Source organism: Parasteatoda tepidariorum, chromosome 3 (genome assembly GCF_043381705.1).
Source record: "Parasteatoda tepidariorum isolate YZ-2023 chromosome 3, CAS_Ptep_4.0, whole genome shotgun sequence".
NCBI lineage: Eukaryota > Metazoa > Arthropoda > Arachnida > Araneae > Theridiidae > Parasteatoda > Parasteatoda tepidariorum.
Genome location: NC_092206.1, coordinates 11784745 through 11849438, shown reverse-complemented (window position 1 = coordinate 11849438; position 64694 = coordinate 11784745). Strand labels below are relative to the sequence as shown.

Sequence of the window (64694 nt, the reverse complement as noted above, 5' to 3'; positions counted from 1 at the left end):
TAACAGAAATTCAGGAAAAATTATCTGAGAGTCGGGAAGTGTTTCCATATCTGATGTTAAAGATTGCTCATCAGCTAAAGATTACGATTTTTTTTTCCTGTACGCAAGACGAAGAGTAATAAAAAAATATAAGTTAACACATTTTTTGTTACTACGTATTATTTTTCATTCATTTTTGTATTTTATTTTATGGGTCATTTATTTAAATAATGTGTAATAAAAGGGGGGGAGTTTGGATCCATTAGTTAAAATTGTTTGCGGAACGAATATAGTAAAGTCTCGGTTATAACGAACCGAAATTTCGGTTTCTAGAAAGTTCACTATAGCGGGGTTTGACAGTAAATAATTTCATGTTTCTTACAGTTAGTCTGCCATCTATTGAATTAATTTTCAGACGTATGCATTTCAACGCAACCCTTGCTAGTCTTGGTCTGCAAATTATGCAAACAAAATATAAAAATTATTAACATTTTGTGACGATGTGTCTCGAATTAATAATTGATTGGAAATATACACATACTAATCATACCTTGTAAAGATGTTTCATACTTATGAATAAAGTGCTTTGTACTTTGCGTCCATGTCTCATATTTTTTTGTGGGTGAACACGTTATTTGATTTTGGTTTCAGAACACCAATTTTTATTTATTAGTTATCAAAAATTCAATTAGTAACATGCGTCGCAATATTGAACGAAAAAAAAGTATTGGATAATAATTTAATACTGATCGAACTTGCGTTCGCACTTTTTAATTCTGGCGTTATAATTTGTTGCAATATGAAATTTTTTTTTAAGGTTATACTTAACCTTTTTGTTACAAAAGGCATTTGAAACCTTTTGCCATTCTGAAAAAACATTAAAAACTTGCTATTTAATCTTAGAAGGACTTGAAAAACTCACTGAAGTATAAAACTTGGTATATCAGTAGAATGTCTTAAAATGTTCATCTCCTAAAACAATAAAACTCGCAATTCCAAGTAAAATGCATTTGAAGCACATTCTATACACTAATTGGGTACTTGCACTTTAAGAAGACAACCGATATCCACCCACGTGACCTATGACGTCAGTGCCAGCTAATCTTGATAAGCAAAATGGCGTATTAAAGTTGAGCTAGTTTTCTCTACTTAACTAAGAATGTTAATTAACGTTAATTTAATTATATACAGAGTCGTATCGCTCATCAAATTTGTTGAAATATAATTCTTTCGCGTCTACTTCGTTTACTTAACATAGATTTATTATTTGTTTATGCATTTAATTGTAACCGTGATATAAATTTTGTTTTGTATACCTGGCAACTTCGATGTATTATTTTATTTTACATATCAGTCGTTGAACAGCCGACCCAATTTTGGGTTTACGACTACTAATGTTAAACTCAGTAGCCTTATAATTTTGAACCAATCCAGAAGACAAGGAAACTTCAGGATTAGTACCCCCAGAGGTATTGATTTGTTGTGGGAACATTAAAACTTCTCTACGTTAACAGAGTTTTTGCCTTACGTTCGATTAATTTGTTAAACGGAAATATAATGGATTACTATATTTTCTTTTTTTCATTCTTTATTTCATAAGAGTTTTTTTTTAATTTTTTATACAAGAGTTTTTTTTCTTCTTTTTCTTTTATAAGACTATTATTTTATAAGAATTTTCTTTCCTTTCATCGATGGCAATTTAAATATTGTTTTACCTATTTGATTTTTAAATATTGCTTGACATTTAAAATACTCTTTTTTTTTATAAAATTTATTTTTCGTTTACAAACAGTTGTTGTTGCAGTTCAGATACGTCGCACTAGAGCTGCACAATGGGCTATTGGCGACGGTCTAGGAAACATCCCTGAGGATGATCCGAAGACATGCAATCCCAATTTTAATCCTCTGCAGAGGGGATGGCACCCCTGCTTCGGTAGCACGCGAAGTCGAGCACTTTAAGGTAAAACAGTTTAACGAGGACCAATACCGCACACCCTCTGCCCCTACGCAGACTGATCCAAGAGGTCACCCACCCGCACACTGACCGCAGCCAGTGATGCTTGACTTCAGTGACGTTTACAAACAGTATTAAGTATTTCCTCTTTTTTAGCCATTAGATATCACTTAGCACTTAAATTAACAATTGCTATATTCTTTTAATTAAATAATTAGCATAATATTTATAGGAAGTGATTATTAAAAAATTTAGATTTTAAAGTGATTTCTCCGATATTTATAGATCTCGTACAAAGTTGCGATGTTTACTTTATAGACAACTCTGAATCTTGCATATTTAATCCAATGAAATCAAGAAATAAATTCTTTTGAAGACTGTATGTTAACACTCTTAAGAAAATGATAAGATGTGATTGATATGCTTCTAAACTTTCAAATGATTGAGAAATACATTTGAATTAAATGTTACTGGAGTATTTTTTCCTCCAGGATATCAACTTCAAAGACGTTCGTGTTAATAAACACCTTTATTAAATCAGCAAGATTTCGAAATTTTATCTGAATTATTTTTTATTTATTTATTTTTTATATTATTAACCGAAACATATACTTAATCTAATTAACAAAAATCTATATTTTTAAAAATTGTATTAAGCATTATTTAAACTATCGAAATTTATCTATGAACTATTGATCATTATTTAAACAATTGAAAGACTAATATATTATTAATAGATATTGATTAAATATCAAGGAAAAATTAAATTACAATAAAAATAATTTTAAAAAAATACAATAAATTAAATTGAATAACTTTTATTAAAATTTTTACTGGTTGCAACCCGTTTATATTGTTTGCACAATTTATGTATTGAATTTGCAAAGTTTATTATGAATGTTTGTTTGTTGAATAAATGTTTGTTTATGAATATGTTTGCTATAAAATTTATGTATTAAAATTAATACCATTTATAAACAGAAGAAAACTTTTCTCGAAAAAAATAGTTTGATAGAATCGAACCTTGAGTTTTATACAAGTACCAAACCACTAGCTCACATCATTATTAATGAAATGAAGATAGTGTGTCGTAGGTTAACTTTATATTCGGGCACTGCCCGATATGCAGGTTTATAAGAAATTGGACACAGCTCAAAATGCGTGTTAAAAAAAATGGACACAGTAAAAAATGAGCTTTTCCGATGTACAACCCAAATTTAACAAATAAACGAGGAATTTCATACGTACTTTTACACTCTAACCATAATTACTTAAATTTTTTAAAATAAAATGGGAGAATCCGCTTAAATCCAAAAGCACAGGTGTTTTTCACTAGAAGTTACAGTCACAGGTTTGGGAGTCAACGCTAATCCATCGTACTTAATATAATCTTTTTTTCCATAGAGGTTGATAGTCATGATTGGCGCCATTTCGTCATATTCTGGAGTAATTTCTAAATATTTTTGTGCACATCATTTTATAAAACATAAAGTAAGGAATTTTTGTGACAGAATTTTAGTTTGACTATTGAAAACAATATTTATTATTCACAAAATGTTATGATTTTGCAAAACAAGTAGATAAAATTCGAAATTTCTTTTTTTTCTTCCCCGTGCTATTATTTTTAAAGATTTATTTATTGTAATTAAAAAATCAGTATTCTAGAGTTATTTCGTAACATTTTTAATCACCTTTGCTCACAGTATTTTCTAACACATAAAGTAAATTAAATATGGAATTTATTTAGACATTTCTTTCAGTGTGCTTATTATTAAAATTTTATTTATTAATTATTTACAACAAAATTAGTAAATTGTTTCGATTTAATGCAGTCACATACTAGGAACTAAACAGGACGAGGAACAGGATCGTCTCTCATTGTTTAATATTAATTTACGCAATTTAATTGTACGTAGGTTGTTCCAAAACTGCGAGGTCAGCAATTGTTTTTTTAGAATTCTCGACAATGTAGAAAAACTACATACAGGTAAGTCTTAAAGTAACATTTTGAAAAGAAAATTATTAAAGATTGACGACAAACCATAAATTACAGCAAATGTAGCATACAAATATTTGAAAGAAATTCCTTTTTAGCACATTTTAAAAGTGTTCGCTTTTCGTTCGATGACAAATAAAATATGTTTATGTAGTCGACCCGCATAACCATAAAGAAGAGGGCACATTTGTGCAAACAATTACAATTAATCAAAATCAATCAATTCTTACAATTAATCAAAGTAGATATACTGTCAAAAAATGATAAAAAAATTTTAATAATAAAATTTGGAAAATGTACTTACCTACATTTTGCACCAGACATCTTAATTATCTTTCAAGCATTGATGAGCAAAAACACCAGATAGTAAAAAGATAGCTAAGTTTTGTTGAAAGCGGTAAAATAATACAAATGTTTGTAACAGTTCATTCAAATAATCAGAAAATCACAAACATTCAACCATGACTTTTAATAAGTTGATTATTTAATAAAGATCATAATTTTAGAATTAAGAGATCGCATGAAAAACGTTGACTGTTGATGATNATTATTTAATAAAGATCATAATTTTAGAATTAAGAGATCGCATGAAAAACGTACTTTTTCTCTAGAAGAAAAAAACCAACTTCTTTGCGATTTCTAAACCTTCAAAATAATAGCAACAAAGCTGCAATCTGGGTATATAAGACAGCGGTTGAAAGTTAAGTCTGTATGACATTTATATTTTATTATTAACGTGTCTATGCTGTTGTTGTAGTTCATTTACGTCGCACTAGAGCTGCACAATGGGCTATTGGCGACGGTCTGGAAAACATGCCTGAGGATGATCGGTTGACATGCCATCACAATATTGATCCTAGGCAGAGGGGATGACACCCCAGCTTCGGTAGCCTGACGACCAGCACGCGAAGTCGAGCACTTTACGGTAGAACAGTTTAACTAAGACCAATACTGCACACCCTCGGTCCTACGCAGACTGATCCAAGTGGTCACTCACCCGCACAGACCTCAGCCAGTGATGCTTGACTTCGGTGACCTGCAGGGAACCGTGTCTTAACGATCAGTCCACTGCGGGATGCCATATCTGTGCAACTAATTGCGTAAATCAATAACTTCTTGCCAACAATTACCTTGAAAACCCAGAGACATTTTGGTACAAAGAGTATTTCTAAGAAATACCTATTATTTAATTTTCATTATTGATTGGAAAAAATGTTCAATTGATTCACGAATCATTTCTTCCTAACTGTGTCGGTCCCGCAATGGACTGATCATAAAGACACGGTTCCCAGTAGAACACTGAAGTCAAACATCACTAGCTGCGGTCAGTAAGCGGGTGGGTGACCACTTTGATCAGCCTACGTAGGTACCGAGGGTGCGCGGTATCGGTCCTCGTTGAACAGTTCTATCGTACAATGCTCGATTTCGCGAGCTGGTCATCAGGCTAACAAAGCAGGGGAGCCATCCCCTCGGCAGAGGATTAAAATTGCGATGGCGTGTCTTCGAATCATCCTCAGGGATGTTTCACAGACCATCGCCAATAGCCCATTGTGCAGCACTAGTGCAACGTGAATATAGTACCAACCTACCTAATTGTGTCGAGCTTGAACATAGTTAAATGCCACAAAAAGTCGAAATTATAGCACGCCAAGAGAAAATTCAGATAAGCAAATCAAACGATTGTATAAATTAAATTTAACGGAACGGAAATTTCGAAATTTATGTTCAAAACTTAGTTGCTAAAAATCGTTAGTTTTATACCAAAGGACTAATCGTTAGTCAGTCCTTAAGTCCGAGTATTTAGGCCGCATAAATCATAAAAGAATTTCGTCTTAAATACGTTGCGTGTAATTTTTTTGCAGGTAAACGAATTTCATAATTTGTGAGCAAGAATTTCTGGATCTTCTTCATTTAGATTTAGACCTGCAGAAATAATACACACACAATCAAAACAACGGGAAAGAATGAACACATATATTTTTGATAGTTCTCCTAATGAGCTGCAGAACGGAGCTGGAGGTTGCAAGTTCAATCTGACAGTCGACTCAGAAACCTGCGTATAAGCGCAGCAAGTGTGCCATGGCTAAATCTGTCATGATCTTTGATAGAGGGGTGCCAGCTACGGCGCTGCCCACGTTTGACCAAGGTAAAAATTACGTGTCTTTTCTACCATGCCGTTAAAAGATTCTTAAAAAAACGAGGTCTTTTCCCATGTTTAGAAATTCTTATATTGTAGTTCATTTACGTCGCACTAGAGCTGCACAATGGGCTACAGGCGACTGTCTGGGAAATATTCCTGAGGATGATCCAAAGACATGCCATCGAAATTTCGATCCTTTGCAGAGGGGATGGCACCCCCGCTTTGGTAGCCCGACGACCTGCACGCGCATTCAAGCACTTTACGGTAGAACAGTTTAACGAGGACCCATACCGCACACCCTCGGTCCCTACGCAGACTGATCCAAGTCACCCACCCGCACACTGACCGCAGCCAGTGATGCTTGACTTCGGTGATCTGGTGGGAACCGTGTCGTAACGATCAGCCCACTGCGGGACGGAACTTCTTATAATTTTCATGCATCGAAAATCATTTTGTAATGACTAGTCATATTTACATTATAAGATTCTTAGGTCTAAATAAAGCACAGAATACAGTGAAAAAAAGATAAAGAGAAAGCTCCTTTAGGTTGATTGCTTAATATTTTAACGGCCCATACTGTTTTCAAGGTATTATCATGCTAAGTAAAACTCAGTAATTCATCGTATCATCCACAGTTCTAGAGATGAAAACGCTAGTTCTTCAGTTTTCCCCATGGTGGAGCAGTATCACAAGGCGTTTTACTACAGTTAGCCTCCATTTCCTCAAACATAATTTCAGTGGCTTGCATGTGAAAAAACAAGGTTACATATTTAAATAGGCATCTCGTATTTTAACCAATTATTACTGATATCATTTATTAAGGCAGGGTTTCCAACTTACTTGGGCAGGGGTTTCCAACTTACATGAGGCCGGGGACCGCAATTAAATACAGTCAAATGGCGGGCCGCAACTTAATCAAAAAGAGTTTTTTCAACTTATAAGGAATAACAGCAACAACAAAAAAAATTGAGCATCTGAAATTAATTTTTTTTTCTTTTCTGCTCATGCCATATTCAATTAAAAGAATTTAAATAAAACATGATATTCATTACCTCCTTTATGCGTTTTAAAATTTACAAATGTAAATAATTTCGTCCAAAATGANAAAAAAAAAAAAAAAAAAAAAAAAAAAAAAAAAAAAAAAAAAAAAAAAAAAAAAAAAAAAAAAAAAAAAAAAAAAAAAAAAAAAAAACGAAATAAAAAAGAGCAACATACACAATTATTTATTTTTGTCTTTGAATAAATATTTTCTCGGATGCAAAAGAGAAATAAAATTTTTTGTACTGCTGGTATGTTAAATTTCACAGAAATGAAGAAATTCGTTTTTTTTTTTTAAAACGAAAGAAAAGTTAATTAAACCCATATAGATTTTTTACGAAAATTGTCCACAAAAAAAATGACAACTAATATACTTTCGTTCGCGGGCCGAATGCAGCCCGCCAGTTGGTAACCACTGATCTAGAGCAGTATTTTTCAACATGATTGGCTCGAAAGACTGATAAAGTATTTAGTGTTTTATTGCTGGTAAGCTAGGATAATAGTTGGGACTATTGGCAGAATATTTACGTATACGGTCGAACTCGCTTATAACGAGTGCTATACTTGTTCGTATTAGTGCTACTAGATGGTAATATAGTAATTTATACATTTTTTTTTTATTTCTGTTCAGTACAAAAGAAGTTAATATGCTTTGAACTTTATTATATAACCGTTATTGAACAGCCGACCCAATTTTGTGTTTACGACTACTAATGTTCAACTCCGTAGCTTTGTAATTTTGAACCAATCTAGAATACAAGGAAACTCCAGGATCAGTACCCCCAGTGATATTGATTTGTTATGGGAACATGGGGGACTTTACAACTCGACAGATTTAAGTAATAGCTACACAAACACATGTACAGATTTCAGTAATAGCTATCTTTTAAGATAAATCGCTCTAGGAATGATGTTTTTTCCTTTATTTTTTGAAAGAACATGATAAAAACATTTTGCATTTTAATAAAATATGACTGTGAGTGAGGATCTTGTTACAAATTCGGATATTCGTAACACCATGAAATGGTGTGTGTGTGTGGGGGTTAATTCCATTTAATAATGGGTGATAATTCCATTTTAACACTAAGATTTTTTCGGCAATCTAAATCCATGACTTGCCAAGATTTCTTAAAAAAATAGTTAAAATCTTGACATTTCACAACAAATTTTGTTCAATACCAAAATTCATGAATTTCCAGGAACGTAGATACCCTGTTAATAGCTACACATGACTACCATTAAAGGTACTGCATCAAAGGTAACATTGACCTCATGACACATTAGGTCAATTAAATGGGGTTTAACAATTGAGTGAGCCAAAAAAATGTGATTTTCTTTCGGAAAAATACCCTAAGTCATATGAACCTTGTAATAATGAAACTCATTATTTCAATTCATAATAACAGTCAAAGCTCCAATAAATGGTTATTTATTATAAAATATTTAAAATAAAACGACATAAGCATACAAAGCATGTATAATATAGAACAATATTGCATTTATTATAGAGCTAAAAAAAAATAATTTGATTATCAAATAAAAGATTTTACGAAACAAACATACATTGTAGCTAAAACTTGCTTCTTTTTTAAGCAAATAAATACGGCAAGACTTAACACAAATAGTGTTAAATACAAGAAAATTCAAATCTAACTACATATCTCAGCAGTCTCATATTGAGATAAAAATATCGGATTGTTTGAAATTACATATTTTAGAAAAATAATAATAAAAAAAAAAGAGTACTGAATACAAATCTACTACACCCACTTCGCTTTCGGGGATGGATTAATCATATATTTACATATTTTCATTAAAAAATCTAATTATATATACATACATTTGACTTCATTTACAAAAAAAAAAAAAAAAAAATGAAGGACTCATTGTGATATAATGATAAGCCACCTGAAAATGTATAGAAATTGTGTTTCAAAGTTTTTAAAAAGCTAATCATTGTAACATAAATACATTTATTGATGTCGTATACATTGTATTTTTTTCATAAATAGAGAATTTTGTTCAACAAAAATTAATTCTTAAAGATAATTAGGATATTATGAGAACATTGTTATACATTATGTACAAATGTACAGTTTGCATGGTACATGATCTTTCAAAGTTAAAACTAATTTATTTTACTTTAATGGTATATTTAAAGGTATAGATGCATTCAAAAAAATAATTTTTATCTGGATTTATATACATATATACATGTATATATACGGTAAATTTTGTTTGATATTGAAAATATAAAATTGAAGAGCAGCAGAGATGCACTGGTGGTATTATAAAGCAACAATGACTTTTTTTAAACTGTTTAGTTTCTTTTTTGTTGTTGCTTGATTTACTATCAATAGGACTAAAAGCAATCTGATTTGAAGAGTTAATTATCAAGGTGCATAGCCAGATTTTTTTTTTAAAAAAAATAAGCACCTTTTAAGTACTTTTTAAGCACTCAAAAATATTTTTAATCACTTAAAAAAAATCATAATTAGGATCTGTGCAGAAGTAAAAGTTATTTTTTTCGATCATTTAAAGTTCTCTATTTATAAACATAAAATCAATAAAATTCAAAAACATTTTCAAAAACTTTACATTATCATTAAAAAGTAACTACTTTCTAATAAATATTGCAGAAAAAATCGTGAAAATCATGCATTTTTTGTAAAGTAGAATGACAATCGGCATGATAAAGAAAAAATCTCTTTTTAAAGATAGAAAATGAAGCAATTCTTACAAACCCAGAGTAAAAAAAAGTACCTTTAAGGGCTTTTAAAAAACGTAAATCAGAAATAAACACTTTTAAGAGCGTTTTAAAAACGCTACGCACCCTGATTATGGCAATTTTACTTGCTTTGGCAGTTTTATATATCTTGTCAATTTGCTAAGAAAGTATGGCACCATCTCACAAGGATTATACAATTTTTACAGTAACTTGTTATACTGTCACTTAATTCAGAATAAGACAGTAGAAAATGTGGTACAAAAATAATGCTTTAACTTCAAGTGAAAGGATTGTCATAGACTGTAAAAGAGGTGCACGAAAGTGGAAAAACATTTTTTTAGAAGTTTGAAAAAGAGAAACATTATAAAGAACAGTAATTCTTTTTTGGATGCTGAAAAAAAGTTAGGACTGGCACTTCTAAACATGTGCTGCAATTGTGGCTAGTCATTATCTTCCAATTAGCTCTTCAAATATAGTTAAAAAAAAGAAGTCACTTTAGATAAATTCTAAAATCAAAAAATATCATACATACAACTAAATATATTAAACAACTAGCATTTTACATTTACACTTTTTTTTCATAAGGTAATTATTTTTCAATTACCTTTAATAAATTTTTTACAGGGCCCTGTAATAAATTTCAAAGCATTTATCTGTTTCCGCACAAAATTTGTTTAGCTTATAATTTTTTAATTATGGATTTTTTTTTCATAAAGAAACCTTGTTTAATATGTTCAGTGTCCAGGTGTAATAAAAACAGCAACTACAATGGGTGTAAAGAAGACAGATGTATCACTAAGGCAACATGCATCGATAAAAACGCAAAATAAATTTCAAAAACTGGAATTACTTTCGGTTCCAAGGAAGTAGGAATATTTTTTAACGAACAGTTTTGTAAAATTTTGATTCTTGGGGTTGAATACTAAATAACTGAAGAGCTGAATAAAATGACATGTTAAGTTACATTTCAAAATACTAGTCACAGATGGTAGTTAGTATAAAACCCAACCAAATTTGTTTCTTTCGCATGTTTTAACTATTGCTGGAAGAGCTCATTCAACAATTTCAGTCTGTAGATTGAAAATCTGTTTTGAAAAACATCCACAACTTCAGCAATAAAAACAGTTTCTGATTGATTTCATATTAAACCTAACTTCACTTTAGAACATTAAAGAAAGTTTTTTGTAAGTTAAATGTTTTAAAGATGCATCAGGGTTTATAGCAAGTATAATCAACCTCAAGGCCGAGAACCACATGGCACTGTTTCTCTTAGTCGTAAAAAACACTTGTTTTCAGAAAAGAACAGATATTTCAAGAACTTTGTGACTCAGATATTTCAATAAGTACAAAAGTATAACTTCTCAAAACACTAAAATTTATTTCCCTAAACTATTCAAAGCTTGGCATATTTGCATGCCTCTTACATAAACATTAAAAAATATATATATTTTTTGGGGTCTATGTAATTTTGTAACAGGTTCTGTGTAATTTTTCAGCACTCTACCACCCATTGTGTGCCATTTTTCATTTTACAAATATAAGAACGGAAAAGCTTGAAAAAATTTTCAAAATTTTCAATTGTATGATCCTTAAGTTAACAGAAGGTATATGTTACTAAAAAACTACTGGAGCAAATTACATTAAATATCACAGACATATATTTCAGACCGTAAGAATGCATTTCCGTAAATGTAATGTTCATACCGTATATCTGTAAATGTGAGATTGATGCGCATGTAAGGTTGATACAAAAGTATTATTGTAAAAAAAAAATGCACTGAAAGATGTACATCAATTTAAACAACGAAATTTATAATGTTAAAACGTGAAGAAGTTTTTCTGATGGAAAAACCCAGACTTGATTTAATTTAAATGGTTAAAAGCAAAGAAAGAAGCCACAGCAGAAAAAATAATTACAAAGCTGAACTGCCTTCTAATAAATAATTTGCAGGAACAAAATAAAGATTTAAAAACTTAATAATTGATTAAAACTTTTTATCTAACTTGAACTTTGAACAAATAAAATTTAATTTTAAAGATAAAAAAAAGAAAAAGAAAATTTTAATGTTTTAATAATAAAAATGTGTTTTAAGTTTATTTTATTTGGGTTTAAATATTGATATACAAAGATTTCCGTAATCACACTCTTTAATATATTTTTGGATTCCTTGTCATAAATATAATGAAAAAACATATGCTTAAGGTGTCGCAACTTATTATTTAAGCCTTTTGCGCCTGCTGATGTGCTGCAGCCTGTAAATGTCTCACTTCCTGATCGGTACACCAGCATGCGAGAGTGCTTTCTTGTTCACTCCTAGCCATTACATATTTTGTAACAGTGTTTTGGAATGTTTTAAGATCTATAATTTTTGGTAGAAGATGGCATTGCATTTCCATAGGATTTGAGATACATGTAGATTTAACCTTCTTAAACTGAGACATATATGTACACGGTTTTTGAATGTATAAATGTTGGAATGTTGCCGAATAGCAAGCTCTATGTTGGCTCTTTAAAATGAGCACAGGGTATAACTCAAATTATAAGAATATTTGAAAAAGTCAATATTAAGAAGCCTCTTACCTTATTTGTTTTTATTTTCTGTCATTTAATTACAAATTTAACAAGCCAAATCTGCATGTATCAGACTATTTTTATGCATTGAAGTAAAATTATAAAAATTGAAAGCTAAAAACATCAAAAGTCATTAAATGGTAAATAAACACTGAAAAAAAATTTGTTTAAATGTAATAAAACAAGAAAAAACTTAAGTAAATAAAGTATATGAGTAAAAAATATATGTAGTATAACTTGTTTATCTACTTTACAGTAAAATATTGAAAAATAAATTCATATTTCAGTAATTTTATGTATTTAGGCTTAACAGCAATAAAGGCGCAATTGCAACTCCCATTGCAAAAGGGTTAAAAAAGGAAAAACTCATCATATGTTCAATCACTAGTAAGGAAATTCCATCAGGTAATCAAACTGGTTTTCATAAAAAAAACCCATCAAAAACTGTTTGAATAACTAATGGAATTTGGATGTGTTTTGAATAGTCGCCTTGCAACTGCTCTCGGCTTCCTCAAGCAATTCACCGGTTTTGATGTTTTCAGCACCACCTTTCTCAGTACTGATAAGGTAGATTTTGATAGCGTTTTTGAAATTTCCTTCCTTAATTATTAACGTTCGACTCATAATTTGTAAACGAGCCTACTTCTTTAAATGAATTTTTAAAAAGGCTCCGAAAAATTTACAATACGAGCAGACATCATGACTCTGTATAATCAATGTATATATATATTTCTTAAGAAAAGTTGTCAGATAATTTTGAATTCAAACAATACTTATTTTAAAATTTCATTTTAGTTTTAAATTAAAACTACTTTTAACTGTACAAATCTCTATTTTTTTTACAATTTGAGATAAACAATACATTTTCAGGATTTAGCTAGTTAACAGTATTTAACTTGTTAACAATCAAATTTTTCAGATTGCATTCTCACAATGATCTCAAATGTTCAACTACTCGATTGCACCCAGTTTGGTCCAGTAGTTTTCTAGCAAAATCCTTCCAAACACACATAATTTTTGGATCCCGACCTTTCAAATTGATTTTTGTATGACTTTAGAAGGCCTTTTTTCAATTATTTTTAAAGGCACATTCATTTTAATAATATTCAATAAGGGTCATTGCCAGAGTGAAAGATTAGACAATAAGATCATTTCCCGTAACCTGCTCCGATTCCACATTCTGGCTTGAGGTGTTATTAATAGAGAGCTGTACTGGAGGCAGCAGAGGCTCCTCATCCGAGAACGGCTGCCCGCCATCCGCAGCCACGGAAGCGACGTTAGTCGAACCGGAGGGAAATATTATGGCCAGATCCTGCAAAACTCTCTGCCTATGTATTTGTAATGCTCTTCTCACTGCAAGGCTATGAATAGCAGGAATTCCCGGAGTGTCATCAGGGTCAGTTGTGGTACCTGAATAGGATGCTGGACGTTCCGGTGCCAGTAGAGGGGTATTTTCGCCGGAGCGAAGTACCCTGTCCGACCTAGTCATGGTGGCATAAGCAGCCGAAGATGATCCAGGACGAGATGACAGCAGAGGTGTGTTTTCAGCTGGGGATGTCATCTCGGAATCGTCTGAATCACTGTCATCACCAGAGTCTCCAAACGTGATTTTTCGTTTGCACAGAGGGCAATTTCTACGATTGTGCATTAACCAAGGATCAATGCATTTTGTATGATATGCTAAAATTATAAAATAGAATTATTATTATTTTTAAAAAAAATACACACAATCATCACACATAGGAACATGGATGGGAAACAAAACGCAAAAACTAGATTCATACCTGCCAACATCGGAGAATAAAATAACGGAGATTTCACTAACCTACCCAGTTCTTGGGTTTACGACTACTAAAGTTCAACTCCGCAGCCTTGTAATTTTGAACGCAATCCAGAAGACAAGGGAACTCCTAGATCAAGTATTGGGAGAAATTTACTTCATGGAGGACTTTTTGATAGAACTAGCCCGCATTTGAGTTACATGTTGAAGAAAACCACGAAAACCATCCACAGTTAGCCTGACAACAAGGGGACACTAAACTGTGATCCGTCTACCGCTGAAGATATTTCACTTTAGCACTGTGGTAGGCGCAAGCCAGATGCGGAATTCATATCGACTAGCCATCGCTGGGATTCGAACCTGGGTTCACCTCATTGGAAGGCGAATGCTCTACCCCATGAGCCATTGCAACTCGACTTAAACAATTAACACTCACCATACTGCAGTACTGGTAATTGCACCATCTGTTGAGGAATAAGAGAAGTATGTTTGCCATCAGTGGATATTTGATCACCAAAAAAAAAAAATTCTTTTTGAACTTCTTCAACAAATGCAGAGAAATTTGAGAATATGCAGGTAAACAGGAGATAGTCGTTGTTGTTGTGGCTTATCCTCCAAATGCCTGACGAAGTCAGACAAAGTCCATCAGACGGTTGACCCTAAGGAAATCAAGGACCAGGAGGGAGGTTGAGTACATGTCCTGTCTGGAAAGTCCCAAGCAGTCCAGGATGTGTTCGGAAGAAGCCTGCTCAGTTTGACATTTGGAGCAGACCTCGAAGATTCTCCTGACTACGAAAAACGAGATACTTTTTTTGCAACTGCTTGCTAATCTGGAAATTGCAATCTAGAGATAGTCGTAAAATGCAGGAGTCTTCAATAAAAAACAGGAGACTTGGCAAGTGTGTTGATTACTCTTATAACTATACAAATTTAAAGTGACTGCAATATTTTCAGTTTATGCCTAGTTTTATAAAATATTCATGATGAATTTTGCTTAACCAATGTGGTGATACAAACAAAGTAAGTCCAGTCACACAATTAAGTGCAAAATCATCCTGACAGGAGATTTCCCTACTTACTAACTATGGCAAAAACAGGTGACACCAGCTCATTAAAAACAAAGTATGGCTGGTCAAAGCCAAAGAAGAATAATAGCTCCAACATTTTGTCGGAACTCTACGATATTTGTGCAAAAATAGCTAGTTTTTAGACCCAGGAGAAAGATACAAAAAACCCCGGAATTTCGGGGTACTCCCGGAATACAATGACCTCTGATTATCATCTAGTATTTTTTTTTATGACTAAAAATAATTTTACAAGTGCAATTAAATTTAAGTAATGTAGGAAAAATCTCTGCGAAATGCTTAAATTGGTACACAGAATGAAATGGATCACAGATTTAGCTTATGTTTTATGGCTTGTTTTTGAGTAGCAATCAGAACACCATGATAAACAAAATTGAAAGAATTTTGTACAAACCATGAGAACAAGGCAAGATTCTTAACTTATCTCCTTCATTGTAATCCTCTAAGCAAATTGCACAAACATCATATTGATCACCTAGGGGGAAAAATTCCTTTTAAATAAATAACTACAGTTGTTTAAACACTGCAAAAAAATTCAAGTAATTTTTTAAAAGCACTCAAACTGTTTTTTTTTCTATTTAAGCAAACTAAAATTACTAAACAGATGGAAATGAACACCAATCAGTCTAGATTCGGGTGAAGATTCCCAGGTGACACCAGTTACTCTTAAAAGGGTTTAAGCCTATTTTTTTTTTACATTTTCTTGCAGTTTCTTCAGCACATGTCCTCCTTGATAATTTATTCTCAAGGAAAACACCCAGGTAGCAAAAGAACGAGAAGGACATTTTCATTTATCTTTGGATAAACGAATTTTATAGTTGTCTAACAGATACGCATAAAAACTTTCGAAGATGTAGCAAAATATGCAAAAAGTAAAATTAATATTAAGCAGCTCAAGTTTTTGACTGCTTCACTGCCTAAACTTTAGTGGTCCTATTTTTCAGATTGAAGCAATCTCCCATATTTTAATGGTCAAAACTTCAAATCTGTTGGGGAAAAAAAGTATAGATATTGAGAGAAAGTATGTCTTTGTGTTTGATTTCAGAACTTAAATTATCGTCTGCACTAATTAGCATATTCAAGATCAATCTCCCTTTGAACTATTAAGATTTGCACTACGTAGAAATCTGATAATTAGAACAACAAAGGTTATGCGGGGAGATATCTTATTTTATCATTTATTTTTCCTTTTTTAATTTAACTTTTATTTTTGTCCTATTATACCATGAACTGGAAAACAAGTCTCAATAATCAGTTCCTTATTACTTAGATAAATAGTTTTAAAGAGAAAAAAAATTAATATGGCTCTAATTTGAATTTTATTTCTTTGAAATTATTCAGTAAATTTAGATAAAATCTTTAATTCCTTCATTTAAATTTACCCAGTTTTCAATAGTGCAAATTTTTTATACCAAACACTAAATTTTTTTTATCATTATTCAATTATGTAACAGTTAATAGAATACACTATTTATAAGTTATAAGAATAAGTGAGAAAAAATATTTTGATTTATACAATAAGTTCCAGAGAAGTAAAAAAAAAAAAGCATTAATCTATACCTAATTATTCTTATATACAAAAAACATGAGCACATGAACAAATAAGTATTAATCATAAAAATATAGCTCATATAGCTTTATTAAAAATAAATGAAAGCTTAGTGCATAGAATTAATACCATGCAAAAGTTACCTTTAGTGAATTTGGCAGTAGGTATTTGCTTTATTTGACGACTTGACAACCTATTCCGACGTCTGCGCCTTCTTTCTTGGATACACTTAATGAGCTGAAATAAGTATGAAAAGAACTAAAACTTTGCAATTGAAAAAAAATTATAATTGTTCAGTTTTACTTGAACTTTCATTAGGTATTTCAACAGTGCCCTCGGCTGAGCAACATTTTAATTAGTTAATTGAACATCAATTCTCCTCCTAGCCACTCGTAGCTTTTCGATTGTTAATTAGAGCTTACTACGATGTAATAATTTATAATTATGTAAATATTTAATAATTAAAATTTTCACAGTCATTACTTATTGCAATTGCCGTCAATAAGCAATAGATAACCAGCGCCTTTAAATTTGTATAAAAGTGTTTCGGTCTATCTCACCGAAGTTAATTTTGATTTTCATAAGCAAAGGCAGTGGAATTACATAAATGCTTCAGCGGCTCAAATTAAAAATAATTAAACAGGCAGTTTTTTGTGCTTATGCATTTTTGTAAATAACTGAATAGATAGTTTTTGTGTGCATAAACATAAGTATATGAACTAAAATAACAAAAGAATAACAAAAATCATCGAATTCTCTAAAAGTGAGAACATTGATAAGATATTAATAGATCTGAAATAAACACTTTAGAATTCATAAAAGTTCAACTTGAAGAATAACATGTGGACTATTATTGTGTTGTGCAAGACAACAAACTGCAAGAAATTGATGATATATAATAAACAATTGAAGAAGAGATCAAATGATTGAGAACATAGTTTTACTAACTGTTTTCAATTAACAGTGTTATTCGTTGAAGAAAATTGTAACTAGTTTTTAATGATAGAATAAATACCTAGTTTGCAAAGTTGATCCTTTAATTGATATTTCAAATAATCAGTTATTTTCTGGGTAAAAAAAAAATATTTTAATTTAAAACTTTNCTTTATTCATTCATATATATATATATATAAAAGAAAGAATAATTTTTATCACACCAGCTTGCTGATAAGTATAATTGACGAAGTGGGTGTTTAAAAACTGAACCAGCCTTTGCAGAGCCCCATTCTAAATCCCGTAGAACACCTTTGGGACGAATAAGAGATTAGGTAGCTAGCCTAATTGACCCTCCTCACTGCAAGCATTCACTTCAGCTGTTATGGAAGTCAATTCCAATGGCCACCTATCAAAAACTGGAGGAAAATCTTCCTAGACGTGTGCAGGCAGTCAAAGATGTAAAAGGGGAACCAACATCATATTAATATGTGCCAGGGTGCGTAGTCAAATCTTTCAACAAAAAATAAGCACCTTTCAAGTACTTTTTAAGCACTCAAAAATATTTTTAAGCACTACATGCATTAACAAAATGCAAAATAATTTTCAAAGACTTTACATGATCATGATAAAATAACTTGTTTCTGACAAAGAACTCTTTCCTTGATTATATTAGCCATTAAAAAATATTCAAGAGATTTTTTGGTTTGATATGAGAGGGTGGAAAAAGAAGTCCGAAATTGAGAATGCAGCAGAGTTGCACATGAAAGTGCAACAATCTCACCGAATCCAGCTCAATAGACGTTTATGCAGACTCAGAAGTATTTCATCAAACATGTAAAATAATGGGCGCTTTCATACTCTATGGACTGACAGTATGCCAAAATGGATTGTGGTTGAATGAGTTGTAAAAATGTTAAATAGACCAGTGTGAAAAGCACGCTTTTGCATAATACGTGGCAAAAATCGAAATTGTAAAAAAGAAAATCTCATTTTCGAAAATTAAAAAATTAAGCACTTTTTAAAAAAGCTACAGAATTTTGATACCACTGGTTTCCCAGATAGTGTATTTCAAATCAGCAGTCATTTTCTAAATAATATAATTGAGAGAAAAAAATTTATTCATAAATACACTCACCAGACACATCATAAAGAGCAACATGACAAAGAAACACACCCCGATGACAGCTCCAAACAAGTACATATAATAAGTTATATCAGGAGTATTAGGCTTGATTTTTAACTTAAAATTGTAAGCATAACTGAAAGTAAACAAAAACATGCAGATTTTAACACTGAATTTAGATGTTACTACAGTGATTTCACTAGACTTTGGACACTATGGGTCTTTTGAACCCAGGACTTAAAAATTTCCAAGTCCTTTTTTTACTAAGAGCGAGTCCCAATTTAATAATAGAAATCTTACATTTTAAAAATAAAGATATAATACATAAAAAAGGAGATTTCGTGATTAGAAAAAAAAATGCTATCAGCCCCTGTGGCGGAATCGCAGAGACACGGCGACATTGTCGCAGAATGTTAAAGAGTTCTTGGAGAAAGATTTTTCTTTTGAAAAGTTAAAAAAAAAAATTTACTTTTCTATAGAAATTTGCATGCAATATTTGAATCATGCATTTAGATAATAATTTTTTGACGAGATCAATTAACGCCGATATTACTGTAATTTACACCAATATTATCGATTTCAGCAGTTATTCATATTTTACGCGGATATTAAATATCCTGATATGCTTCAAACAATATGGAAAATTCAAATCGAGCATTTCAGAATTTACTTTTTAAGGCAATAATTCTATCGAATTTTTGGCAGTTATTGCTATTGATTTCTCTGTACTTCTTAAATCTGATACTTTTATATGATCATATTTATAACAACCTAATCTTGAAACAAAACACACGTTTGAGGAGTCGATCATTTAGGGCAATTACTACTACGGATTTCATGATTTTTTTTATTATGATTATTTACAAAATGTGAAGAAGGAAATAATTTGTGCATCCCTTCCCCTCCGAAAAAATGCGAAAATATCACGAATAATATTAGAATAAAAAATTATTACATGTTCAATTAAAAAAAATTATATGATTTTTCCTTTGTAAGCACAGTTATGTTTCTTATTTTAAATTAGTAGCGTTGTTAAATTAGTAGCATATATGTTTGTTATTATTAAAAGCATATCTTGCATAAAGATACTAGTGCTAGAGAGTTTTGTCGCAGATAGTTCTGGAAAATTCTGCTACAGGGCTATTAGTAATTTATTCAATAACAGTTCAACGAAGAACAAAAAACCAAAATTGTCCTTAAAAGATCAAAATCAAGTGATCATTTTAAAAGATAGTATGACACACTACATTCTGAACTAACTCATAATGTTGACCATATCAATTAAAATAATACTTCACTAACGGTAGAATAAAACACACAAAAGTGAAAACTGCATAGTATGTTATGTTCACATAAAGAGATAAAATAAAATTATACATTAGCATCAATAAGTTTTAATTACCATTTATTTCTAATGAAAAATACTGCTATTAAGTTGGAAAACGTTTTTGGGTCGATTCATTATGAAAATTATGCATTCCAGAGGCAGAATTTTTTCGGTCTTTCTGCAACATACCTCTCTAATACTAACATTTTTCTGCAAGATACTTTTAAAAATAACAAATATACATGTTACCAATTTAAAGTAACAAAAGCATTAACTTAAAAAAAAAGAACTTTTCGGATTAAATAAAATAATGTTGTTAATTGAATATACAGTACAGAACCCGTTATCCGGAAATCAGAAAACCAAAAAACCGGAACAAAATTCGATAAATTTTCTCGCCATTTTTTAAAAAAAAAATTTGCCTCATAAGATTTTACGATTTTTCTTTCTTTTTTTAAAGATGTTTACCTTACCATCATTTTGGAAATAATCATTAGTGCATTACTTCATTGTTTTTTCTTATTTTTAAGATTAATTTAAATTTTTTTAGTTGGGTTTAACAATAAAAAAAACGGCTTTTTGTAGCGATTCAGAAAACCGGAAAAATCAGTTATCCGGAATACCGATGGTCCCGACCGTTCCGGATAATCGGTTCCCTACTGTACTATATTTTTTTATTCTAATATTATGGGCAATATTCTCGCATTTTATAGGAAAAAATCATCATCAGGAACAATCATCATCAAATTAAAAAGAATTAAAAAAATCATGAAATCCATAGCAGTAACCACCAAAAAAGGAAAAAAGATCAACTACAAAATCATGTGAATTGGACTCTTCAAAAAGAGGTTACTAAACGTGTGTTTTCATTTCGAGATTCAGTTGTTGTAATAATATCGTATAAAAAATATCACACCTGCAGAACAGAAAACCAAATTTTTTACTTCATTTTACATTATTCTTAAATGAGAATAGAAAAATCACAAGAACTTTTTTTTTAATCCGATGCGGGAGAAAGGCATCTTTTCAATATAATTCAAGAAAAGATAAAATCTTTCAAAAAATTTCTGCAGTAAAGATTATTCCNATTCCCTGTATTTTCCCAGTTTGCAAGGAAAAAATCAAAATTCCCTGCATTTTCCCTGTTATTTTAGGTGATTTTTAAATTCCCTGTATTTTCCAGGTTTTCCCTGTTCTCCATGTAGAGTGGCAACCCTGAAAAAATATCACACCTGCAGGAAAGAAAACCAAATTTTTTACTTCATTTTACATTATTCTTAAATGAGAATAGAAAAATCACAAGAACTTTTTTTTTAATCTGATGTGGGAGAAAGGCATCTTTTCAATATAATTCAAGAAAAGATAAAATCTTTCAAAGAATTTCTGCAGTAAAGATTATTCCCTCCTTATGATTTTTGGCGTATTTAGCATGTTAGAGCGTGTAAACAGAGTTACTGTTAACTACATATATTTACATCATTTGTGGAAGATCCCAAAACTGGAATTTTTAAAATAAGCATTCATATACAAATAAAGATGATACAAGATTTGCAATTACATTGCAATAAGTGTTTCAAAAAACGTGTAAATAGGATTGCTATGCTGAATTCTTCAGCAATTCAAAATTATGACATGAATATTCTATAATATGAACTGCGATGTGTGATTTGTAAATCGTACAATGACAAATCATGATGTATAATACACAAACACCATCTACAAGAAACATTAAACGTGATTCAAAAATATGAACCAGGATGAAAAATAAAAAAATATGAACTTAGGGGTACTTTTTATACTTTAAAAAACTTTTTGACGTTGTAAAAAATGATTTCACATTGTAAAGAATGATTTTACATTTTACGATTAAATTTTAACAAAATCATTTTTATTAAAATCTTTGTTTTTATATTGCAACTCTCATAAACTCCAGCAACGTTATTTTCTTCATATGTTTTGAAAACTGCCAATCAATATCTCTAAAGATACGAAAAAATTATACATATAATTAAAATTATACAATTTTGAGAATTATAAAAATTACACAATTTTAGGAAATAAAGTTTCTGAACAAAGCTCGTATTTTTTTTCTATTTTAAGTATAATTTTTTCTTTTGCAATTTTTAGGACATTAAGACTGTTTTTTTTAAGGCAAAGAATATCCCTAGTAATAATTTTAAATTTAAATGTTTATCTCTGGTGGTGCAGTTTGTTAAGGCATGCTGGTGTAGAACTGATAGTCATGAGTTTTATTTCGGATGACAATTAAACAATTGACGTGTGTACTCAACAAGGCGCACATTTCTCACGTTGGTTGTGGAAGTTCGGAGAGAGGGGTACCAGCATTGACCATGACCCCTGTGGCAGAGGTTTTTCAAAGCTTTCTGCGACATACCTCTCTAATACTAATTTCTAATAATGCTACAAATTTGAAGTAACAGAAGCGTTAACTTAGGAGACAAGAAATAAAATTTAAAACATCGGATCAAATAAAATAATTTTTTAAATTGAGTATGCAATATTTTTTTCTTATTATTATAATATCATGGGCGATATTCTCGCATTTTGTCGGAAGATAACACAAAAATTATTTTCTTTTTCGTATTTTGCAAGGATTCCTTTTTCACCCATTAAAAATATATATAAAAAATCGTAAAATCTGTAGCAGCAACTACCAGAAAAAGTTTCAGCACTTTGTTTCGAGATACGGTTGTTCTAAAAAATAATGTGTTAAAGATATCGGAAAAATCTACATAGAAATCAGTAGTGAAAAACCGCATGTAAAAATAGAACAAAAATTTCTACAGAGAAGAAAACCAAATTTTTTTCTTTATCATTCTTTATTTTTCATTATTCTCAAATGATATCAGAAAAATCATAAGCATTTTTTTACACTCCGATGCGTGAGAAACGCAACTTTTGGATGTAAGAAAAGATAAAGTCTTTCGAAAATTTCTGCAGCAAAGAAAAGCAAAATTTTTTACTTCCCAAATGAAAAATCTTTCTGCAAGAACTCGTAACGTTCTGCTACAATATCGCAGGGTCGGCAGGATTCTGCCACGAGGACTATGAACATTAAAAGATAGAACACGGAACTGGTTGGATGATGTTTACTTCAAGTTTATATGTTTATGTGATATGTTTATTTCAAGTTTATATGTTTAAGTGATATGTGTGATGTTTTTAATTTCTTTATACTGACTTATCCCCTTTTGCCTGAATCGCAGAATAGTTAATGTTTTTCTGCCTCTCAACATTAGTTAAATTTTTCATTAAAGGTTTAAGTACCGTGATGCCACAATTGGCATTACATATTTCCTAACTTTTAAAATATCTTTAATTACTTAAACTTACTTTTTTTAATCATTCTTAATTGAATTATATTTAAATTAAATCAATTAGTTAATTTTAATTTAAAGTAAACATAAAATATTTTATTCTTTTCTTATCGATCAATGTAACGGCTAACTTTTTTATTTCAATATTAATGCAGACTCATTAATTCACTGCCGCGCCTAATCAAAAACAAAAATCTATTTATAACTCTTTATTCTTAAATTTCTTACCACAAATATGTTTCAGTTATATGGTTATAATAATTCTCAGTCTTGTTGGCGATTCGCGATCGCCAAGGTATTTTCAAACCTAATATTGATCATGGGAGGTTGGCTTTATTTTTGACTATGTTACTTTTCGATAAATTACCAACCTCGGATCTCTTCACATGATTCTAACTGTCTGTTGGGAAAAATTCAATTACTTTTTAATTTGGCTTTTGATTAGACAGGTCATGGGGTATTTGTCTCCCATGGCCTGCCCTTATTAATATTTTTTATGCAAAATTTAACTTAAATTCCTATGGATAACTATTAACTTAAACTATTAACTTAAAGTCCTATGGATAAAAATAATATTTTGTATCTCGAGCTCTACAAATACTACTAAATAAAAGTTTTATTAATTATGATCCAGTTTTCATCTTTAATTGTCAATATTACTCCAACCACACCTGATTTTCCGTCTCTACTAAATTAGGTGACATAATTACTTTTCAAGCACTTCAGAAAAGTTTTTAAATTACCTGTTATTATATAAATAGTTTTCTTTAATTGTAATCCCATCCATGAAAGAAATGAATACAACTTGAATGCTTATTTCAATTTTTGGATAGGAAACTGCAAGAAAAAAAAATTTATTTTCTCAAGCTAAAAATATGGCCCTTTCAGTTAAAAAAAAATATGAGCATTGTTTATAAAATATACATAATTTAAGAAACATAAAGAAAAAAACCTTAAATTGGTTCAAGTAAACTAGTTAAGAGCAAATAGCATAAACTGTATCAAGAGAAGTACGTAAAATGAATGGATCATCCGATCACTGACAGGTTGAATAAACTTTATCATTAATTCCATTGTTTAATTTTAAATACAACTTTTATAAAATTGCAAACATTTTCCTGCTTAACTTTATTTTCAGATTGAATAGGATGGAGAAAACTTGGAGCTTAGCAGGGTGCATAGCCAAATCTTTCATAAAAAAATAAGCACCTTTTAAGTACTTTTTAAGCATTCAAAAAATATTTTTAAGCACTATATACATTAACAAAATACAGAATAATTTTTAAAAACTTAACATGATCATGATAAAATAACTAGTTTCTGACAAAGAACTCTTTTCTTGATTATATTAGCCACCATAAAAAGATTGAGATTTTTCAGTTCGGTATGAAAGGGTGGAAAATGAAGCCTGAAATGGAAAATATCTTGCAAAATGCAGCAGAGTTGTACATGAGAGTGCAATAATCTCATAGAAGCCAGCTCAGTAGAACGCACATGCAGCCTCGCAAGTATTTAGTCAAATATGTAAAATAATGGGTCCTTTCATACGCTATGAACAGACGATACGTCGAAATAGATTGTGGTTGAATGAATTGTGAAAACGTTGAATAGAACAATGTGAAAAGTACGCTTTTGCATTAGACGTGCCGAAAATCGACATGGTAAAGAAAAAACTGTCATGCTTGAAAAAGGAAAAATTAAGCACTTTTAAAAAATGAAAATCAAAAATAAGCACCTTTAAGCACTTTTTAAAAAAGCTACGCACCAAGCTTAGGCATATTTTTCTATTGAAAACAGAAAAAAAATATTTGCAGTTGGCACATAAACACTTTAATAGCTTAGTTGTTAACAGGAAAAGAAAAATCCAATAGATTTTACAAAATACTATAAATTTAAAGCGAACTATTACATAATATCTGAAATATTTTAAACACAAGGAAGTCAACATCTCATTTAATACAAAAACTATATTACAGTAATAACTATAAATTTTAACTGGGTACAACACCTTCCATTTATGATAGGCAGAAAAGGATTTAAAGGTATGGAGTATTTTTCAAAACTACCTACTCTCATTGAAATAGAATTCAATTTCATTATCTATTACAGTTAGAAGTTAATTTTTCTCAAAAAGCTATGAAACTTAAGGACACCTTAAGAGATATTTCATGTTGAACTTATATATGTTATCGATATTTAAAAACATTTATAATCAGAAATAATTTAAATGGAATTCAAAAATTAGTTTGCCTTGAGCCTGCTTGCTTTAATATGGTTGACTATATCAATATAATAAAACCAGATACTCAAAGATTAGTAAAAATTTTTTTTGGAGGAATATGTTTAAAATACTTACCAACTCGAAGGAATTCAAAGGGCATAGGGAATGGATCAAATATGATAGCTAAATCATATCCAGCTTTTTGAGCACTAATGACCTAAAAGAATCAAAAATAGTTTATTACTTTTTCACAGAGAGCTTTCTAAATAAAATATACAGCCAAACAAAGGCTATGAATAAAATGTGTGGGGAGAGCTGTTTTCGACAACATAAACCTTGAATGGTACCCCAATGAAAAGGTACCCCGACATAGAGTCGAGTTAACATGTCTCATATACTAAAGAATTGGAATTATATTTTTGTAGTGGTAGCTACACTACAGTACTCCCCCACCAGAAATATATCTGTGATAGAATTCGATGAACCACTAGATGATGATGAATGTGATAGAACCACTAGTTGATTCATTGCTGTTTTGATAGTAGCCGGGAGAGCTGTATTAAGATCACCGTATTTTTGTAGTGCTGATTGTGAGAGCTGTATAAAGTTCACGGTCGTGGTCGCTCCCGAGCTGCCATTAACAGTTGAATGTATACAGGTCAGCACTGTGTGTGATCGAAACTCAGTAGCAACAGCGTGAGGAGGTGGATAATGTCGCAGTCACAAGTAGCAATGTGGATCACCCATCGAAGTAGGCGTGTTCAGATCGAAATGGGGATTACTGTCAAGATAGGCGTGTTCATATCGAGGTGGAAGGTTTCTGCTAAGGTAATGTTCACATCACGTCCGAAGGGCATCTACGTGGGGAGAGTTGTTTTTGACAATGTCAACCTTCTTCTATGAAAAGATACCCCACCATAGGATCGAGTTAACACGTCTTATATACTAGTGAATTGGAATTAGATTTTTGTAGTGGTATAGCTACAGCTACACTACAAATGTATTACAGTGCAACGTCCCATATCCGGACGTCCCTTTACCGGAAGGGTCGATTTCCCGGACACTTTTTAACAATCAAAGTAAACAAACATCTCTCCATCTTCCCCTTTCCTTTAAAAAAAAGTCTTTTGACACATTTTCTCTTTTTCTAGCTTGCACTGAACCTCTGATTTATGCATCGAACCCATAAATTACCAGAAAGGGGAAGTGAAGATCTACCAAGACCATTGAGTGACGCTCCTCTCTTGGAATGTAGGAAAAAGAGGGAGATTTGTTTTCAAAAGACCGCAACTGAGTCCCCTTCCCCCCTCCTTTCCCATGCAGGTGGCTAGTAAAAGAAACATTTCCTGGAACCTTTTTATTGAAAGAAGAAATACTGTGGAAAAGGGTAAACGGGGCAATCTTTAAGGTGGAGGGGGAGTCAAAATGGAAAATTTGAATAGGTCTAAAAGGATACACGTCCTTGAGAAACAAAACATTCGTTCTTCCCCATACCATGTAATATTTAGGAGGCGGGGGGAAAAAGGGGGTAACATTCTCTCTTTAGCAGATTCTTTCAGTCATAGAAGAAAAAATAAAGAGAACCCGATCAGCGTGCCCCGCCTTTATGCTTGATTGATAGCCAATGATTGGAGAGAAAACAATAATTTGTTACTTCCCCACCCTCAACTTAAATGATCTCCTCTTTACACTTATTTTCTTTCACAAATAAGGAGGAAATGAATTTTTCTCCTCCACCTACCCACCTTAATGAATGACGGGAATTTCCCTTTCTTGCTTGAATCATTCTAGTTAAAAATGGCGGATTATTATTTTCATATGTCAATTTTTTTTCGTTTTCTATATTTTAAGCAGTAGTATTTTTTTCTAATATTTCATATTTTATTGATTAGATATTCTAATACTAAAACATTATTCCCCTTAAAAATAATGTTTATTTATTTTTTGCTTCTTAGATTTAGATCATTTTAAGCTTTGTTCCAGAATGACATGAATTTCCCCTTCCTGCTTGAATCGTTCTAGTTCAAAATGGCGGATTAATATTTTCATAACTGTTAAATTTTTTTCGTTTTCCATATTTTCAGCAATAATATTTTTTTTCTAATATTTTATATTTGATTGATTAGATCTTCTAATGCTAAAACATTATTCCCCTTAAAAATAACGTTTATTTAATTTTTGCTTCTTAGATTCAGATCGTTTATTAAATCATTTTAAGCTTAGTTTACCTCGGGGGTCTATTACAAGGAAAAATCTATTATACGGACTTCTGGAAGTCCCACCGATTCCGGATACGCGACTTTACACTGTATAACTATAAAATCAGTGGAGTATGCAAGAAGTGCGTTAGTTTCAAAATAACCTTTTCCAGGCAAATATTTTAGGTAAATAAAAGTTATTTTACAAATCCAGATAAAAACATAGTTTATGGATTAAAACTAGAAATATATTTGGATAACAACCCATAGAAAAATCACTAGAATAACCCAGAATAACTAGAATAACAACCCATAGAAAAATCACTAATAATAAAAACTTACTTTTTTTGAGAATCCACAAGTTTCAGTGCCATTAATGAGAACAAATTTTCCGACAGTAAAGTTAGTTAAAAATGTGGGAGGGACGAGAGGACTGCAGGCATCAAGGGGTTCTGCTGCGACCACATAACCCTAGGAAAGAAAAAAAAATTAGAAAAATAAAAATCAATATAAAGTGAGAAATACACCACCCTGCATGACCTTTTAATACTGGTTGCAAAGCCCAATATGCAAAAAGCTTCATTTGCAGCAATTCTAAAGTGAGTTTGCATAGTTTTATCATAATTTATTTAGTTATTTATCAGTTTTTCCTGCCATTTCAACATTGATTTCAAAACATTGATATTTTGAATACAATTACACCCTTTTTGATGAGCTTAATTTGCAACATAAAATCTATGTTGTTTTATCGATTAATTTTTTTGGCAGTTAGATATTGTCATAGATTTCAACACAGTTTTTAAAAACCTATTTGTTTGTTTTTTTTAAATACAATATTATTACAACATATAAAATTCTTAAAATATAGAAACACACACATTTTTCAAAACACAAGAGTTTTGCTCATTATAAAATTGATATATAGATGGTATATAAATTTATCAAGAGCTCTCTTTGCTACACTGTTTCTGTTTTTTAAAAAAAAATAATCAGATTTTTCAATTTTTGATGAATAAATTTTTCGGCAGTTAAATATTGCAAGCCATTAAAAAAAAAAAAAAAAAATTTTTTTTAACAACCCAGATTTTTTTAAAAGAAGCGTTTTTTAAGGACCATACAAATTTTGTAAAATATAATGCCTTTTCTAGCTGAAATGTGCTCCTTCTTTGAAAAAAAAAAAATTCATTTTTGAGTTTGCAGCATCCTGCTCTTTTTTCAAATCTGGAATGAACCCAGTATTGTACAGAAAAAAATTAAATACAATATATAGAGAAAACTAAATATTACCTCCATTGGCATAAAATTATCATCATCGAAGGTAGCTTCTCGATCTTGGAAACTATCTATTTTTCTTCCAAAATGATCATACTGTAAAAATTAAATTAATGAAAAATAAGACAAAAGAAAGGAAAATATTTCAAGAAACCAGTATTTATGCTCAAAGAAAAAAAATTTCTTTTTTCCTTTCTCCAAGGCTGTTTCAGTAATGTTTGTTAAAATAACTTTTGGTCTAATTTACTCTTACTCAAATTTTTTGCAGCTATCATTAATTTAAAATTTTTTTAAAAGATAAAAACTAGGTTCCACAGAACGAACACAAAATGTGAAGTCTGTTACAGCCAGTTCTTAATTTTTCATTAATATTATCTCACAAGGTTAATAGTATGCAGTAAGTCCAAACGAAACAATATTTCAACAAAAATTAATGGAACAGTTTGAGTTTTTTTTTATTTTTTCAAACTGAGAATTATGTATTTTAAATCCGTAAATATGGAATTCATAAATGGTAGGAATTGCCAATATACAACATTGTGTATACTAATCATATGGGAGTATTAGTATAGATTCTTACGTAATTTAGTGTTCTTAATATTATAGATGTATATTTTACTGTGTTATTAATCCAAATTTATTCCACATAAACTATAGAATAAATTAGTTCAAACATGGTAAGAATATGGTGAATAATAATAATGAAATGAAAAAAATATACTTATGAAAAACATAAGAAAATTTTTGTTGCTTCAATATTTAACAATGAAATCCATTTTAGAAGATTTTATTAGCATAGTACAAACAAAATTCTATTTGATTGTGTTGATTCTGTAATATTCTGTTAACAGGAAATGTCTGTTTCACATGTGTCCATACTGATTGTACATTATATCTTTAAAATTAAAACCAGACATATAAAGTCATTTGTAACCAAAAAGTTATGATAAATACTAAAAAACAAAACAAAAAAAAACAAGAAGCAATTAGAGTACGGTTTCACAAAATAACAATTAACATAACTATTTTTTTTGTTGACAAGTTTAAAATAGCAACATTAAATCAGCAACATTTAAATTGTTAAGAATTCAAATATTAGCGAAGAATATCTTCGTATCTCTCCAAAAGTTTAGAGGACTAGTCACCTCCTCCCACTTTGACAAATGCTCAGGGTGCGTAACCACATTTTCAACAAAAAAAAGCACCTTTTAAGTACTTTTTAAGCACTCAAAAATTTTTTTTACTCACTTTCTAAAAAAAAATCCTAATAGGATCTGTGCAGTAATAACAAAATTTTTTTTGCATATCATTTAAAGTTCTTAATTTATTATCATAAAATCAATAAAATTCAAAAACATTTTCAAAAACTTTACATAATCATGATAAAATAACTAGTTTCTGATAAATATTGCAGGGGAAATTGTGAAAATCGTGCACTTTTTGTAATTTAGAATGACAATCAACATGTCAAAGAAAAAATATCTTTTTAAAAGATAGAAAATTAAGCACTTTTTACAAACTCCGAATAAAAAAAAGCACTTTTAAGGCCTTTTAAAATACGTAAATCAAAAATAAGCACCTTTAAGCACTTTTTTAAAACGCTACGCACCCTGGCACTTCAGTAATCTTTTGAGTTTTGACAGTTACATTCAAGACTATACTCAAGGGGGAAAAAAGGGGACAGGAACAACTGTCCCAGTGCAAGTTTCATCCAAGATGTAAAATACTTTTAATTACAGATATGGCTTATTTAGTATCCAAAGTAGCACAAAATATTAGTTAACATCAGGAAATCTAACATTTTGCATAAATTTCAAATATTACAACAATACATACGGTTGCTGTTTTCTCTGCATTCATAACTTTAGATTTTATGCAAACTAATATAAACAAGTGTTCACCGTAAAATTATTTTGCATTGGCTTTGATGCTATATAACATTAGATTTCATATTTTGTGTTCTTATCTTGCTATTGAATTCAGTTACCATTCCTCTCCTCTTCCTTACTCCAAATTATATTTTGTGTACAGCAGATTTTTATGAATGAAATTATAAGTTTAATGAAGAAACAATACTCAAGTACCTTAACTTTTGATATTTTTTTCTTTTCTACGATACAAAGATTTTTCAGATGAATTTTCTATAATTTCCAAGTGACTATTTTTAATTTTAAATTTATTTTCAAATTTTTCTTAGAAATTAGTCAATTTTCTCAAAATCTCAAAGTTGTTTATGAAACTTTTATAGAAGTCATTACTCTAGTCATCTCTCATTTTACTCTAGTCATTCGCAACTTTACAATTATCACACATGATTCCCATTATGAAATTGTATAACAAAAACCACACTACAGTTGTTAAGTTATATTTTCATGTGAACTGAGTGCAAATTTTACCTTCAAGAATTTTTTTTATTCTTATCTTGAAATATAATTGTGTCCTAATTTATTCTCATAAAATAAATTTGAAACTTTATTTAAAGATTTATTCAAGATTAAGATAAAATTATTGCTTAAATTTTTGAAGTGTGTTTTTTTTGTTGTAATAATTATGATAATAAAAAAAACTGATTTAAAAATGATTTCCTCTAACATATATGTTATAAATAATAATAAGTTTATATAACATATATGTTTATATATAAATGCAATATCATACAAACAGAAAAAAATAAAGAATTATTCTCAAGTAATTAAAGATACAACTTACAACATCTATAGTTGATTCTACTAGACACACTTGTAGAGAGAGGTATAAAATATAGGAAACTAATAAGACGGAAGTTATGATTCGGTTAGTCATCTTGAAAAGGCTGAATTCAAAATTGAGATAGACATAGAACTGAAAGTTTAAAAAAGAGAGTTACAGGATTAAGCACATAATGGAAAAACTAAAAAGAGAAACTGATCACAATATTCATTCTAGGTGGAGTTTACAAGACGAGCACCGTCGTTTCCCCTTTGAATGAAAAATTTCTCTCTGCAGGACCGTTAACTTGATTATGTGTAAAATATTACTTTAATGTCGTTTCTATATGAACTAATTTTTAGTGTGAAATGATTTGACTTGCCTTGAGCTGGTTCTTCGGAATTATATTTTTATTAATAACATAGACGGCACGAAACACAAAGAAAAAGGTAAAAGATGTAGCAAAAGCATTCAGGCGTCTGGTGCCGCGCAAACGCTCATCAGCGTCACCAGCGGAATATTTCTTAACTATCATTAAATTACAACATTACGTGCCCTGACATAAATAAAGAGGAAAAAAGCCAATTTCTTAGTAAGTCCACATTGTGCTTGATTTCGGAAGCTATAATTTTTTTCGTCTTTTTCACATGGTTTTTCAAGTTAAATAATTTTAATATAATGTTGCTTTGGTGCACAAATTTTCCATTAGCGTTATCACATTTTCATGGGTTTGATTTGTGACGATTTTAGCTCAATTCTCTGCATTTGATTCAATTTTTATTTTTCTGTTAAACTTTTGTATATAATCCTTGCTTTTTATGATAGCACTGCATTTTTAAAAGTGTTTCTGATAGACACATTATATTTTTTAATATTTTATGCATAATTTTTATCCTTGGAAAATATATTTTTAGTATTAAAGTTTTATTTTAAGAATTAAGAGGATATTAATTTTCTATTTCTATTTTTTTTGCAACTTCACAACTTTAGTTTTTTGTAAATAGCTGTTAGTCAGTTTTTTTTAAAATCTTAAATCAAAAAAACTGACATATTTAAAATCATATTTTGTCATCACTTGAAGCAGAAATCAAGGTCAAATCAGTATTCAAGGATTAATAAATTTTGTCACAAATATTTATCTGTACTGACAGTGTTTGACTTAGTTTGCATTAACCATATCATGGACCATATAAAGTTTTAAGGAAAACCGAGAAAATTTTCATGATTAAAATTAAACAATTCGAAGTTAAAATATATATACATAAAATAAAACCCTATTATTTAGATAATTCCGATGGACCTGAACGACATCTGTACTGGTTAAAAGAAATCTGGAACTGTTTCATCGTCGACAACTTCTGAAATAAAGCAAGATAATAGAAACAAAAGAGCGAAGTTTGCCATTTCCTGAATGCAGTTCTTAATAATTCGAGTAGCTCTCTTAAAGGGGGATACTGTGGTATTCAAAATCAATAAAATCATGCACATGAATGTTTTTTATACATGATTTGAAACTGCGTGTTACAAGGACAACATATCTTTATTAATAATTATGATGTTGAGAAAGAGTGTATGTATTTATTTTTCATGGTCAATAATGCATTTTTAAACTGAAATTAATTATGTTTATAACTATATATTAACTTGTAGAAGACAGCTGTAAATATTAAATATTATCGGTCGTCAATTTGTATTTATTCATCCTTAATCGCATATTGTCCGAAGACTTAAGTTTCGATTGCAATCAAATTTAATTTACATAGTTCTGATGAAATTGCAATTTTAATTGATATCGTATTATTTCTTGATAACATTCAATGGAGAAAAGAAAATAATCCTAATTCTAACTAATTATGGTAAAGGTAAATATAAGGATTTTTTTAAACAAAGTTTTAAATTTTCCTGTGAAAAATGAAAACTATATACCCATATCCTGAATCAAGTCACAGAACATTTTCTGTTGAAGTAGAACTGGAATTAAATATAGAACTCGCTTAATAAGTCACAAAATTAAAATTTTATTTACAAAATACGAATAACGCAATACCAGAAGTTTAGTTTCTGTCTCAAAATAAATAATCACAGCAAGCAAGAGTTATTGAATGTTGCCAACTAGAGTAGTTTATTTCAAACATCAAAAATTTGTGAAGGTCAGTTCAATTGGAACAAATTTTTGATTGGGCTAGCATTATACAAGAAATTTTTGCAAGAAAATAAGTGGTCGGAAGCGCTAACTTTCTATCAGAAATAACACAATCCAAAACAACTGATGTAATAATATCGTGAGAAAATGAAATTAGCTTGAATGCGGATTGATTTATAATAATGCGTACAATTTACTGTGCCGTTTTAGGTGCTCAACAAAGTGTAGTTTTTTGTTAATATAAAAGAATGAAACAGAATATGACATCTGTGGAATTGAAAGAACAAGGAAACAAGCTGTTTAGTCTTCGAAAATATGATGATGCTGTCTCCTGTTACAGTAAAGCAATCGTAAGCATAAAGCTATGGAAATTCAAACTCCAACTAAATAGTTGCATTTCAATAAATTATATGTTCAATTCAGAAACACCCGTTTTTGTCTATAAATTCATTGTTTTTAAGATTCGCTTACCTAGTTTTATAGGTTATAGTGTAGAATTGGGTGCTGCTTGGATTGACGACAAATTTCGTTAAACTTTGCTGAATATTGCGTTGTGTTTATGTTAGTTATTTTTTTAAAATTACAATTTTGTTACGTAAATTATCGTCAATATTAAATATTTTAATTGTTTTAAAAAGACTTGCAAAAAATCATATAAAAAAATTGGTAAAAAATCTATTTATTTTAAGAACCGATCTTCAATCTAATTCTCCATTTGCCTCTATCTTTAATAGGTCCTGTTATTTTCCTCAGAACCTTTTTTTCAAACAGCAGCAAGTCATTTTCGTCTTTTTTAGTCATTGTCAAGGATTCATTTCCATTTGTCACAATTGGTCAAATAATAGTTTCAAAAAGTAACATTTGTAAAGATTTTGTAAACAATTTATTTTTAAAAGGTAACTGTGTTAAATGTTGCTAATTATGTAGTTTTTTGGTATATATAAGGATACTTCAAAGATTGTAAGTTGTGCTCCCCTTATTAAAAAAAAATAAATAAGTAAAGTGTTTGATTAAAGTTTGAAATTACTTTAAAATGTGTGCGTTATGCAATGAAAAATGTATGTAGATTTTAAGCCCGTTAGCTAGCATCCTTGAAAAATAAACCAATGTGCTCCGTGGCGACATTGTCGCAGAACGTTACCGAGTTCTTGCAGAAAGATTTTTTTCTTTAGGGAAGTAAAAAGTATTTTTTTTCTACAGAAACTTTGGTAAGATTTTATCCTTTCTACTAAACTATATTCAAACAATGCCTTTCTCGCGCATCCGAATGGAAAAGAATGCTTGTGATTTTTCGATTCCCATTTGAGAATATAGAAGCAATTCTGCAGTTTTCTTTCCTGCAGAAATTTTCGTTCTAATTTTTTTATGCAGTTATTACTATTGATTTCCACATAGTTATTAAAATCCAATATATTTAATAAAATGATATTTATTACAACTACTGAATCTTGAAATAAAAACACACATTTAGTAACCCTTTTTTTGAAAAGTCCAATTTATGTGATTTTGTCCTCAATCTTTTTCCCCCCCGGAAGTTACTGCTACGGATCTCACAATTTTTTTAACTATTTTGTTTAATGTGATAATGATTTACAAAATGCGTAAAATGAAATAAATAGGGTTTTTCCCCTACAAAATGCGAGAATATCGTCCGTAATATTAGAATATAAAAAAATTATGCATTCAATTAAAAAATTATTTCATTTGATCCGGAAATTTTTATTTAAGTTGACGATTCTGTAACTTTAGTTTAGTAATATGAATATTTGTTATTTTTAAAAGTATCTTTCAGAAAGATATAATTAGACAGGTATGTTGCAGAAAGCTTGAAAAAATTCTGCTGCAGGGCCAATGTATCTACTTATAGAACTATGGGCCAATGTATCTACTTATGTTATTAGAGAAATTTTTATTTAACCTTTCTTTTATTGCAGATATTAAATCCTCAAATTCCAACCTATTTTACTAATCGAGCATTATGTCATCTAAAGTTGCATCAGTGGGATCATGCATGCCAAGATTGTCGCAGTGCTCTTGAACTTGATTGTGCTTCAGTGAAAGGGAACTTTTTTTATGGTCAAGCTCTACTAGAACTCGAAAGCTATGATGAAGCCATTAAATATCTACAACGAGGTATTTGTTATTGCTTTTAAGGAACTAGAATTATTTGAGAACTGATATTTGTTATCACTCTGCCCTTTGAATTTTTTTTAAAGAAAAAAAAAATGCAAGAAATTAACAGATTTTTTATTTCATTAATAAATACAAAGAACTAAAACAAAACATAATACGCAAGTTCTAAGTGAAAATTGTATTTTTTTTATGCATAAAAGATGTTTAATTTGCTATCAGTTTACTATCCCAAATTATCTAGGCCAAATGAAAAAAGTTAATTATAAATCTTTGTATATGTTCACATTTTCATAATCTGAAAAATCACCACCAATCAACGCCATTTTTCGTACTCTATTTTCTGTGTAAATTCAGCAACCATCGTATATACAATGGCACAAAACAGATCTGCTGTCCCACAAACAGCAAAACTCCCAAGCAAAAATTGGCAAACTTCCAATCACAGTAGATTATCATTATTTTTTGCTTTGCTTTCGGACGAGTAAAAATATGATAAAGCAAAATGTATTGAAGAATTCTGCTGGGATTATAAATATTTGCAATATATACATCCGGGAGTTAACTCGGGGTAATCAGGGAAGCAGTTAACACCACTTTTGTCACATATCTGAAAATTCAAACAAATATAGCAAACCTTCTGTGGTACGTTTATTTTTTTCAGCACTCTACCTTGAGTTAGAATGAAGTTTAATCGTTTAGCTATTGATCACAGAAGTTGAATTTTTGTAATGATATTAAAATTATACATTTCCATTATTGTTTTTAACAAATGATTAAAGTTTATTAATTTCTTTTTAAGTGTTCTTAAATTCATATTTTTTGCAGCTAGTGATTTAGCCAAAGATCAGAAATTGAATTATGGTGACGATATTGCCAGCCAGCTGAGAATCGCAAAGAAAAAGCGTTGGACTGTCCAAGAGGAAAAAAGAATAGCACAAGAAATTGAATTACAGTCATACTTAAATCGGTTAATACTGGAAGACAAGGAAAAGTAAATAAGTTTCCTGACATTCATTTAGAATTTTCTTTCATACAAATTACTAAAAGTTAAACAGAGAAATGGGCTCTGTTCAACTTTTGGGCCAACAACATAATAAGTTTTGGAGAATGTGTAATCTCCTCAAAAAAAAATTTTAATCTAACAGATTCAAATATTGAGAGATTTTTGTTAATTATATTGCTAAGTTTTTATTAATTTAGTAAACTTTGATAGTTGGTAAAATTTTATCAAGTATACCCCAACCAAAAAATATAAAAGAGGAATAAGGAAAGCTCANAATGATATTAAAATTATACATTTCCATTATTGTTTTTAACAAATGATGAAAGTTTATTAATTTCTTTTTAAGTGTTCTTAAATTCATATTTTTTGCAGCTAGTGATTTAGCCAAAGATCAGAAATTGAATTATGGTGACGATATTGCCAGCCAGCTGAGAATCGCAAAGAAAAAGCGTTGGACTGTCCAAGAGGAAAAAAGAATAGCACAAGAAATTGAATTGCAGTCATACTTAAATCGGTTAATACTGGAAGACAAGGAAAAGTAAATAAGTTACCTGTCATTCATTTATAATTTTATATCCTGACATTCATGTATAATTAGAAGCGGGCTCTCATGAGAACAAGTTTTGGAGAATGTGTAATCTCCTCAATACAAAATTTTTAATCAAAAAGACTCAAATATTGATAGATTTTGGTAATTATATTGCACAGTTTTTATTAATTTAATAAACCTTGATAGTTGGTAAAATTTTATCAAGTATACCCCCACCAAAGAATATAAAAAAGGAATAAAGAAAGCTCAAGGAAGTTAGTGTGATACAGGGTCAGGGGATTAAAACAGGGGTCTGTCTAGGTTTTTTTAAAAGGTACCTATTTTGTGAAAATTAAAAAATCAACACAACATGTACACAAAATACTTTAAATTAGTATTTTACCAAGTACTCAGCACACTTAGCATATTGAGATAAAAGAACAGATTTTCAATATTAACATACTCAGACAAGTTTTGACGTTGTACTCGGTTAATACTGAGTATAGCTGTAAAAATTAAATATTTATAAGTATAAATAAAGGCGAAGATTTTTAGTAATGAAAAGAAAGAAAGATATATTCAAACATAAATTTATAGCGTGCAGTCATTTACTACCGCTTAACTTAAAAAAAAAAGACAATTGTACCACAAAGTTTTAAAAGGCATGGAGGAAAATCTTAAAATTTGCTTTTTTAAGAAAAGTATTTTGTGAAACTACCATTTTTCTGAAAGTTGAATTTGTGAAGGTACCACTAAACGGTAGTAAATTTTCCCTGGAAAGATCATCTGTAATAGCAATAAAACCTGTTATCAGAGTTAATCAGCTCTGCCTATTTATAAATGGGGTGCATAGAGAGTTCTATTGATGCCTAATGCTAACTCCTCCATTAGATGCCCCAAAAAGGAGAAACCACTGTATTTATAATAATCAAACAATATTTATAATAAATTTTTTATGCAAATGCAAAAAGAAGTTATTATATGGTAAAACATTTAGTTTTTCGAACAAAATTGTCTTAATTTATTTCTCAAGTGTAAAGAATATTTATACCTTAATGGACTACAATTTTATTATATTATTTGCTTAAAAATCATACTTTAATCTTGATAAATATTTCATTTGAACCAAATATTTACCTTTTAAAAGTTCTAATGTCCTTAGGCATTAATTGATGGCCCCTTTTTTCTATAATCATCCAGCTTGCAAGCAAAGAAAAAAGATGACATTCTTGTTCTAAAACTTATTTTAGCCCTTTCCGGTGCAGTGTAGCCAGTCTGGCTACACTAGTTTAATGAATCTTCAGAAAAAAGACTGATTTGATTATCTTGAAAATTTAAATATTTTCTTGCAATTTTCTAAGTAGTTTTTTGTAAATTTGGAATAAAAGCTTTGAATCAGGGTTGGGTTTTTGACGTCAAAAAGTGGTTTTTGACATGACACGGGTATAATACTGGTTTAAACCGTCAAAAACTGAAGTTTGCCAAGAAAATATATAAACTTCAGAACTACCAACAGTTGCCATGCATTATATTGAAATTTAATTATACTATAGGTAATCAGCAGGTTTTAAAATATTTTTTAATTAAAATTAAGGTAAAATAACAGATTTAAAATCTCAGAAATTTATATTCAAATGCATGTGCAGAAAAATTTTGCACAAAAATTGTTTAAATATTTATATTTAAAAAAAAAATTTTTTTTTTTTTTGATACTTAAGAAAATTAAAAGTTTATTACTATGCATTTTTGACATATAAGGAACATATAACTAATATTTATAAGGAACTTACAAGTTATGTTGTATAAATACAAACTTGATACAAGTGTATAAAAAAAAATTTTAATGTTATACCGAATATCTTTATTATCCAGTATGTTAATTTGAATTTAAAAGTAGTTATATTTATGAATAATGAAAAATATAGTTCATATTGTTTATTATATTTATTGATAATTATAACACTTATCATTTTAAAACAAGTTTTATCTCTTAATTTTTTTTTCTCCACTTCTATTAAGAATACAAATAATGTAAATCTTGAAAGCAAGAAGTAATTATTCAACAGCTGAATATTTAGATATTCAACAAAACTATATAGTATTCAGCAAAATGAAATTCACAAGTATTTGGATAAACTAAATTTTCAGCATAGTAAATAAATAAGCTGAATATACTGTAAATCGACACTAACTACTCTGTGTATTTAACAGAAAGCACTTAAATTTGTATTGTCTTATGTTTTTTGAGACAAAAAGAAGATTTAAAAGAATATTAAAAAGATTTTTCTTTAAAAGATGTCTAATGTACAAAACTGCTAATGTTTATCTTTAAAAATGTCTAATTTTTAGTATAATCTATACTATACACTAAATTTGGTTATAAATAAATTTCTTAATAATATCACTGCAGATTTTCAATAACACATGAAAATGAATACATAATATTACAAAAGATGTGAGCTTTCAAAAGTACAAGATTTTGGTTACTATTCAAAATATAAGTGTTTCTTCAAAATTTTAAATTTATTTTTTCTAGAACATATTTAGAAACATTATCCTTTATAAAAAATATATAAATTTTATGTATTAATTCAATTTCATATATGAATATAGGTTTTTGACAGTGAGGTTTTTGACGTGACGGTTTAAACCATGGTTTAAACTGTCACATGTCAAAAACCTGCCAACCCTGCTTTGAATGGTAAAAAGTCTACCACAAATTTTATTTTTTACTCCTAAACAAGATTTAGTTAAGCCAAGCAAAGATCGGCATTATATAGAACCATCCCCTGTTAAATTATGTTTTATTTCCCAATACCATCATATTTTGTTGTTTAGACCATCATTTTATTGTATTATCATTTGTCATTAAATTTTTTTATATATTATAAAATGAAATTTGTGTAAAACTCCTTGCCCTATGGAGCTTTCAATAAAAAAAAAGTACAAAAACTATCTAGAAAACTGCTGGAATCTTTTTACATTTTCATAAGTTACCAAATACGATTCAAAACAACAAAAAAAAATACATTTTTATTCTAGAACTTATTTTAACCTTTTCAGGTGCAGTGTAGCCAGTCTGGCAACACTAATACAACAAATTATTAGAAACGTAAAACTAATTGCTTATAAACATTTATCTATCAAGAGCTAAGCAACAAAGAGCTCAAGTATGTCACTTCATTTACTGTCCAAGGTTACTTGTTTATGTCCTGCTTGACTTTTGATTGTATGTCCTAATTCAATTTTGATGTTGTGCAAAAAGTCAATAAATGGTTGTTTGATTGAGAACAATGTGACTTTTTTTATGTACATCTTATTTTAATTTTTTTATGTGCATCTTATTGTTATTTAATTATATTTTAATTGACATAAAAATAATATTATTTGAATCCATCAAGAAATATGTCATGAGAAGTGTCTGCTGGTATTAAATTCCCTTTTATTAAAGAAGAAAATTTTTATTATGTGAACATGTCTGGCACTGGTTTCTAACATTCACCTCAAAATTGGCTACTTCTCTTTTTATTTCTTGTGGCATTCATTAAATCTATGAGACATAATTTTTAATTTTAAGTCTATGAGAATTTTCCTTTTTTTTTATGATGCTCAGTGTGATTTTGCATGAGCAATGTTAATTAAACCTTTCTGTTCCATAGCCTTAAATTTCCAGTTTGAAATTTTCATTATGGTCAGATGTAACAAAATATATGTTACGTGATCTAATCGGCTACCAGAGCATTTTTAAATTTTTTGTTCGAATTTATTTTTTAAATGGTAATAAATTTTATACTGATAGAAGTGAACAGTAGATTTTGATATCTTGGTTTTTTTTTATGAGTTATGGCAGTTTGGAAAATATTTGTTTTTATTTTCCTAAACTCTTGGTGTCAGAAAAAAAGGGAGAAAGAATGGCATATACAAGCAGATTTGAAAAAGGTGCTATTTACGGGATTGGAGGGAGCGTGAAAAAATAGACTAGAAAGCTTTTATGCCTTGATGAGCCTAAATAAATAATAATTCAATTAAAACTCTTTTTACATAAACAGACTAAGCCTGTGCCATTCCATTCTTAGTCCCCCTCTGCCATTAGAGGTGGTGCATGGCGTTTTTAAAATGTGCTTAAAGGTGCTTATTTTCGTTATTTAAAAGCCCTTAAAGGCGCTTTTTTCATTGGGTGTTTTTAAAAATACTTAATTTTCCCTTTTCAAAAATGAGATTTTTTTTTTCTTTACCATGTCGATTTTCACCACAGATTATTCAAAAGCGTACTTTTTACATTGTTCTATGCAACTTTTTCACAATTCATTCAACCACAATCCATTTCGGCTTACCATGAAAGAGCCAATCATTTTACATGTTTGATTAAATACTTATGAGTCCGTATGTGCGTCTACTTGGCTGGGTTCGGTGAGATTATTGCCTTCTCATGTGCAAGTCTGCTGCATTTTGCAAGATATTCTCAATTTCAGACTTCATTTTTCACCCTCTGATATCGAATCAAAAAATTTCTGCATCATTTTATAATGGCTAATATAATCAAGAAAAGACTTCTTCGTCAGAAACTAGTAGTTATTTTACCATGATCATATAAAGTCTTTGAAAATTATTCTGTATTTAGTTAATGTATATATTGCTTAAAAATATTTTTTAAGTGCTTAAAAAGTACTTAAAAGGTGCTTATTTTTTGTTGAAAGATTTGGCTACGCACCCTGTTAGATAATTATGCATATTGTATTAAAACATGAACATTTCAAAGTCACTAGCATTAAGAAAAGAACCAGGTTCAAACTTTTTATACTTACCACAGTTGACACAATATCACAATTCATGAAAACTTCAATTATGATAGTTCAAAATATGTTCACAATCTTGGTGTGAAAAATTTGAAAGGACAGTTAGTTGCATGGTATTCAAATCTTGTTGTAGGAAAAAAGCCTGTACTCCATTTCCAAATTGTAGTAAGAAATATGTTCGAAATTTGAATACATTAGTATTTAAGAATATTACCTAGCTTTTTTGATCCATTACCTTTTTGTTTTAATTTAATATTTTAATACGGAAATTAAATTAGATATCTGAATACATTATTGCCCATATCTCTTAATTTCTGTCTATTTTTATTGCAGAGAAATTTCCCACCTTCAAAGTTTGGGACTAAAAAGTAAAAATGAAATTGCAAGGCTCACAGAAAAATTTGTAAGCTCATTTATTTTTATTTTTTTGCAAGGATGAATTTTCTTTATAATTGTTCTATTATTTATTTGCTTGTTTTTATTTAAAATTCTAAATTATCAAAAAAAGTAATACATGATATTATATTGCAATTAATAATAAGTTTTTTACCCATTTGATTTTTAAATAAGTATTACAAGTTTTGATAAGTTGAAGTGGGAAGACGCCCACAAATTATACAAAAGTGATCTGTTCTACTTGATTTGCTGTTTTAGAATTTTCTGACTCTTGAATAATATTGTAAAGAAATAAAAGCTTGATTAATAAATTTTAAATGAAGTTTTATTAAAAATTGCTATTTTTGATAAGTTGAACTGGGGAAGATATCCACAAATTATACAAAAGTGATCTCTTCTATTTGATTCGTTTTAAAATTTTCTGACTCTTGAATAATATTATAAAGGAACAAAAGCTTGATTAATTAAATTTTCTTATCATGAAGTTTTAAAAGAAGGTGTCCAATTATATTTATTTATTTACTAATTTAAGAAAATCAATGTAAATTGTTTTTATGGGGATTGTTTGTTTCAGAACTTTGGATTAATGTCGTTGTATTCTGTGTATAAAGATTTCAATCTATTTAACAATTCAATAATTATAGAATTTTTAAAATGTTGGACTACAGAGTCATTCAGAAATTATTTTCTATTTATGCTTTTAGAATTATTGAGAAACTTCTGCAAATAAAATCATTTAGCTCTGATTAAAAAATAATCATACCAATTACAATTTTCAATGGAATATTAAATCTTGATATTGACCATTAACCTTTTGCCTATGATGCCTGCAATTGTGGACCATCAGTTGTACCAGCCATAAGCATAAATAAGAATGGAATTCAATTGAAAGTTCAATAAGAAATGATATTTTAAAACATGACAGAAAAGTTATTTTACCTAAAAGTAAAACTATACTTGAAATATGCATAATTTTTTTTTTTTTAAATTTCGCAAGTAGTTTATTTATTGTAATAACTGCTTTGGATAAAAAAAATTTTATTGCATATTTTAATTTGTAGTTAATGCGGGGCTGATTGTGCTCCGGAAAAAATCCGGATTTCCGGAATTTTCGCTTACAGTGATCCGGAAGTTTCCGGAGATCGAAGCTCCAGGCATTTCAAATAATCATTGATCACAGAAGTTTCCAGGAATCAAATTTTCAAAGGTGGAACTTAAAAACACAGTTTATTTTATTTGTTTGTAAGGGAGAGCNGTTAATTTAATAGTTATTATAATCATAAACTCAAGAAAGAAAGACATATGTGTAAATTTTAATTACTTCTCCAGGTATGTGTAAATGGTATAGGTATGTGTAAAATTTTAAATATTTTTAAGTGAACTGAGAAATATTGATAAAAAGGAAGAAAATCTTGTTTAAATTTTTTTCAATTAAACTGTTCTTTTTCTTTTTTTTTAACTATTTAACTCAATGAATTTTCCGGAATTTTGACTTGGGCTCACAATCACCCCTGTTAATGTTGTTTAATTCATAATAATTTGGAATGCATTTTTCTCAAGTTTTGTGTTATCATGCAAACTAAAATATTTTTCATTAAAAAAGTTGTAACATGTGCAATAAAAATGGATAAGTACCAATTTTTTTGGTATGAGTTACCAACTGATTATCAGTTACCTTATACTTTTTGTATTATATACACATCGATCTTAAATTTTGGTCTGAGCTAATAAAAGTGATTAAAAAATATTCAAGAATGTGCATAGTTACTATGAAATAGGTTCACACGTATCTGCTACCCAAAACTAATAATTGTAACTTCGCTCAAATAGAACTTATTACTGTATTCGCAGTATTTTTCACTCCCCACTAATAAATTTTATAAAATTTGTAGTATTGCGTTCAAAACCATAATGCTTATGTTTACAGTAAAAAATAGCTGTGAGTTTGTAGTAGTTCAGCTGTTGTAACTGTGTATATTGCTGAAACCAAGTGATATGTGTTATTAAAGTTAAGTACTTGTCTTGTCCATGTTTTTGTTTGTGATTCAAGTTAATATCTAAATTTTCAATATTTTCTGGAAGTTTTTTTCTTTTTTTTACATTTTTATTATAAAAATTTGCAATTAACTGAGTCTAAATTATTAAAACTTCTTAAGATGGATTCTAATTTTTCACTGAGATTTTAATTTAGGATTTTGCTGATTTTTTTATGTAATGAGTAGACTATTTTATTATTATTTTATAACCGTCGTTGAACAGCTGACTCAACTTTTTGGGCTTACTGATGTTCAACTCCGTAGCCTTGTAATTCCGAACCTAATCCAGAAGACAAGGGAACTCCTGGATCAAGTATCAGAAGAAATTTTGCCTTTGTGCAGAACTTTTTAATGGAGCTAACCCGCATTTGTGTTACATGGAGAGAAAGACCATGAGAACCTCCCATGGTAAGCCTCACGGCAAAGGGACTGTAAGCCATGATCCGTCTATCACTGAGGATATTTTGTGTCTACACTGTAATCAGTGCAAGCCGGGCGTAGAATTCTTATCGACCAGCCACGCAGGGATTTGAACCCGGTTCACGCCATTAGAAGTTGAACGTTCTATCCCCTGAGCCATCAAGGCTCAATAAGTAGACTATGTTCAGGATATCTGCGCACCTGGAAAGTCATGGATTTCGGTATTGAACAAAATTTGTCATGATTTTAAATATTTTTTGAAAATATGGAAAGTCATGGATTTTGGTTGCGGAAAAATCTAATTTTTAAAATGGAATTTACACGGTGTTCTGAATACCTGAATTTGTAACAAAAAACCCCACTCAAAATTATATTTTATTAAAATATAAAATGTTTTTATCCTGTTCCTTTAAAAAATGTAAGAAAGAACATCATTTCTAGAGCAAATTATCTTTTAAACTTCTGTGATTTCAGAATTTTTTATTTATTTACTATTTTTATTTTATCAATTTAAAATTCTAGCTGAAGCAAGCCAGTCATTGTCGAATAAGGAGAAAAGAATCTTATGAATATAAAATGAAATGATTGCAGAAAAAAAAATGAAAAACAAATTTTCTTTTGTATTTTTTTCCAGCTATTTTATTGCTTTAACGCTTTCTTAACTCTGTTTTTTAAATATAAAATATATAAATATGAAGATGCAGAGTATAACAATTTTGGTTATACCTATCATTTCAATTAATGTTATTATAATGCTTTTTAAATTTATTGTTGTGTTTTTTTCGGAGAAAATAGTAACTTCGTTAAGTCGTGAAAAATTCTTGTAATTAGTCATGAAAAGTCATGGATTTGAAAATCTAAAGTGTGGCAGATACCCTGTATGCTCAATGCACCTATAAGTTTAAATGTTTCCCCTTAGAGAGTCTCTTCCTCTGTATATAAACCTTGTATGCCTATTGGCAGATAAAAATTTATCAATAACTATATAATTATTTACTTATTTATTTTTCTTACAGGACCAATATCAAAGAGACCTAAATGGTATGTTTGACAAGCTTGATGAACAAAGAATGGTACATACTGTTTTATTTTTGTTATATTTAGTTTTTGATTACAATAAATAATATTTCATGAAAAATTTAGTGCCTACTCTAATCACTTAATTTTTACTGGTAGATTTCTTTGATTAACTGTATAACATGGTGCGTTGCATTTGAAAGAAGTGCTTATTTTTGTTTTTTAAAAGCTCTCAAAGGTGCTTTTTTGCATTTTTAAAAAGTGCTTAATTTTCCCTTTCCGAAATTAAGATTTTTTTCCTATCTTGTCGATTTTTGCTCCGTATTATGCAAAAGCTTGCTTTTCACATTGTTCTATCCAATGTCTTCACAATTCATTCAACCACAATCAATTTTAGTGTGTCATTCGTCCGTAACGTGTGATAGCGCCAATCATGTTACATGTTTGATTAAATATTTGGGAGTGACTACTTAGCTGGGTTTGGTGAGATTATTGCACTCTCATGTGCAACTCTGCTGAATTTTACGAGATATTCTCAATGTCAGGCTTCATTTTCCACCCTCTGAAATCGAACCGAAAATCTCTCTATCTTTTTGTAATGGCTAATATAATCAAGAAAAGAGTTCTTTGTCAGAAAGTGGTTATTTTATCATGATCGTGTAAAGTGATTGAAAATTATTTTGCTTTTTGTTAATGTATATAATGCTTAAAAATATTTTTGAGTGCTTGAAAAGTACTTTAAAGGTGCTTAATTTTTGTTGAGAGATTTGGCTATGCGCCCTATACAACTTTCTATTCGAAATCCAAATTAGAGTTAATATGTGATTGCTTCCCTGCTCAGTTATTTCTTCCCATGGTATGAAATAAAGAAACTGCTTGATTCAACAATAAGCTTGTAACTTGTATCAATAGCTTTGGTTATTACAAGCAATAAATGTACAAAGAGTCCTAAACCTAACTTAAATATGGAGATTTTTATTAAAAAAAATTATTTTCCCCTTACGTTTTCTTGTTATAACTGCAGAATTTCTTATTGTAGCTCAAAAAGTTCTGTAAAAATTGCACAACATGAGCATTTAAAGACATCCTTTCATACTATGCAAGTGCGGAAAATATTTAATTTTTTTCATAATTTTGTTCTGAATTGTATTTGGTAATTTATGAAAAAAATCTGACTTGAATACCTTGAAAATGTAAATACTTTCTAGCCATTTAAATACATTTTGTGAATTTGGAACAAAAACTTTGTCTGGTAAGAAGTTTACAACCAATTTTATTTTTTACTATTAACCTAGATTTATTAAAAATGACATCGGAATTATGTAGGACCACTCACTTGCAAATTACGTTTTATTTCCCAATACCATCATATTTTGTTGTTTAAACCATCATTTTATTGTATTATCATTTGTTATTAAATTTGAATGAAATTTGTGTAAAACTCCTTGCCCTCTAGAGCTTTCAATAAAGAAGTACAAAAGCTACCTAAAAAATTGCTAGAATCTTTTTACATTTTTAAGGTGTTCAAATCAGACCATTTTCTTAAGTTACCAAATACGATTCAAAATAAAATTGTGAAGAAAAAAAACTGAAATGTTTTCTGCGCATTTGCAGTATGAAAGAATTACTTTGCTAAAAATTTTATAAAATCTCATATCTTAAAAAAATTTTAACGAATATTTTTCTAATTTGAAAATTGGTAATTTCATCATTAAGTAAAAATTAATCTAAAAAAGTTGTTCAATGTTATTGAATATTTCTGACATTTTAGTAAGGAAACCCACTGCAAAAAAAATCAGTTTTTTAAAAAAACAATGTCTATATTTCCATGAATATTTAAGCTAGATTTACAAAATTTTGTGCAGTTTTTGCATATGATGACCCAAGTAATTAGTATAAGTTGAAAGCTTATCGTTATATATTTTGGCATAGGGTGTTCAAAAACTTTATTTTTATTATTTGAATTTATTATTGTCCTTTACACTTCTAAAAGCTTTAAACTTTATTCATATGAAATATTTACCCCGACCTGCGCCGATTTAGGGCATACGGGTAAATGTTTATTAAAATCAAGAAAAACAGAAAAGTACATAAAATACAAAAAGTAACATTACAGAGTAACATTATGTAAACATTACAGATTCTGATGGCAACAGCAGTAAAATAATTAAAATGCTCCGAGAGTCCCGCCTTATAGTGCCGAAGCCGACGGGGCTTCCCTTATAGTGAGCCAAAGACACAAATGAAAAATTTTACAACACATCGCAGTGATGTATTCAAGAACAGTAAAACATGAAGTGAACCATTAAAAAAAAACGTGTACCTGAAGTGAACATAAGAAAACATTAAAAGGTCACAGGTAAACGGAGGTCCTAAGTTAATATAGGTCAAAGAACCAATACAGTCGATGACAAATTGACAACAGGTAAGACAGAAGAACAAGGCGTAATGAGCCAAGAAAATCTCAAATGTAAAACAAAAGGAGGTGAAGATGTAAAGTGGTAAAACAAACAATTATCAAATACAATTAAAAGGCGACGCTAAAATTTGCAAAGCAAGGAAAGGCAATGTAAATAAGCCAATTAAAAAGCACAATGTAGTGAATAAATAGATTAAAACAGAATTAAAAAGCGAATGAGATAGATAAAACAACAAAACGTTGTCAAAATAACGGGAAGCGAACAGGCGGGCAGCCCAACAACCGGGACTGAGATTAATTCGTGTAGAGCGGATCCAAAATGTCATCAGGGGCGAGTGCGTCCTCCAGGGTGCGTTTAATGATGTTTTTAATAATTTGCCTCTGTTTATTAGTCCTGCACCAAGATCTTATGTCGCCTCTTCTGTCAAAACTATTTCCCCTAATGGTTGCAAATTTTTGACAGTCAAGCATCAGATGTTTAATAGTCTGATAGTGACCGCAATATTTGCACGCGGAGGATTTTTGAAACATCCTAGCTTGGTGATCGCCAAATACACCATGGGAAGTTAAGAACTGATTAAAGTAAAAATCGCTGGATAAAAAACATTCGTTAACTGTAGGTATCAAATAGTGTGTGTGTCTCCCGTTTGCAGAGCTGCTCCACCTGTCCTGCCATAAAATCCTACTGACCTGCCTCTGTCTATGTTTGACCTGGGGTTTTGTTATGGTGTAGTGAAAGTCCACCCCGCCCAATAAGGTGCCCTTTTTGGCTAAAATATCTGCTTCCTCGTTGCCAGGCTCCCCCGAGTGGGCTTTAATCCAATTGAATAAGCATTGTTTGTTTATCAAACTTTATTCATATGTAAGAAAAATTGCATGACCCTTAAAGTTTTAAAATTTGATAATTTTAAAAGTATTTCTTAAGAAATATAAAAAAATGAGTTAGTGTAAAAGTATTTCCAAAATTTTGTCCCTTCCTCTGTATATTGCTAGTCGCAGTATAGTTTAGCAGCAATTAAATTTATTTTGTCGCTGTTGTGTTGCGTAATTTCTGATTTATTATTAATTACTGTAAGCAGTTTATGATGCCTTTTAAAACTGTCCCGAGAAAGAACTGTGGATGCTGTTGGGTTTAATAGCAAAATTTATTTTTATATGTTTTATAATGATATCAAGTCTTTATTATTGAATTGTGTTTTTTCAGAAAAGAGATGTGCCTGACTACTTGTGTGGGAAAATCAGCTTTGACATAATGCGTGAACCAGTTATAACACCCAGTGGTATTACTTATGATAGAAAAGACATAGAAGAACATTTGCAGGTTTGTAATATATATATATGTATATATTTAGCATACAATTTATTATTCTCTATCATTAATACACTCAATGTCACTGCGTAAAAGAAAATGTAATTTAATACGAAAAGAAAATAGCAAAAACATAGCTGCTAACTCTACTGACTATATCAGTAGACTACTGAATTTTACCAGTTTCTCCTGGTCAACTGGTTTGATAAAAGTTATTCTGGTTTTTGCACATTTTCAAAAATTTCCTTAATTGAGTAACTTTCCTAAAAAAATCTCTATTAAAATAGAATTTTTTGCTTACTTGAATATTTAAGTAAGTACTGCTAATATAAAATGAAGTGAGCCTCGCTGTTAGTAATTCGTTAAAAGCTTCTTTTTTTTAAATTTTCAGTTTATTTTTATTCAAAAATCCTTTTTAAGTTAATTAAAAAAATTTAACTTTTTTTAAAATTACTAACTAGCTTTATTGCTATTAAAATGAATTAACATAATAAAAAATATATAAAGTTCATTGAAGGTCGATCATAAACAGAAAATATTTCAGACCATTTATAGTAATTATAGTGATAAAGTTTTTGCATTTTGATGACAATAAAAATCCCTAAAATTCCCTATATGTAAAATATTTAATATATTTACTACAGTTATCATGAAATTTATATTATTTTATGAAATCTACTGGGTTATTTCTTATCCATGTTAGCAGCTATACAAAAACATTCTAAATTGATAGTTGTCTAAGAAACACAACTAAGAATTTAAAAATTTCATTATCTATTTTTTTTTTTAATTTTTAAGTTCAGGTTTAAAAATAAAAAAAAGGCAAAATGAAAGTATTTTTTATAGTTAAGAGTTATTATAATATTGTTAATTATATTGTTATTAATTATAATTAAACCTTAAAATCCAGTATTGTACAAATAATTAGAATTTTTGTTTTGAAGTGGAATATTTTCTTTAATTTGATTTCTCTTGTACAAGACAAAATCAGGTAGTTCAACAAAGCCCAATTACATAGCTGAATCCATTAGATAATTAGAAAAATAAAAATGTCACAGTAACTGCTAACTATTGTGTAATATTTAAAATATTTTGAACTCATATATTTTTTGGATTTTTATACTCAATGAAATAAAAAAAAACTGCATTCCACTAATTACTATAAACATAAATTTAATGGCATATTTTCTGTTTGTCATTGACATTAAATGAACTTGGATATAGATTATTATTATTTTGAATTCATAAATTTCAATAACAGAGAAATTATAATTTTGGAATACTGAAAGGAAGAAAAGTTTCAAACTGATCTAAAATCAGCTTACTTCATTATTTAGCAGTAATACTTATTTTAAATAGTCAAGTGAATAATGAACGAACAAATGAAAAATTTTTTTTTTATCTTTATAAGGTTTTTTAAATTTTTTTAAAGGAATGTACAAAAATTAGGGAAATATTTTATTAAACCAGTAGACCAGGAGAAAGTGGCAAAATCCAGTAGTCCAATTCAAAAATCCTGAAAATTTCTCGAGTAAAATCATTAACGACACATTTCAAAACATTTATGTCTTTATAAATTTAAATCATTAATATTTTCAGAACATGAAATTCTAAATAAATTATATGCAGCTTAATTTAAATGAATAATTATTTATAAGTTTACTTTTATCTCTAATCACATTTATTATTCTACCAGAAAAAATATTAACGAATGAAAGAGATGCCAAGCATAAATTCTAGTTCTAATATTTTTAAATAAAATATACAAGAATTTTTATTCATAAATGTGATAGATGATTTCTTGAAACTTCTGGACCTTGGATTTCCGGATCGCGTTTTGCGAAAAATCCGGAAAATGGGATTTTTCCAAAACTCTCTGCTATAGGAAAAACCAGTAGAGTTGACAGCTATGCCACTAGATTGCCCATTCTAACCTTAACAAAACCTGTGTCTCTCTACACTCATTGACATCTGCAAGCAACCACCTAGGGTAAAGTTTGCTGAAGTACTGAAAAAAACATTATTAGTTCTTGGAGTTTCATCATCACAATTACCCCTTTTCCAAAAAGAGATATTTTTTTGTTTATCAAGTCGTTTGTGCTCACATTGTTTCATTTCATTATTCATTCAACTGCAATCCATTCTGGTGTACAGTTGCACCGTAGCATATAAAAGCACTAATCATTTTAAATGTATGATGAAATAGTTGTTGGTCTGCTTTATTCCATGGGAAGGATTCTTGGACTCATGTGTGCAACTCTCTTACATTTTGCTTCATTTTCTGCCCTCAGAAATCGAACTGAAAAATCTTTCAAAATTTTGCTGATCACGGGGACCAACTAAACCAAATTTATTTCCCTAACAGCAAAAGAAAATTTTATTCCTCTTGTTAACTTGATTGTTGGTGAAGTGTCACTGTCTTCAATGCTCGTTGTATTTACATTGCAAAAATATTGAAAAAAAATTATTATCTTTTCATTGAAGAAATACTGAACCAAGTAAGAAATTTTTATAAAAATTAAATTGGGGCTGTTCACTAATTTTCATTAGAAATATGAATTTATTAATGTTTTCTTATGTTGCTTCATTCGTTGTATATCTTTATAAGTTAAGTATGATCAATAATATTAATCTTGTTAATATTTTTGTTGAATATGCTTCCATAAATAACTTTTATTTAAATGTAAAAAATCCAACCAGTAACTTTCTTAATTTTTGGTTTAGTTAATTATAATTTTATATACTATACTAATTAATTTTATAATTTTTTTTTCAATTTCATATTAATTATAATTTTATTATTACTTTATTATTTAATTTCATGAATTTATAATTTTATTTTTAATTTCATATGATTTAATTTTATTTTTAATTTCATATGATTTAATTTTATTTTAATACGCTTCCATAAATAGCTTTTATTTAAATCTAAAAAATACACCAAGTAACTTTGTTAATCTATGGTTTAAGTATTTGAAATTTATTTTTTGTATAATTAAATAAAATAATTATTAATTTAAAAAATAGAATGAGCAACTCAATTTTGAAATTTTTTTTTATTGTGGCTAATATGATCAAGAAAAGAATTTTATATGATGACAGAACTGCCTAAAAACATCCTTACAAACCAGCATTAGCTGAATCCAATCATTGATTTTATTTTTAAAGGCTCCAAAGCATAATACATACTTTCCCATTCTCCTCTTTTTTAACGAAGGCTCCTGTAATTTACGATTATCTCCTGTTTACCCATATATTCTCAAATATCTCCGTATTTATTGAAGAAATTTATTTAAAAAAATTTTGCTAATAAAATATCCGATGATGTCAAAAATACTTCTCTTATTCCTCAACAGATAGTACTATTGCCAGCACTGCAGTATGTTGAGTGTTAAAAGTTTAAGTAAAAATATCCTAATCGGTAGATGGATCATGGGTTAGAGTCCCCTTGCCGTCAGGCTAGCCGTGGCAGTGTTTCGTGATTTTCCACTCCATGTAACGCAAATGGTGATTAGTTCTATCAAAAAGTCCTTCACAAGGATAAATTTCTCTCAATACTTGATCCAGGAGTTCCTTCGACTTCTGAATATGGTTCAAAATTACAAGGCTACGGAGTTGAACATCAGTAGTTCAAAAAATTGGATCGGCTGTTCAACAACGGTTATAAAATAAAATAGTTTAAGTAATTATAAATAATGGTTTAAAAAATCTTTTTTAGATTAAGATTTATCTACATATTTTTTACCTCACTAAATGTAGGAGCTTACATTGTTTCCAATTTTGAATTTTCTCTTTTTGACTTGCATGATGTACAGGTAAAACTTTACTAGTAGCCTAAGAAATGTCACTAGTAAAATCTCTGTTATTTTATTTCTCCAATGTTGGCAGGTATGATAATATGCTATGCAAGTGGCATTTAGTGTCTGATAAAGTGAATATTTTTATAAAATCAATTGTTTTAAACTTTTTCTCCATTTACAGCGAGTCGGACATTTTGACCCAGTCACGAGGACACCTTTGACACAAGACCAGTTGATTCCAAACCTTGCATTGAAAGAGGTAGTGGATGTCTTTATAGCAGAGAATGAATGGGTTGTAGATTATTAGCCATTTTTTATTATTGTTATTTTATTTTTTAAATAATGAAATTTCCGTTTTTTCATGACGACACTGATATCCATATATATTTCAAATTAATTCCTTTTTTAAAATACAACGTTTGTGAAATGTTTTTGTTTTGATGCATATCATTTAATGTAAAATAAGATAAATTATATTCCTGTTCGTATATAAATGAATAAAAAGTCTTCACGTGTGTGTTTAATATCTCTCTCTCTTTAGTCCTTACTTAATTTTATTAATACTTATTGTCTTTTTTTGAATGCATTTCAAGAAAAAAGTTAAGAGCAGCAGTTTCCAATCTTTTTAGCTATAAAGACCACCAATTTTGTAAAATCAAAAATTGCAGCCTATTTACTAGTAGATATGCAAGTAAAAAATATAATGAAAATGTTCCTCATATATGTATGATGAATATGTATATAGGTAATATTCAATAGATAACTTCTTCTTTGTCAGCGCAACAGCCCCTTGCAAGCCTTGGCTGCCTCAACAGCTGACAAACGCCAGCGCCTCCTATCCAAGGCAACTCCCTTCCAATTTCTAATCTTTAGGGTTTGCAAATCATTTTCCATGTTGTTGAGCCATCTAGTATGGAGTCTGCCTCTGGGGCGGGATCCCTCGGAGTTCTCAAAGGTGACGATTCTCATGGCGCTATTTTCAGGACTTCTCCATAGATATCCCAGCCATATCAGCCTACTATTACAGATTATTTGAGTAATTTGGGGCTGTTTATAGAGTCGGTAGAGCTTGAAGTTATATCTGGTTCGCCAGCATCCCCTTTCTTGAATTGCGCCGAAGATGGTTCTGAGGATCTTTCTTTCGGAGGTGTCTAGCGTCTGCTGTATATCTGAGTTGAGTTTAGATAACTAGGACTTGTAAATAGACAGGGTTAGTCCTAGGTCACCAAATGAAATTACAATTGCCACCTCCTTGCAGCATTCCTATAGCAATATGGAACTGAACTTTTAACATGGCATTTTTCATTGAACCTGAAGTGACATATGTATTTTGTTGAATTTTAATAACATGAAAAAAATTAAATATATTAAGAACTTGGATTTTTGATAGAAAATAATCTGTTTGATAAAATAGCATCATTGATTTTTAGTTTAAGGGTTCTTTAAAATGTGTGTGTTCGGTAACGAAGGATTGGTTACAATTTTTAAGGTGTTCCCAATTAATCTTACAAAATTTATTATTTCATTAATTCTTTAGCAGAAAAATCAAAATTAGTTGAGATAGACGAAAATGCTGTTTAAGCTATTCATGTGGGTTTGAAGGGCAGAGAATAATTAAGAATATAAACACCAACAAAATTAAAAGTTATTTACTGAAATGAAACTAAATTATAGGTTTTAAAACAGATTTTGTTTAAAAAAATATTTATTATAAAGTTTAAGACTGCTTGATTATCGTTTTTTTTTTTTTTTATGTATGGGGTAAAACTTTTTCAAAGACTATAACATACATTTTTTCAAACCTTGAAGAAGTAAAGTTGAAAATATTGCAGGTTGCAAGCTAATACAAGTGTGAAAAAAATTATCTAATTCTAATGACTCGAAGACAAAAACAGTCAATTTACTAATCTAGTACAATAGCATATACTAAATTTAAAATGAAAATATTATTAATTATCGGTAAAAATAACAATAAACTATCATATTTTTATGTGTGAGAATGTGGGTAAGTTTGGAATAATTTCGAGTTCATAAATTTATAAAAACATTTCCATTTTAAATAACAATTAGATGTTATTAAAAATTTCTATGCATGTAATATTTAAAAAAACACAGTTTATTATTAATAATTTAACTTTACAATTGCACAATTCTACCTCTTCTTCATTACAGTTTAGAAAAAATTTAGCAACAATAAGTGATCATATTCTATATTCAGAAATCATACTTAGTATAATGGAACATAGTACTATGTTTCTGTTTGTAAATTTATTACTTAATAACGCACAATTTATTTAAATGTGGGGCTGTATGAGGCATTAATGTTATTATGGAATTCATAAAAGCCTGAGAATGATTTTAATGAAAAATTAAATCATTTATGTGGATTTAAACAGAGCCTGACAAAGGCAGGGGCATTTGCCCCATATCAGAGGGGGCCCCCAAATGGAATAGAAAGTTAATTTTAGGTTTCCTTCGTTAATGAACTGTTTTTTAAACAAAATAGCAGTTTAGTATAAAATTCGTCAGTTTTATGGTAACTTCTTCATTAATCTATCATATGAACACAAAAAATCCATGTAAATCTAGGACTTTCTAGTGCTTTATGGAATTCAGCTAAATTTTCGTAATTACGATCGACAAATTTGACCAATCAACTGTATTTTTACGTATCACAAAATGCGATATATTTACAAAAATACAGGCTTCTGATTGGCTTAAGTGTGCCATCATAATTGCGAAAATTTAGCTGAATTCCTCCCTAATGTCAGCAAGGATATAAATTTTTTGCAGCTAAATGACAAAGTTAACAATCAGAAAACTGCTAGGCATGATGGACATAGAATTGTCAGAAAATCAAAAAAATAAGACAGTACGATATTTCGTCCGACCTTTGGGGGGGGGGGGGGAGACTTTATAGCTATTTTAGGTTCTAGTTAATCTTCTTGTTATATACGTAGAATGAGGTGAAAAATTTAAATAGCTCCATAAAGTTCCCTTCTTCATTACTGAAGCAGAGGGGGCCCAATTAATCTAAGTCGTGCCCTGGATATGAAAGCTGTCTCATAAATTGTATATGAATATAGGCTAAGATAAAACAATTATTTTTGGTCTGCACACAGTACGTTGAGGGTTAAAATTATTGTAATTAGCAGCGATTTAAGTGCAAATTATGAGGAAATAAATTTCCGTCTGTCTTCATTCTGTTATTGTATTTTAGATAATATATTTTGATACAGCAAGTGTGAATCCAGATAAAATTAGATCCTTTTCTAACGTGATAAGTAGAAAAATTTCGTTTCCAATCAATTACATTCTTATTGAATTGTTATAGACGAATTGCACTGTTACAGACCGTTTTTAACTAATTAATATTTATAATTAATTTTCTTTCCTTAGCACTTAATATGGCACATCTTAAAATGATTTAAAATATTTTATACATTAACCTTCAACGCACAGCGGTCAGGTTCAGGGATGAGATTGGCAAAAAAGCTGAATTTCCACGTGAGTAAATTTTACGCGTGTGCAATCGCTTAATAAATTCCTGACAATTTAAGATAACAAAAATTGCTATTTTCGTTTGAAAAAATTACAAGATAATCAGCAACTGTTTAGATAATTATTTTTCATATGATAAGAAATTCGCATTTTATATCATAAATAACAGCAGCATTATTTCTTATATATCGGTGCTGAGTTAATCAACTCTTTTTCCACAAAAAGTTGAAGAATTTTTTGTGATTGCTTTTGTTTGCTATGTCTTTTTTGTTGCCTAATTTGCTGCAAACGTTTTACAAAACAAGCAAAAATTCCTTTAACAAGGTCAAATTTCTCATAATGCAGCTTGTTAATGAATGAGGAAAAACAGATTGGTGATTAATTTAGTCGTTAGCCCATCTTCAAACATATTCTCACAAATCCTATTTTTTCTTTCTTTACCTGCCTTTGTCACATTCTTCTTTGCAAGCACAGAATGTAAATTTTAAATATGCCTATATATGCTAATAATTGTTGATAGAAAAACAGTCACATTTATAGTAACTAATTTTAAAAAAAACCTACTTCTTACAAGAATCGCGATAATTGATTTTAAACTCGTGTGAATACGAATCGTAACATAGGTTTTTAAAAACGCGTAAATACAAATAGTGATATTGGATTTTTAAATGTCGTAAATAAGAATCATATTGTAGTATATTCAAATCGCGTGAATAAGAATCGAAATGTTAGCAAATTCCGGGCTTGAGACTTTTAAAAAGCTTGTTTGAATTACGAACTATCTGCCGGGCGGGTAAAAATGAGGAAAATCGTATCTTCTGTGAGTAAAAGCAGCGAAAATAGCTAAAATGTAAAAATGTGGATGGATTGACAGATATGTAGATTGAATTTTCTGTTTATCTTTGAAAATCGGAAATAAATATAATTCTTTTATTTCAACGGTTAAATTTTTCGAAAAAGCAAAATATTTATTTAAAAAAAGTGAAACGTTTAGATACTCGGAGTTTTTGATAAAAAAGCTGATATTCGAGACACAAAAGTAAAAAAAGCGGAAAAATCTCAGCCCTGCAGGTTGGCAGAAAAGCTTAAAGCCAACTTTTTGCGACATAACCAAGATTTTGTGATGGCCTCTCTCAAAAAATATATTCCTTTTAATTGTCTTGAGAATGAGGGATGTTTTATTTTTATAAATAATCTCATTCAGTTTTAATTTTAATGTTTCACAATTAGAATTTCAAAGACGGATTAAAATATTTAGATAATGTGTATAAGCTAAATACAAGCAAAATTTTAAACAAAAATTATTAATATATATATTTTTTTTTTATGTGTGGAAATCATCCACTATCATATCATAAAATTCTGGAAAAAGAACTAGAGCTAGAAAAAGAAAGATTAATATTGTGGAAAGAGTCGTAACGACCTTGTCAACCTTCATCTATGAAAAGGTACCCCAACATAGAATCGAGTTACCATGTCAATATACTAGTGCACTGAAATTATATATTTGTAGTGGTAGATGCACTACAGTACTCCCCCACCAGAATTATAGCTGTGATGTAATTCGATGAATAGATACCAATAGTTGATTCATTGCTGTTTTGTGATAGGCCGGGAGAGCTGTATTAAGATCACCGTACTTTGGTGTGCTGCTCATGAGAGCTGTTTTAAGTTTACGATCGGGGGTCGCTCTTGTGTTACATTGTACGTGATCGAGACTGAGTGGCATCAGCGCGAGGAAGTGGATAATGTCGCAGTCACAAGTCAACTATTCAATGTGGACCATCCATCGAAGTAGGCGTGTTCAGTTCGAAGTGGGCGTTACTGTAAAGATAGATGTGTTCATATCGAAGTGGGAGTTTCTGTCAAGGTAGGCATGTTTACATCACGTCCGAAGGTCATCAATGTGGGAAGAGTTGTAATCGACAATGTTAACTTCCTCTATGAAAAGGTACCCCAACACAGAATCGAGTTAACTTGTCTTATATACTAGTGTACTGGAATTATATATTTGTAATCGTAGATACACTACAAATATCATATATTTTATTGTATAATAATTATTATAAAATAAACAAAAATAATAAATTAATTACAATGCTTTTATTTTAAACTTTGAAAATAAAGTTTTTAGTGTAGAAATAAATGAATATTTTAAAAACGGTTGTGCTTGTTTAAAATAAACTTGACACATACATACATTAAAGAAATATTTTATAGTCAGTATTATTTCAAGTGCCTTGTGACGACCTGGTACAGAACAACAAACCTTAAAATGGTTCTAAAACTTCACTTTATAATTTTTGCATTAAAAATTTCGTAATAGGTAAAAAATTTATCAAAAGTTAAATAAATTCCGAAATAAATACCTATTTTAATTTATGATATAAAGCATTAAGAACATTGCCAATGTTATTACAAAATATCTATCTTTAAATTAAATATCATCGAATCAAATAATATATTCAGACATTGTAATTCTGTAAAAAGTCGAAACTATCTTTCAAAACCAAAACTAACAAGCAATCCATCACTATTTTTTTCAATTGAACTGTCTTTTAACTAAAAATCAATGGTCAATGCAACCAATTCATTATTTTCTATCCAAACCAGCTACTTAATTTTTTGGAATGAACTATTTAGCCATAAAACATTGTAGAGAATCATACATCACTTTATGTTTAATTTGAAACGCTATGTTAAAGATTCCGTTCAAGACAACGTTTGGAATGCTGAAAGGAGGGGGGTGACGTCATCATTTACCCTGTCTATTGTTCCAAAACACTGGTATTCAACCGCAAGATTTGTGTTGGCTTAGATAGAATTAATACTCAAAAATAAAAAACTTTTACCACTTCTTTGGGTTTTCCAAGTCAATTTACATAAAATTCCAGATTCTAAGAAGAAGAAAAAAACATTAACGGAATTTATATTTAAAAATGTAAATTATAATCAGAGACTCCAATTGTTTGAGGCTGTTGAAATTTTTATTTTTAATGGTAATAAACTAAAGAATTCGTTGAAACAAACAGATTTTTATTAGAACTTAAACCTGTGTCTTTAAGACTGATTATATTACTTACGTGTAGTGGTGGACAAAAATCTTTTAAAGCTAATTAATTAAAATATAATTGCATTTTCCTTGTTACTATACGAAAAAAATATCACATAAAATTATCGAGAATCTGTAGTGGTTGGAATCTGTGCATATTTAATTAAAAAAAATAGAATTTAAAAACAATCATAACATTATGTAAATTGGATTAATTTTTTAAAGATTATTGACAGTTTATTCAAAAATTAATAATTTCAACATGTACTGCAGCAACAATGTCTTAAATTAAATTATTAAATAACTGCAATTTAAATAACTTGATTTTTTAAAAAACAAAACAATCTATTTAAATCATTAATGTTAAGGTAAAAAAATCAATGAATAAAATAATTTATGCTTTTGAGTTGTGGAAAAAAAACTTTTTGAAGTAATAAAAAATTTCAAGTGATTAAACAAACTTACACAAAATTTTTAAATATATAGCAATTGTAGTGAAAGCAGGACCATTTACAAGGCACAGGAATTTTGCATGCAAAAACCCAAGTAAGTCAGAAAACTTTAAGTTACTATTTTACCTTATTTTCCGTATAAAGTGTTCTGTCTTAATATCATGTCTCAATATAGTATCAGAAGTAATACCTTTTAAAATCATTATAATAATAAAGGTGAGAAAAAATTATAAAAGTTTACACTTAAATATTTTTCAGGGTGCGTAGCATTTTTAAAAAGTACTTAAAGGTGCTTTTTTTCATTGTTTTTTGTTTAAAGTGCTTGATATTCCGTCTTTCAAAATGAGATTTTTTCGTTACCATGTTCATTTTCGCTTCGAATTATGCAAAAAGACACAGTTCACATTCTATTCAATGTTTTCACAATTCACTCAACCCCAATCTATTTCGGCGTATTGTTAGTCCGTAGCATATGAAAACGCCATTCGTTTTGCATGATTCAAAATTTCATGATTTTCGACAATTGTCATGATGGTTAACTTGTTATAACCGGCATTACATGACGGTTAAAACAAGATAAAACCGTCAATTGTCAAAAACTTTCCAACCCTGCCAAATTATTATTTTTTTTAAGTGCTTAAAAATATTTTTTGAGTGCTTAAAGTTGAGTTGAGTGCTTAAGTTGAGTTCAAGTTTTTGAGCTTTGAGTGCTTTGTTGAATAATTCGGCTGCGCACCCTGTTTTTTAAAGATAAGTAAATAATAAGAGAAAAAAAATGAAATTGCAGTGAGAAAAAAAAAACAAGGGATAGTATTTTAAAAAAAAATCCTTTATAAATACCAAAAATTTGTTGTTCGTATAACCTTAACATTTACTTATGACAAAAATGCGTTATGAATTAAGCAGAAAAGAAACATACAAAAATCACATTCTGTACACAAATGAGTGACTGATCCCTAGTTAAATTTAATACAATTATGCACATAAAAATGCCCTTCCAATTTCCATATTTTATTAAAATTGAAATATTTTTTTAATCAAATAATTGAAAAAACACTTTTAATAATTTTGAGGAAAAAACTGGAGTAACTAAACATCTTTGCCAAAATTTAATCAGTACACAGTCCCTATATACTGCCACTCAATAGAAAAAACAATGTAAGTGCTTCACAGTTAGAATTCAAGTGGCCTGACAACTATTTTCTTTCTATTGTAATGCTATGAAAGCTAAAATAGAATTTTAAAAAACAGATAAAACAAAAAGTATTTTTAAAAAAAAAAAGTTTATAGAACAGGTAGCTTATCATACGAAAATGCCAAATAAATAAAAATCTCAATTTTGAATGTTTTGTTGTTTGCATTGAATTTTCTATTATACGGCAGTATAGGTGTTGCATTAAGAAAGAATTTTCAAAAAAGTATGGAGTTCTGTAATAATTGCAGGGTTCGTGATTTTTGTTGATTTTTTTTAAAAAAAAAATCAGATTTTTTTTATTTTTATACAAATACACTGTAAGAACTTTAATTTACGATTTAAAAAACTTTATAAATGTTTAATTAAATTAATATTAAAACTATATTATAACAATATGTTAGAAGCTCTAACTTACTAAAATAATTTTTAATTATAATACATAGCTTTGAATGCGTAGCAACCATTTTGAAACAAATGCATGATTGAAATTTAAAGACTAGATGAAATAGAGAATTTAAAGAATACTTCAGGGGTCTGTCAGGGTTTTTCTGAGAGGTACCTATTTCGTGAAAATTTAGACATAATTTGTGAAAATTATATTAAAAAATTAACACAAATATGGTAAAAATTTGGATTTATTGTTTCTTATGAGACACAAAGAAAAAAGTATTTTGTGAAATTATTCTACTGTTTTTCCTAAAGTTGAATTTGTGAAGGTACAGCGAAACGGTAATAAATTTGGCTTGGACAGACCCCTGTACTTTAACTATTAAAAGAAAGTTTCAATTAGCAAACCATAATTTTAATTTAAAATTGTGATTTCTTTTTTTTTCTCTTGATTTTTAAAATGACAAAATAAATGTAACAGATTGTGTTTATAAATGTAGTCATTCATCTAAAAATAAATAAATATTTAATCTATATATTTTTATATTAAAATACTCATTTTTAATTCAGTATCAGAATAGATAAGTTAAGCTAAAAAAAATTTTTTTTTTAAATCTATGAACTTATTGGAATTTTTTTTCAAAATTTCTTTATAGAAAATCAGATAACGTCAAAGATACTGAAAACATATTATGAGAAAAAAATACCAGTAAATAACCCTACTGCTTCAAATAGACTTTGAAAGGGAAGAATGACACTATATCAGGAAAAAAATATCTGAATTCATCAGCTTTTTTTTCTCCTTATTTTTGGCATATTAGGATAATTTTTTTAAATATAACCTCAAGCTTCAGAAATACATTTTCCACCAATGAAATATAATGTAGATTTTAATTCCACTCTTTTTCATTCAAAAAGTAGAATTTTAAATAACATTATTTGCATTATTTTTTGAAAAAAATTTATGTTTATAAATTACTTTCTGCAGCTATAGAAGTCTATATTAAGACATCATTAAATGTTTACTTTAATCTGTACTTTCAATCTCAAGAATCAAAAGATTTTTAAAAATGGAATTTCAAATGTGTTGGAATTTAACACACACCAAGAAAGAAATTTCTTTAACTAAAATTAATTAATGCAGCAATTTATTTAAAATAAATTTTAAAACTAAAAAAAAGAAAATAATAAAAACATCAATAATTTCAAACACTGTTTTTTAACTTTTAAAATCTATATACATATATATACAAGGTCCGGCTATTAATTTCCAGGACTGACGTAACTGTAGGAGAAAGAAAAGCCGGAAGATGGCGCTAATGATTGCATATTGAAGAGTGTTCTCATGTGCAGTGCAATCGGCGCCATTCTGAAGTGAATGGTTCTCGTGGAAAAGCGCATTAAAACGGAGCTCTTAAATTCCTGTTGTCGAAGTGAAATGGAGCAAAGAATTAACATTAAATTTTGCTTCAAATTGGGCAAGACAGCTGCAGAAACCTACAAATTGTTAAAACAAGTTTACGGCAAGGAAGCATTATCTCGCTCAAGAACTTTTGAATGGTTTAAACGCTTTCGAACGCGAAAGCGTGGAAGATGATCCGCACACAGTTCGTACGCAAGCCGAAAGCAATTGAAAAAGTTCGCGTCCATGCATTGCGTTTGCCTGTGAGGCGATTCTTAGCTCAGCAAGGTGTCGTTGAGTCGCAGCATCCACCATACTCGCCAGACCTAGCACATACTTTTTCCTGTTTCTTAAGCAGAAAAATTCACTGAAGGGAACAAGATTTCAGGATGTCGAAGCCTTCACGAAAACTGTAACGTTACAGTTTTCGTGAAGGCTTCGACATCCTGAAATCTTGTTCCCTTCAGTGAATTTTTCTGCTTAAGAAACAGGAAAAAGTATGTGCTAGGTCTGGCGAGTATGGTGGATGCTGCGACTCAACGACACCTTGCTGAGCTAAGAATCGCCTCACAGGCAAACGCAATGCATGGACGCGAACTTTTTCAATTGCTTTCGGCTTGCGTACGAACTGTGTGCGGATCATCTTCCACGCTTTCGCGTTCGAAAGCGTTTAAACCATTCAAAAGTTCTTGAGCGAGATAATGCTTCCTTGCCGTAAACTTGTTTTAACAATTTGTAGGTTTCTGCAGCTGTCTTGCCCAATTTGAAGCAAAATTTAAT

General features: G+C 29.5%; 2 protein-coding genes across 3 annotated transcripts; one reads left to right on the top strand and one right to left on the bottom strand.

Annotated features, from left to right (window-relative positions):
- Positions 1–8520: 8520 nt before the first annotated feature.
- On the bottom strand, positions 8521–34023 carry LOC107449359 (E3 ubiquitin-protein ligase RNF13). 2 transcript variants are annotated; one of them, XM_016064864.4, is made up of 10 exons: positions 33851–34023; positions 31946–32077; positions 29252–29332; positions 28307–28435; positions 25902–25983; positions 24289–24382; positions 18893–19016; positions 16965–17058; positions 15667–15747; positions 8521–14087 (listed from the first exon to the last, which is right to left on the bottom strand). In XM_016064864.4, exons 2-10 carry the CDS (start codon positions 32036–32038, stop codon positions 13543–13545), a joined length of 1323 nt encoding a protein of 440 aa, XP_015920350.1. In that variant the 5' UTR covers positions 32039–32077; positions 33851–34023; the 3' UTR covers positions 8521–13542. The 2 variants fall into 2 exon arrangements, with proteins under 2 accessions (XP_015920350.1, XP_042903433.1); XM_043047499.2 differs by lacking the exon at positions 31946–32077.
- A 96-nt stretch (positions 34024–34119) lies between these two features.
- On the top strand, positions 34120–54449 carry LOC107449360 (STIP1 homology and U-box containing protein 1). Its single transcript, XM_016064865.4, has 7 exons — positions 34120–34417; positions 36002–36200; positions 37026–37191; positions 42862–42931; positions 46397–46453; positions 50021–50137; positions 54107–54449. Exons 1-7 carry the CDS (start codon positions 34316–34318, stop codon positions 54230–54232), a joined length of 837 nt encoding a protein of 278 aa, XP_015920351.1. The 5' UTR covers positions 34120–34315; the 3' UTR covers positions 54233–54449.
- The last annotated feature ends 10245 nt before the right edge of the window (positions 54450–64694 follow it).

Coding starts and splice junctions, on each gene's coding strand:
- LOC107449360 (XM_016064865.4), top strand. CDS start 34,316: ATGAAACAGAATATGACATCTGTGGAATTGAAAGAACAAGGAAACAAG. Junction 34,418..36,001: donor CCTGTTACAGTAAAGCAATC/GTAAGCATAAAG, acceptor CTTTTATTGCAG/ATATTAAATCCTCAAATTCC. Junction 50,138..54,106: donor ACATAGAAGAACATTTGCAG/GTTTGTAATATA, acceptor CTCCATTTACAG/CGAGTCGGACATTTTGACCC.
- LOC107449359 (XM_016064864.4), bottom strand. CDS start 32,038: ATGACTAACCGAATCATAACTTCCGTCTTATTAGTTTCCTATATTTTA. Junction 29,333..31,945: donor TAGAATCAACTATAGATGTT/GTAAGTTGTATC, acceptor TAATTTTTACAG/TATGATCATTTTGGAAGAAA. Junction 17,059..18,892: donor TGCTCTTTATGATGTGTCTG/GTGAGTGTATTT, acceptor TACTTATTTCAG/CTCATTAAGTGTATCCAAGA.